The sequence below is a fragment of the Lampetra planeri genome, unplaced genomic scaffold (assembly GCF_965212315.1).
Source record: "Lampetra planeri unplaced genomic scaffold, kcLamPlan1.2.h2 scaffold_168, whole genome shotgun sequence".
NCBI lineage: Eukaryota > Metazoa > Chordata > Hyperoartia > Petromyzontiformes > Petromyzontidae > Lampetra > Lampetra planeri.
This window is the reverse complement of record NW_027614413.1, coordinates 4,825-65,772: the sequence shown is the minus strand read 5'-3', so window position 1 is coordinate 65,772 and position 60,948 is coordinate 4,825. Positions and strand designations below refer to the sequence as shown.

The window sequence follows — 60,948 nt, the reverse complement described above, 5'->3', positions numbered from 1 at the left end:
TTCTCCTCCTGCTTCACGTTGCCTCCATCGATGTGAAGGTCAGATTTTGGAGTTGACTCTTCATCTTCACATTTTACCATCACTTTTTCGCTCTTCACCATCACGTCTTCACATTTCACCTTCACCTCCTCATATTTCACCTTGACACCTTTAAAAGCGTCCAAGCTGGGATTTTCTTCCGGTTCTTGTTTCATGAGGGATGGGCTCATTGCGGCACGTTGACTTTCACAAGCTGATTTCAGACTCCGCTCCTTGTGGATATTCTGATGCTTGTGTGTTCTCTGGTGTCTTTGAAAATGTGGTGACCATGCAAACGCCTTCCCGCACACACTGCACTTGAAGGGTTTCTCTCCCGTGTGTGTTTTCTGGTGTGCAACAAGAGTATATGAAAGTGCAAACGCCTTCCCACACACACTACACTTGAAGGGTTTCTCTCCCGTGTGTGTTCTCTGGTGTTTTATAAGAGTCGATGAACGTGCAAACGCCTTCCCACACACACTGCACTTGAAGGGTTTCTCTCCCGTGTGTGTTCTCTGGTGTTTTTTAAGAGTCGATGAACGTGCAAATGCCTTCCCACACACACTGCACTTGAAGGGCTTCTCTCCCGTGTGTGTTCTCTGGTGTGTTACAAGAGCAGATAACTTTGAAAACGCCTTCCCACACACACTGCACTTGAAGAGTTTCTCTCCCATGTGTGTTCTCTCACTGCACTTGAAGGGTTTCTCTCCCGTGTGTTTTCTAAGAGTCGATGAACATGCAAACGCCTTCCCACACACACTGCACTTGAAGGGTTTCTCTCCCGTGTGTGTTCTCTGATGTTTTACAAGAGCAGATGACTGGGCAAACGCCTTCCCACACACACTGCACTTGAAGGGTTTCTCTCCTGTGTGTGACCTCTGGTGTGTTATAAGAGAAGATGAATGTGCAAACGCATTCCCACACACACTGCACTTGAAGGGTTTATCTCCCGTGTGTGTTCTCTGGTGTTTTTTAAGATTTGATGAAAGTGCAAACGCCTTCCCACACACACTGCACTTGAAGGGTTTATCTCCCGTGTGTGTTCTCTGGTGTTCTACAAGATGAGCTGAACGTGCAAACACCCTCCCACACACACTGCACATGAAGGGTTTCTCTCCCGTGTGTGTTCTTTGGTGTTCTACAAGAGTAGATGAATCTATAAACGCCTTTCCACACACACTGCACTTGAAGGGTTTCTCTCCCGTGTGTGTTCTCTGGTGTTCTACAAGAGTAGATGAATCTATAAACGCCTTTCCACACACACTGCACTTGAAGGGTTTCTCTCCTGTGTGAGTTCTCTGGTGCCGTGTCAAATGTTCAGTACGATCCGTGCTGTATGCACACCGGTCGCATTGATGCCTTTTTGCACTGAGCCGCGCCGAGTGCCTTTGCTCCATCAGACCAATTCTGCAGAGGCAGCGACAGCTGCAGACAAAAAAAAAGTTATATCCACACCATCTACACATGTCTATACTTATTCATATATTCATGATATAGTGAAAAAGCATTCCAAATTCATCACACGGTCTGTTATGGCACACAATGAGAGGGAAAATGGTCATAAACATGCCTGGAAGCCCTCGTATCTTCAAAATGAATGTTAACCCAAAACTCCGAGCACACAATTTCGGCTGTCTGGCTTCAAAATAAATGTTTATGAAAGCTAAATTTAGCTGACAAAGCAAAGGGTGTTGAAAATAATACTATTTGTGTTATCCACAAATGCATAAATAAATGTTCAATCACAACTTAGAGGTGTGAAGCCAGGCTCAGATGTCCTTGATTGCTGTGATGAACAGTTCCGACTTCAGCTGCACGTGTGCTGTGATCACTTCCCGACTCCAATCTTACAAAGACTTCCAGAGAAAAACAAAAATAAACTACTATTTGATATAACCTCCGTGCTCAATAGAGTTAATAGACTTTACTGCAAATGCAAACTTCATACTGTCGCACAGAGGCGGAGTCAGGATTTTAAGGTGGGGGGGGGGTAACACCTCCAGCAATGAAAAATGATAGGAGTTGTTAGTAAGTAAGGAGTTGTTAGTAAGTAAGAACCTCGGCATCGCGCTCGCTGAAGGTGTTGATGCCTTCAGGGAAGCCGTGTACTGTAGACGCAACTGCACACAATTATGCGAGTCGCTTGTAACTGCTTTGCCGTTACTTATTGCCAATTATAGACACGGACTGTTTTCCTCTCATAGAGTCCCTGGCACGTAATAACATGCCACACGGTGGCGGTGGGGGTCGCAAAATGCTGATTTATCTATGTGTAATGTGGGCGTAAGCGACCTTCCGGATGTGACGTCACGGGGAGGCGGAGCCAGGTGACGTGGGTGAAAGGTTGGGGTCCTTAAGTGGGTAAACCGGAAAGAGAAGTCAGTCGGGGTGTGAATGGAAAAGAGTGGGGCCGCGTGGGCGAACGTGAGGAGGGGGCACCGTTGGCCAGCGGGAGCCAACCCCGGAGAATAGCAGGGAGCTAAAGGGTGGTGAGAAGCTGCGGAGAGTACAGCCAGGAAGGCTGTGTGTTAGAGGCAGCGGTGTGGCTGCAGAGAGTCGCAGGAGCGACGAAGAGAGAGAGAGAGACAGCACGAGGCTGTCAGCGCTGCGGAGTAAGCAAGAGGGAGAAGAGCAGCAGCGATTACAGCCAAGGGGGCTGAGAGTGAGTAACAGCAGCGGAGCTGCTGTGGGGGCTACAGGAGCGACAGAGGCCAACAGAGGGGCTGCTGGTGGAGAAGAGAGAGACATCGGAGTCAGCACTGTGGGGACTGAGCAAAGAGGAGACAGCCGTGTGGGTAATACAGTACGGACCAAATAAAGGACACTGAGCCAGAGATCGTGGTCAAGTCTTTTATTACACTGGTGCCAGAAGTGAAACGGCATGTCGAAGCAAGTGAGGAAGAAAATTACTCCGCCGCCAGCATCAGCTTCATCGTCCGACGACGACGAATTCCCTCCAACCATGGATCCTGCTGGGGTGGTGGAGGAGAGCTCTGCTGAAGCGAGCATGGGGACGGGTGTGGAAGATGTCGGCGCGATGGCGGGGCCGTCAACATCATCGGACGCTGATCAGAGATGGCAACAGATGGCGGTGCAACTGGAGGCACTCAAGGACGTCCTGGCGCAGCTATGTCAACTCGTCACGCCGAGGACGACGGAGGAAGCTGAAGGTGCTCCACGGGCCGCCACGTTGCCTGCCCTGCCGCCGCCATTAGCCACGCGGCAAGAAGCCGCCATCTTGCGCGTCCCGCGGCGCCAAACCGCCATCTTGGACACGCCGCGGGCCGACGCCTTGTTGAATTTGCCTCCAGAACAACCAACAATTGAAGAGAACGTGAAGAGGAGTCGGAGTCGCCACCTCACCACAGTTAAGGAATTCTCCATCGGGGGCGATTGGAGCGCTTTCGCCTGCCGATTCTTGGCGGCTGTACGTTCCGCAAGATGGACCGATGCTGAGGCCTTGGAAGTGTTGCCGACTCTACTGGACGATGAATGTGTTCGATTTTTCCGTTCCATAACGGCCGACAAAAAGAAGACCTTATGCGGAGTTTTTGAAGAAATGGCCGACGCTTATGAGCCACCTGACGATGCGCATCGGCGATTCGCTCAACGACAGCGAGCACCTGAGGAATCGCCCGTGGCGTTCAGAGGTGCGGTGCTGGAGCTGGCCATGGCAGCTTATCCGGAGACGCCACAGGACCTGCTCGAGCCTCTCATATTAGGCAAAATGCTGGAGCTGTCTCGGGATCTGGGGATCCCCATGCCTGTGTGTGGGCATGAGAAGCTCACTTCCCGAGCGGCAGCAAAGTGTCTGGATGCGCAGTTTAATCTCCGTCGCTGGAAGCAAGTGGCGGCATGGACGGGTGGGCCCGTCAAGGAAGGAGGCGCGATGGGGTGGGACCCCACAAAGGCGGTCTATGTGCCGGATGAGCGGGGTCCTCGGGAGCTGACGGCCGCCTCCTCTCCATGGTCGGGACGCGGAGGGCCTGGTCCGCGCGCTACTCCATCGGAACGGGGCCGCCGGGATGCAAGACCTGCGCTTCGGCGCAACGATGCCGACTGCTTCCGCTGCGGCCGTAGGGGCCATTACGCCAAGGATTGCTGGGCCCGCTTCCCGGGTCCGCCGCAGCGGGAGGTTTCTGTACCGGACAAGACGCCCAAAGACCCTCCGAAACAGGCGTGTCGGCACACACCAGATGCCCGGCAAGGCTTTGCACCTCACCCATCACCTTCGTTGCGCGACCCTATTGTTGTTATTCATGATAGGCCATCGACGGGGCCTTGTCGCTCGGTGACGCAGTGGCGCAAATTGGCGCGGAGAGTCGTCGCGGCCGCTACGGGTTCGTCCACTGTACCGGGGTCTATACAAGGGGTGGACGTGCGCATTTTGGTCGACTCTGGAGCGTCTGCGACTATTATATCGGATGTCATTTTCCATCTGTTGGGCATCCCGCCGGGGGCTGTGCGCCCGGTTTATGGGTCGTGCGTCGCTGCGAACGGGGGTAGTATGGGTATCGTGGGCCAGGTGGATGCTAAGATATCTATTGGGGATGTGTCGGCTTCGGGTGTTGTGTTAATATCAAGATCTTTGGCGGTTCCTTGCTTATTAGGCACCGATTTTTTGGCTAGAATGCCCATTTTGATCAAAATCAATGAGAATTGTATTGAATTGCCGGGTGGCCGTCAAATATCGTTTCTGCCGTCGCCCTGGGGGCGACCTGCTTCGGCCGTACAGGTGCAGGCGCTGTCCGTCGCATCTGTGGACATCCCACCTGGTTCACAGATGCTTATACCCTTGCGGTATCGGAAGCCCCTGCCTAATCGTCTGGGAGCAGTAGGGGTCTTGTTGTCGCCATCCGCCACGATAACAACAGGATTGGCGTTAGTTGGGGCACAGACCATTGTCCGGCCGGATCAATTACCGTTTTTACAGGTGCTTAACGCGGGGGTGGAAAACATCCGTGTTCCGGCCGGTACGGTTGTGGCACATGCCACTACGGCGTTTGCGACGCACGATTGTCCGCATAGCCGGGGAGTGGTCGCTGGTGTTTCCGAGCCGAGGGGTTCGGATAATCGTTGGATTGCTAACTTATGTGACGAAAATTCTTCCCTGTCCGTGGAGCAACGTGATGCGCTGCGTAAATTGTTGTTGACGTATTCGGATGTGTTCAGCTCCGATGATTTGGATCTGGGCCGCACATCGTTGCTTTCCCATCACATTGAGACGGGCGACGCTGCCCCTATTCGATTAAATTCGCATCGGATGAGTCCTGCGGAGCGAGAACACATTCGGGGGGCGGTAGAAGGCATGTTGGCTGCGGACATCATATCGCCATCTAACAGCCCATGGGGCGCTCCTGTGGTCTTGGTTAAGAAAAAGGATGGCAACTTGCGATTTTGTGTTGATTTCCGGAAATTGAATAAGATATCGGTGGCAGATGCGTACCCCCTGCCGCGTATGGACGACTCCCTTGACGCATTGTCGGGGGCTAGGTTCTTTTCCACACTGGACCTCTCTTCGGGATTTTGGCAGCTCCCCCTTGACGAGTCCTCACGGGAGAAAACCGCTTTCCGTACGCCGCAGGGGTTATTTCAATTTAACTGCCTCCCGATGGGATTGAATGCGGCCCCTGCCACATTTCAAAGATTGATGGAGCTCGTTTTGACGGGGTTGCAGTGGGAGACGTGTCTTATATATTTGGACGATATCATTGTCTTCAGCCGCACATTTGAGGAACATTTAACGCGGCTGGAGACAGTGTTCACGAGGATGCGCTCTGCGAATTTAAAATTTAAACCAAAGAACGGTCCGTCCGTTATCTGGGGCACATTGTGAGTGCTGAGGGGGTGTCCACGGATCCGGAAAAGACGGCGTGCGTCCGGGATTGGCCGACTCCGGCCACCGTGGGGGATGTTCGGCGGTTTTTGGGATTTGCCTCGTATTATCGACGATTTGTGCCGGGGTTTGCGACGATTGCGAGGCCCGGGTTTGCGACGATTGCGAGGCCCTTGCATCTCCTTACGGGTAAAGGACGGAAGTTTGGTTGGGGACAGCCGGAAGAGGCGGCCTTTCGGAGTCTGCGTGATCTATTGGCAACGGCCCCAACATTGGATTATCCCGATTTTGATCGCCCATTCATTCTTGATACGGACGCGAGTGACACAGGTATTGGGGCGGTGTTATCACAGTCTAAAGGGGGTGTAGAGCGCGTCGTGGCGTATGGTAGCCGAGTCTTGTCTCCTGCGGAAACTCGCTACTGTGTCACTCGTAGAGAACTTTTGGCGGTTGTTTTTTTCCTACGGCAATTTCGACCGTACCTTTACGGTCGTTCCTTTGTTGTGCGAACGGATCATGCGGCCTTGCAATATGCACTTAAAATGGACCAGCCATCCGGACAGTGGGCACGTTGGTTGGACACGCTACAGGAATTTTCCTTCCAAATTCAACATCGGAAGGGGGTGCGCCATGCGAACGCTGACGCACTTTCCAGATTACCGCGGCGAGCCCCTTGCAAATGTGAGTCGGGGACGCATAGGTGTTCGCCGATTCTGAACCCCCCTCAGCCGCTTACGTTGGCCGTCGAGAAGTCGGATACTCCGATGGAACCGGGACCGACTGACGGGGTTTTGAATCTGCCGCGGTCTGTCTGGATTCGGGAACAGATGATGGATGAGTCGTTGTTGTCCATGCGGAAGCGGTCTACGAGGGACAATGGGAGTCCGAGTTCGGCTGTGGGGCCGCGAACCGCTCTCCGAGATGGTCTGCTTATGTGGCGAGAAGGGGTCCAGGAAAGCTGGCGTGTGGTGGTACCGACGTCCTTGCGATTCGAGTTGATTAGGACTCTCCATTGTGAGACACTCTTACATTTAGGGGTGCAGAAGACTTTGTTGACGTTGCAACGTCATTATTTTTGGCACGGCATGGCGACAGATGTCGTAGGGCACGTGCGCGCGTGCCCTGAGTGCGCCCGACCTAAGCCGCCTAAACATCCTTACGTGCCGCCTCTCCAGTCGATTCAGGTGTCTCGAGTCAATGAATTGGTGGCACTGGACATATTGGGACCCTTCCCACCATCGGCGAGGGGAAATAAATATTTGCTGGTAGGGGTTGAGTATCTCTCCCGTTGGCCGATGGCCTGGCCGTTGCCCGATCAGTCGGCCGCAGCCATCACCGACGCCTTTTTGTTTGGGTACATTATGGATAAGGGGGCGCCTGAGAGACTCCTCACGGACCAGGGCCGAAATTTCTCTTCTAAATTATTGGCGGAAGTGTGCGCGGGCCTTGGGACTAAGAAAATACGGACATCCCCATACCATCCGCAGACGGATGGTATGGTCGAGCGGCTGAACAGGACATTGTCTGCCATGCTTTGCCATACTGTGAGTGAACAGCAATCAGATTGGGATCTGCACATCCCCGGAGTGCTTTCGGCGTACAGGATGACGCCTCATGCGGCTACAGGGTATTCGCCGTTTTACCTTATGTATGGTCGGGAAAACGTGCCTCCGGTGGATGTGCAATTGGGTACTGGGGTGAAGGGACCTCGTAAACCACTTCCTGAATACATTCAGGACACGGTTCGCCGGGTCACGGAGGCGCGGGAAAATGCCCGCGTAGCTACGGCCAAAGCCCAGGCCCGGAACGAGCGGTATGCTCGGCGGTCCGAGGGGGAGTGCCCCTGGAAGGTTGGAGACCTGGCCTGGCTCCATTGCCCGCAGGTGCGGCCGGGGACCTCTCCTAAATTGCACAAACCTTGGCATGGTCCTGTGCGCCTCATTGAGGTTCCCAATCCACAGTCGGCGCGCGTTCAGATCGGTTCTCGCCGATGGTTTGTTCATACGTCGCGGTTGAAACCATATGTTGCTCCCCTACGTGATGCGTCATCTCCCAATGTTGCCTTGCCGGGGTCTGTTGCCGCCGACTCTCCCCTGCCTGCGTCCACTGATCTTGCTAGAGCGGCCTGTCGTACCTGTTCCAGACAGGTCAGCCGTGACACCGAGGGGGACGAGGTGCCCTGCTCGGAGGGCGCCTGCCAGCTCTGCGAGACCTTCGAGCCCTGCAGCCCTTCTGACCCCGCCGCAGGCACATTCGAAGGACACGGCCAAGACTGATTCTTCAGGAACACGGGACGTTGGTGGACTTCCAACCGCAACAGGAGAATTACCCCCTGTCATTCATCGAGTTCCATCGCGTTCCCGTTCTGCGAGCGGGCCGCCGACCGTCCGGGACGGTCCGGCGACCCGCACACGCTCTAAATCACTTACGTTTCGTTGATTGTATGTTGTGTTGTTGTTCTTGTTCTTACCCTTGTATTTATTGCATGCTTTCTGTACGTCCGTTGATGTTACTTGTTGTTATTGTTCTGTTGTTATATTGCATGCTTGGTGTCCTTTAGCGCGGAAGGTCGGTTCACCGCATTACGCTTTGGTATTGCTCAGCCGAGGTCGGCTGGGTTTTTTCTACGGGGGAGGGTGGTGTAATGCGGGCGTAAGCGACCTTCCGGATGTGACGTCACGGGGAGGCGGAGCCAGGTGACGTGGGTGAAAGGTTGGGGTCCTTAAGTGGGTAAACCGGAAAGAGAAGTCAGTCGGGGTGTGAATGGAAAAGAGTGGGGCCGCGTGGGCGAACGTGAGGAGGGGGCACCGTTGGCCAGCGGGAGCCAACCCCGGAGAATAGCAGGGAGCTAAAGGGTGGTGAGAAGCTGCGGAGAGTACAGCCAGGAAGGCTGTGTGTTAGAGGCAGCGGTGTGGCTGCAGAGAGTCGCAGGAGCGACGAAGAGAGAGAGAGACAGCACGAGGCTGTCAGCGCTGCGGAGTAAGCAAGAGGGAGAAGAGCAGCAGCGATTACAGCCAAGGGGGCTGAGAGTGAGTAACAGCAGCGGAGCTGCTGTGGGGGCTACAGGAGCGACAAAGGCCAACAGAGGGGCTGCTGGTGGAGAAGAGAGAGACATCGGAGTCAGCACTGTGGGGACTGAGCAAAGAGGAGACAGCCGTGTGGGTAATACAGTACGGACCAAATAAAGGACACTGAGCCAGAGATCGTGGTCAAGTCTTTTATTACATATGTATAAAAAAGGGAAATTTGTGAATATGTCTGTTCGAAATGTTTAGCATACTTCCCAACATGCAACTTGAAATTTTGCATGTGGGTAGCTTCATGACTGTACACAATGCGAAAATTATAAAAATAGACTTTTGTATTTTGGGGAGGGGGCGGGGGCGCAATAATGCATTTATTTTGCACGCAAGTGAGCGGTGACATCACATCTGTCATCACATCTGTGATGTCACACCCGCATGCGGCAGCGTTACGCAGTGTGCCTGCTGACATCAAGCAACCTCCCCCAAACACTCCGCGTAGGCAGTGTTTTAATCCAAGACAAGAATCCAAGTACCGGGCAAAGCCGGGTAGTGAAGCTAGTTACTAATAAACCCCAATGATCCTATCGAAATTAGGGATTTTCGATCGGATCATTGGGGGGGCACGTGCCACCCCACCCCCACTGGCTCCACCACTGTCACACTGGCATGGTTCACAGGTGGTGGTGTGTCCAGACCCACGCCTGGCCACCTTCACCTGCTCAGTATTAATGCTTCCTCACTCCACCAAGCAATTCATTGAGGATCAATCAACACAGCCGAGGCTGCGTGTCTCTCTCTCTGTGGTGAGATGTTAACTACCTCTCCTGGTATACAGGAAGTCGTGGGTTCGATCCCAACCCTGACGCCTGCTGTATATTTGGAGTTTGCGTGTCTCTCTCTCCCCGTGGTTGCGTCGATTTCCCTCCGGATCCCCCGGTTGTCCCCACTCCACATGCAGAAAGTGAACACCGCCACGCGTCCAGAGTGAACACCACCACGCGTCCAGAATGAACACCACCACGTCTCGAGTGAACACCACCACGTGTCTAGAGTGAACACCGCCACGCGTCTAGAGTGAACACCGCCACGCGTCCAGAGTGAACACCGCCACGCGTCTAGAGTGAACACCGCCACGCGTCTAGAGTGAACAACGCCACGCGTCTAGAGTGAACACCGCCACGCGTCTAGAGTGAACACCGCCACGCGTCCAGAGTGAACACCGCCACGCGTCCAGAGTGAACACCGCCACGCGTCTAGAGTGAACACCGCCACGCGTCTAGAGTGAACACCGCCACGCGTCCAGAGTGAACACCGCCACGCGTCCAGAGTGAACACCGCCACGCGTCCAGAGTGAACACCGCCACGCGTCTAGAGTGAACACCGCCACGCGTCCAGAGTGAACACCGCCACGTGTCCAGAGTGAACACCGCCAAGCGTCCAGAGTGAACACCGCCACGCGTCTAGAGTGAACACCGCCACGCGTCTAGAGTGAACACCGCCACGCGTCTAGAGTGAACACCGCCACGCGTCTAGAGTGAACACCGCCACGCGTCTAGAGTGAACACCGCCACGCGTCTAGAGTGAACACCGCCACGCGTCTAGAGTGAACACCGCCACGCGTCTAGAGTGAACACCGCCACGCGTCTAGAGTGAACACCGCCACGCGTCTAGAGTGAACACCGCCACGCGTCTAGAGTGAACACCGCCACGCGTCTAGAGTGAACACCGCCACGCGTCTAGAGTGAACACCGCCACGCGTCTAGAGTGAACACCGCCACGCGTCAAGAGTGAACACCGCCACGCGCCTAGAGTGAACACCGCCACTCGTCTAGAGTGAACACCGCCACGCGTCTAGAGTGAACACCGCCACGCGTCTAGAGTGAACACCGCCACGCGTCTAGAGTGAACACCGCCACGCGTCTAGAGTGAACACCGCCACGTGTCTAGAGTGAACACCGCCACGGGTCCAGAGTGAACACCGCCACGCGTCTAGAGTGAACACCGCCACGCGTCTAGAGTGAACACCGCCACGCGTCTAGAGTGAACACCGCCACGCTTCTAGAGTGAACACCGCCACGCATCTAGAGTGAACACCGCCACGCGTCCAGAGTGAACACCGCCACGCGTCTAGAGTGAACACCGCCACGCGTCTAGAGTGAACACCGCCACGCGTCTAGAGTGAACACCGCCACGCGTCTAGAGTGAACACCGCCACGCGTCTAGAGTGAACACCGCCACGCGTCTAGAGTGAACACCGCCACGCATCTAGAGTGAACACCGCCACGCGTCCAGAGTGAACACCGCCACGCGTCTAGAGTGAACACCGCCACGCGTCTAGAGTGAACACCGCCACGCGTCTAGAGTGAACACCGCCACGCGTCTAGAGTGAACACCGCCACGCGTCTAGAGTGAACACCGCCACGCGTCTAGAGTGAACACCGCCACGCGTCTAGAGTGAACACCGCCACGCGTCTATAGTGAACACCGCCACGCGTCTAGAGTGAACACCGCCACGCGTCTAGAGTGAACACCGCCACGCGTCTAGAGTGAACACCGCCACGCGTCTAGAGGGAACACCGCCACGCGTCTAGAGTGAACACCGCCACGCGTCTAGAGTGAACACCGCCACGCGTCTAGACTGAACACCGCCACGCGTCTAGAGTGAACACCGCCACGCGTCTAGAGTGAACACCGCCACGCGTCTAGAGTGAACACCGCCACGCGTCTATAGTAAACACCGCCACGCGTCTAGAGTGAACACCGCCACGCGTCTAGAGTGAACACCGCCACGCATCTAGAGTGAACACCGCCACGCGTCTAGAGTGAACACCGCCACGCGTCTAGAGTGAACACCGCCACGCGTCTAGAGTGAACACCGCCGCGCGTCTAGAGTGAACACCGCCACGCGTCTAGAGTGAACACCGCCACGCGTCTAGAGTGAACACCGCCACGCGTCTAGAGTGAACACCGCCACGCGTCTAGAGTGAACACCGCCACGCGTCTAGAGTGAACACCGCCACGCGTCTAGAGTGAACACCGCCACGTGTCTAGAGTGAACACCGCCACGCGTCTAGAGTGAACACCGCCACGTGTCTAGAGTGAACACCGCCACGCGTCCAGAGTGAACACCGCCACGCGTCCAGAGTGAACACCGCCACGCGTCTACAGTGAACACCGCCACGCGTCTAGAGTGAACACCGCCACGCGTCTAGAGTGAACACCGCCACGCGTCTAGAGTGAACACCGCCACGCGTCTAGAGTGAACACCGCCACGCGTCTAGAGAGAACACCGCCACGCGTCTAGACTGAACACCGCCACGCGTCTAGAGTGAACACCGCCACGCGTCTAGAGTGAACACCGCCACGCGTCTAGAGTGAACACCGCCACGCGTCTATAGTAAACACCGCCACGCGTCTAGAGTGAACACCGCCACGCGTCTAGAGTGAACACCGCCACGCGTCTAGAGTGAACACCGCCACGCGTCTAGAGTGAACACCGCCACGCGTCTAGAGTGAACACCGCCACGCGTCTAGAGTGAACACCGCCACGCGTCTAGAGTGAACACCGCCACGCGTCTAGAGTGAACACCGCCACGCGTCTAGAGTGAACACCGCCACGCGTCTAGAGTGAACACCGCCACGCGTCTAGAGTGAACACCGCCACGCGTCTAGAGTGAACACCGCCACGTGTCTAGAGTGAACACCGCCACGTGTCTAGAGTGAACACCGCCACGCGTCCAGAGTGAACACCGCCACGTGTCTAGAGTGAACACCGCCACGCGTCTAGAGTGAACACCGCCACGCGTCCAGAGTGAACACCGCCACGTGTCTAGAGTGAACACCGCCACGCGTCCAGAGTGAACACCGCCACGTGTCTAGAGTGAACACCACCACGTGTCTAGAGTGAACACCGCCACGTGTCTAGAGTGAACACCGTCACGTGTCTAGAGTGAACACCGCCACGTGTCTAGAGTTAACACCGCCACGTGTCTAGAGTGAACACCGCCACGCGTCCAGAGTGAACACCGCCACGTGTCTAGAGTGAACACCGCCACGTGTCTAGAGTGAACACCGCCACGTGTCTAGAGTGAACACTGCCACGTGTCTAGAGTGAACACCGCCACGTGTCTAGAGTGAACACCGCCACGTGTCTATAGTGAACACCGCCACGCGTCCAGAGCGAACACCGCCACGCTTCTAGAGTGAACACCGCCACGCGTCCAGAGTGAACACCGCCACGCGTCCAGAGTGAACACCGCCACGCGTCCAGAGTGAACACCGCCACGCTTCTAGAGTGAACACCGCCACGCGTCCAGAGTGAACACCGCCACGCGTCTAGAGTGAACACCGCCACGCGTCTAGAGTGAACACCGCCACGCGTCTAGAGTGAACACCGCCACGCGTCTAGAGTGAACACCGCCACGCGTCTAGAGTGAACACCGCCACGTGTCTAGAGTGAACACCGCCACGTGTCTATAGTGAACACCGCCACGTGTCTATAGTGAACACCGCCACGCGTCCAGAGTGAACACCGCCACGCTTCTAGAGTGAACACCGCCACGCGTCCAGAGTGAACACCGCCACGCGTCCAGAGTGAACACCGCCACGCTTCTAGAGTGAACACCGCCACGCTTCTAGAGTGAACACCGCCACGCATCTAGAGTGAACACCGCCACGCGTCCAAAGTGAACACCGCCACGCATCTAGAGTGAACACCGCCACGCGTCTAGAGTGAACACCGCCACGCGTCTAGAGTGAACACCGCCACGCGTCTAGAGTGAACACCGCCACGCGTCTAGAGTGAACACCGCCACGCGTCTAGAGTGAACACCGCCACGCGTCTAGAGTGAACACCGCCACGCGTCTAGAGTGAACACCGCCACGCGTCTAGAGTGAACACCGCCACGTGTCTAGAGTGAACACCGCCACGTGTCTAGAGTGAACACCGCCAAGCGTCCAGAGTGAACACCGCCACGTGTCTAGAGTGAACACCGCCACGCGTCTAGAGTGAACACCGCCATGCGTCCAGAGTGAACACCGCCACGTGTCTAGAGTGAACACCGCCACGCGTCCAGAGTGAACACCGCCACGCGTCTAGAGTGAACACCGCCACGCGTCTAGAGTGAACACCGCCACGCGTCTAGAGTGAACACCGCCACGTGTCTAGAGTGAACACCGCCACGCGTCCAGAGTGAACACCGCCACGTGTCTAGAGTGAACACCGCCACGCGTCTAGAGTGAACACCGCCACGCGTCCAGAGTGAACACCGCCACGTGTCTAGAGTGAACACCGCCACGCGTCCAGAGTGAACACCGCCACGTGTCTAGAGTGAACACCACCACGTGTCTAGAGTGAACACCGCCACGTGTCTAGAGTGAACACCGTCACGTGTCTAGAGTGAACACCGCCACGTGTCTAGAGTTAACACCGCCACGTGTCTAGAGTGAACACCGCCACGCGTCCAGAGTGAACACCGCCACGTGTCTAGAGTGAACACCGCCACGTGTCTAGAGTGAACACCGCCACGTGTCTAGAGTGAACACCGCCACGTGTCTAGAGTGAACACCGCCACGTGTCTAGAGTGAACACCGCCACGTGTCTATAGTGAACACCGCCACGCGTCCAGAGCGAACACCGCCACGCTTCTAGAGTGAACACCGCCACGCGTCCAGAGTGAACACCGCCACGCGTCCAGAGTGAACACCGCCACGCTTCTAGAGTGAACACCGCCACGCGTCCAGAGTGAACACTGCCACGCGTCTAGAGTGAACACCGCCACGCGTCTAGAGTGAACACCGCCACGCGTCTAGAGTGAACACCGCCACGCGTCTAGAGTGAACACCGCCACGCGTCTAGAGTGAACACCGCCACGTGTCTAGAGTGAACACCGCCACGTGTCTATAGTGAACACCGCCACGTGTCTATAGTGAACACCGCCACGCGTCCAGAGTGAACACCGCCACGCTTCTAGAGTGAACACCGCCACGCGTCCAGAGTGAACACCGCCACGCGTCCAGAGTGAACACCGCCACGCTTCTAGAGTGAACACCGCCACGCTTCTAGAGTGAACACCGCCACGCATCTAGAGTGAACACCGCCACGCGTCCAGAGTGAACACCGCCACGCGTCTAGAGTGAACACCGCCACGCGTCTAGAGTGAACACCGCCACGCGTCTAGAGTGAACACCGCCACGCGTCTAGAGTGAACACCGCCACGCGTCTAGAGTGAACACCGCCACGCGTCTAGAGTGAACACCGCCACGCGTCTAGAGTGAACACCGCCACGCGTCTAGAGTGAACACCGCCACGTGTCTAGAGTGAACACCGCCACGTGTCTAGAGTGAACACCGCCAAGCGTCCAGAGTGAACACCGCCACGTGTCTAGAGTGAACACCGCCACGCGTCTAGAGTGAACACCGCCACGTGTCTAGAGTGAACACCGCCACGCGTCCAGAGTGAACACCGCCACGTGTCTAGAGTGAACACCGCCACGTGTCTAGAGTGAACACCGCCACGTGTCTAGAGTGAACACCGCCACGTGTCTAGAGTGAACACCGCCACGCGTCTAGAGTGAACACCGCCACGCGTCCAGAGTGAACACCGCCACGTGTCTAGAGTGAACACCGCCACGTGTCTAGAGTGAACACCGCCACGTGTCTAGAGTGAACACCGCCACGTGTCTAGAGTGAACACCGCCACGTGTCTATAGTGAACACCGCCACGTGTCTATAGTGAACACCGCCACGCGTCCAGAGCGAACACCGCCACGCTTCTAGAGTGAACACCGCCACGCGTCCAGAGTGAACACCGCCACGCGTCCAGAGTGAACACCGCCACACTTCTAGAGTGAACACCGCCACGCGTCCAGAGTGAACACCGCCACGCGTCTAGAGTGAACACCGCCACGCGTCTAGAGTGAACACCGCCACGCGTCTAGAGTGAACACCGCCACGCGTCTAGAGTGAACACCGCCACGCGTCTAGAGTGAACACCGCCACGCGTCTAGAGTGATCACCGCCACGCGTCTAGAGTGAACACCGCCACGCGTCAAAAGTGAACACCGCCACGCGCCTAGAGTGAACACCGCCACGCGTCTAGAGTGAACACCGCCACGCGTCTAGAGTGAACACCGCCACGCGTCTAGAGTGAACACCGCCACGCGTCTAGAGTGAACACCGCCACGCGTCTAGAGTGAACACCGCCACGTGTCTAGAGTGAACACCGCCACGCGTCCAGAGTGAACACCGCCACGCGTCCAGAGTGAACACCGCCACGCGTCTAGAGTGAACACCGCCACGCGTCCAGAGTGAACACCGCCACGCGTCCAGAGTGAACACCGCCACGTGTCCAGAGTGAACACCGCCACGTGTCTAGAGTGAACACCGCCACGTGTCTAGAGTGAACACCGCCACGTGTCTAGAGTGAACACCGCCACGTGTCTAGAGTGAACACCGCCACGTGTCTAGAGTGAACACCGCCAAGTGTCTAGAGTGAACACCGCCACGTGTCTAGAGTGAACACCGCCACGTGTCTATAGTGAACACCGCCACGTGTCTAGAGTGAACACCGCCACGTGTCTAGAGTGAACACCGCCACGTGTCTAGAGTGAACACCACCACGTGTCTAGAGTGAACACCACCACGTGTCTAGAGTGAACACCGCCACGCGTCTAGAGTGAACACCACCACGCGTCTAGAGTGAACACCACCACGCGTCTCGAGTGAACACCACCACGTGTCTAGAGTGAACACCGCCACCCGTCCAGAGTGAACACCGCCACGCGTCTAGAGTGAACACCGCCACGCGTCTAGAGTGAACACCACCACGCGTCCCGAGTGAACACCGCCACGCGTCCAGAGTGAACACCGCCACGCGTCCAGAGTGAACACCGCTACGCGTCCAGAGTGAACACCGCCACGCGTCTATAGTGAACACCGCCACGCGTCTAGAGTGAACACCGCCACGCGTCTAGAGTGAACACCGACACGCGTCTAGAGTGAACACCGCCACGCGTCTAGAGTGAACACCGCCACGCGTCTAGAGTGAACACCGCCACGCGTCTAGAGTGAACACCGCCACGCGTCTAGAGTGAACACCGCCACGCGTCTAGAGTGAACACCGCCACGCGTCTAGAGTGAACACCGCCACGCGTCTAGAGTGAACACCACCACGTGTCTAGAGTGAACACCACCACGTGTCTAGAGTGAACACTGCCACGTGTCTAGAGTGAACACCGCCACGCGTCCAGAGTGAACACCGCCACGTGTCTAGAGTGAACACCGCCACGTGTCTAGAGTGAACACCGCCACGCGTCCAGAGTGAACACCGCCACGTGTCTAGAGTGAACACCGCCACGCGTCCAGAGTGAACACCGCCACGTGTCTAGAGTGAACACCACCACGTGTCTAGAGTGAACACCGCCACGTGTCTAGAGTGAACACCGCCACGTGTCTAGAGTGAACACCACCATGCGTCTAGAGTGAACACCGCCACGTGTCTAGAGTGAACACCGCCACGCGTCTAGAGTGAACACCGCCACGCGTCCAGAGTGAACACCGCCACGCGTCCAGAGTGAACACCGCCACGTGTCTAGAGTGAACACCGCCACGTGTCTAGAGTGAACACCGCCACGTGTCTAGAGTGAACACCGCCACATGTCTAGAGTGAACACCGCCACATGTCTAGAGTGAACACCGCCACGTGTCTATAGTGAACACCGCCACGTGTCTAGAGTGAACACCGCCACGTGTCTAGAGTGAACACCGCCACGTGTCTAGAGTGAACACCGCCACGTGTCTAGAGTGAACACCACCACGTGTCTAGAGTGAACACCACCACGTGTCTAGAGTGAACACCGCCACGCGTCTAGAGTGAACACCACCACGCGTCTAGAGTGAACACCACCACGCGTCTCGAGTGAACACCACCACGTGTCTAGAGTGAACACCGCCACCCGTCCAGAGTGAACACCGCTACGCGTCCAGAGTGAACACCGCCACGCGTCCAGAGTGAACACCGCCACGCGTCCAGAGTGAACACCGCCACGCGTCTAGAGTGAACACCGCCACGCGTCTAGAGTGAACACCGCCACGCGTCCAGAGTGAACACAGCCACGCGTCTAGAGTGAACACCGCCACGTGTGTAGAGTGAACACCGCCACGTGTCTAGAGTGAACACCGCCATGTGTCTAGAGTGAACACCGCCACGGGTCTAGAGTGAACACCGCCATGCGTCCAGAGTGAACACCGCCACGTGTCTAGAGTGAACACCGCCACGCGTCCAGAGTGAACACCGCCACATGTCTAGAGTGAACACCACCACGTGTCTAGAGTGAACACCACCACGTGTCTAGAGTGAACACCGCCACGTGTCTAGAGTGAACACCGCCACGTGTCTAGAGTGAACACCGCCACGTGTCTAGAGTGAACACCGCCACGTGTCTAGAGTGAACACCGCCACGCGTCCAGAGTGAACACCGCCACGCGTCCAGAGTGAACACCGCCACGCGTCCAGAGTGAACACCGCCACGCGTCTAGAGTGAACACCGCCACGCTGTTTACGAGCCTCACCTTGTTGTTGTTGTTGTGGGCAGGTCGCTTCTGAAAACAAGAGCGGTACAGCAGCTCAAGCGGGCGTGGCCTGGTAAAAAATGAAAAAAAACTGTGTGAATATTTAAAACAAAACAAGTTACAAAGTAGCGAGCCAGGTGAAGGGAAATTAAAACTTAAGCAAGATACTCTTTGGTTCTTTCGGTAAAGTCACGTAGAATAAATAAATACATTATATAATAGCATACGACGTTTCGATTGCAACACAAGCAATCATCATCAGGTACAAATGAAAGAGAAAAAAAAACCTAGTAAACGTAGAAATGTAATGCAATACAACACAGAGAGTCGGCTAACATAACAGTCAACAGCCCACCTGGTTGATAACGTTCTTCCAAAGATTGCTCAATTTGAGAGAGAGACACGGAGACACATAGACAGACACATAAGCCATGTGTCTGTCTATGTATTTTTAAAAGTTCACTAGCACATGGGATGGACTTTGTTTTATTTGATACAATAATGTCTAAGAGTGTATTGTAATACATTGCTCTGTTTTTTCTTTTTAACCTTTCTTGTTTCATAGTATGTAATGGCAGAGATTAGGGATTCATAAAGTACAACGCAATCCTATAAACAGGAATCTATGCATTGTTTTATAAAGACAAGTCCAGATTTCGTGGCCAAGGTTTAGCAAATTGTTGTCTTTATTAACAGAGCATCGCAATTTTTATTTACAAATATTTTTACAGAAACATATTGGGAAGGCATATTTGATTTTTATACTTATCATAACATATTATAACATTATAATTATAACATATTATACTTATTATAACATTATATATTATATATTATAACATAATATTATACTTATGTTATAATGACGGCCTTGTGTCAATGAGAGACTTGGAGGTTTGGTGACTGCACAGAAAGAGAGAGACACTTCATGTAATGCAACACAGAGTCGGTCAACACACCAACTAACGTACTCTTAGGTTTTTTCGGTAAAGTCACCACGTAGGTAAAAAATGAAATTTAAATTAATAAAAGTAAAAATAGAAATAAAATAATAAAATTATAATAAATCACGCCTCACTTGATGCAGCAAATTATAGTCTACATTATAGACTGCCAGTACACTCACCCAGCTTAATAACCAGGCTACAGTCGACATTATAGACTGCCAGTACACTCACCCAGCTTAATAACCAGGCTACAGTCTACATTATAGACTGCCAGTACACTCACCCAGCTTAATAACCAGGCTACAGTCTACATTATAGACTGCCAGTACACTCACCCAGCTTAATAACCAGGCTACAGTCGACATTATAGACTGCCAGTACACTCACCCAGCTTAATAACCAGGCTACAGTCTACATTATAGACTGCCAGTACACTCACCCAGCTTAATAACCAGGCTACAGTCTACATTATAGACTGCCAGTACACTCACCCAGCTTAATAACCAGGCTACAGTCTACATTATAGACTGCCAGTACACTCACCCAGCTTAATAACCAGGCTACAGTCTACATTATACCCTGCCAGTACACTCACCCAGCTTAATAACCAGGCTACAGTCGACATTATAGACTGCCAGTACACTCACCCAGCTTAATAACCAGGCTAAAGTCGACATTAGACTGCCAGTACACTCACCCAGCTTAATAACCAGGCTACAGTCTACATTATAGACTGCCAGTACACTCACCCAGCTTAATAACCAGGCTACAGTCGACATTATAGACTGCCAGTACACTCACCCAGCTTAATAACCAGGCTACAGTCTACATTATAGACTGCCAGTACACTCACCCAGCTTAATAACCAGGCTACAGTCTACATTATAGACTGCCAGTACACTCACCCAGCTTAATAACCAGGCTACAGTCTACATTATAGACTGCCAGTACACTCACCCAGCTTAATAACCAGGCTACAGTCTACATTATACCCTGCCAGTACACTCACCCAGCTTAATAACCAGGCTACAGTCTACATTATAGACTGCCAGTACACTCACCCAGCTTAATAACCAGGCTACAGTCTACATTATAGACTGCCAGTACACTCACCCAGCTTAATAACCAGGCTACAGTCTACATTATAGACTGCCAGTACACTCACCCAGCTTAATAACCAGGCTACAGTCTGCATTATAGACTGCCAGTACACTCACCCAGCTTAATAACCAGGCTACAGTCTGCATTATAGACTGCCAGTACACTCACCCAGCTTAATAACCAGGCTACAGTCTGCATTATAGACTGCCAGTACACTCACCCAGCTTAATAACCAGGCTACAGTCTACATTATAGACTGCCAGTACACTCACCCAGCTTAATAACCAGGCTACAGTCTACATTATAGACTGCCAGTACACTCACCCAGCTTAATAACCAGGCTACAGTCTACATTATAGATTAAATTAATAAAAACGCCTCACTTGATACAGCAAATGTGGCTGTGACGGTGCCACCTGATGACGGAGACTTGTGTTGCCTCCGAAACGTCGTGATTTGTTTATATTTTATTTCTATTTTTACTTGTATGAATTTGTATTCATTTCTTACCTACATGGTGACTTCACCTAGAACTAACGCATCGCCTGGCTGATCGCGTTCTTCCACAGGTCTCTAAACTATCTTCTTGATTCTTTCGGTAAAGTCACTTAGAATGGAAATAATAAAAATAAAAGGGAATATTATTTCATTATTTCCATTCTACGTGATATAAAACATAATTAAATTGTATAGTTTTGTTTTATTTTTTTATTTCTATTCTACGTGACTTCACCGAAAGAACCAAGAATATGAATCACTGCAGTCACGAAAGCTTTAAATCGAAATTGCTCAACTAAGCGAGAGAATTGAAGCGAACGCGACCAGGCGAGGGCAGGAGGCAAGGCCCCGCGTTGTAAAGTTCCAAAGTGGACATCGCTTCCATGCTCGCTGCTACTCAATTGACATCCCTACGAGAGAGCGAGGCTCTACCTCGGTAAACAACAACAACCACAACAACAACAAGCACCACAACAACAACAACCACAACCGCGATGAGAATTTCTCACCTCAGATTTCAGTTCCCGCGCGGAGCGTCAACTTTCCGTTACCTCGTGACGTCACGCGGCAGCAGCAGGTGACATGACGTCACTTGCGGGGTACAAGACACTCCCTTCCCACAATGAGCGGCTCTGTAACTTACATAAATTATGTTAATGCGCCTGGCCCAATCGTGGAGGGATGGGCCGTGGGTTCCGAACCGGTCACAACGAACTCGTGACGTCTTTCACGAATAAATTATGTTAATGAGCCGCCAGTCAGTGGGTGTGGCTTTGCCCAAATAAGGATAGTGCTTGAACAGATAACGGAAGTGACCCAGGCAGAGGTGACGTCACGCTCCCTTGAGACCGGTTGGGGTGAAATCTTTGGTGACATGACGTCACTAGCAAGGTACACCTCCCCCTGGCGTTTCATGCCGATGAGGTCATGCTGAGTGGTGACGTCGCGTAGCGGGATTAGAGTTTAAGTTGATTAAGATTAATTTTCCATTGCTCCCTCCCTTGAACAGAGACCCCTTGGGTGTGTGTGCTCAGCTCAACAATGTGGACATTATTGTGTGTGTACACACACATGGACAGTGTGTACACACGTGTACATTGTGTGTGTATGTACACTGTGTGTGTGTGTACACTGTGTGTGTGTACACTGCGTGTGTGTACACTGCGTGTGTGTACACTGCGTGTGTGTACACTGCGTGTGTGTACACTGCGTGTGTGTACACTGCGTGTGTGTACACTGCGTGTGTGTACACTGCGTGTGTGTACACTGCGTGTGTGTACACTGCGTGTGTGTACACTGCGTGTGTGTACACTGCGTGTGTGTACACTGCGTGTGTGTACACTGCGTGTGTGTACACTGCGTGTGTGTACACTGCGTGTGTGTACACTGCGTGTGTGTACACTGCGTGTGTGTACACTGCGTGTGTGTACACTGCGTGTGTGTACACTGCGTGTGTGTACACTGCGTGTGTGTACACTGCGTGTGTGTACACTGCGTGTGTGTACACTGCGTGTGTGTACACTGCGTGTGTGTACACTGTGTACAGCGTGTGTGTACACTGTGTACAGCGTGTGTGTACACTGTGTACATTGTGTGTGTACACTGTGTACATTGTGTGTGTACACTGTGTACATTGTGTGTGTACACTGTGTACATTGTGTGTGTACACTGTGTACATTGTGTGTGTACACTGTGTACATTGTGTGTGTACACTGTGTGTGTGTACACTGTGTGATGGCTGGGTGTATGGAATTTATGTGGTTGAGGAATTAGTCTAGAGCAGGCCGGCCATGTGGCCAGATGACAAAAGTGTCATCTACGTACCTCTTCCACAAGGTCGGGCGTAGAGTGGCAGTCTGGATGGCGTCAGTCTCAAATTTCTCCATGAAGACGTTGGCTACAACCGGAGAAAAACTGACAAGCAGGTCGTCTGGGGACAGGGAAACGTCGTGAGAATTGTATTTTATTATGTTTAATTTTTATTATTTTATTATTTCCCTTCTACGTGACTTTACCGAAAGAACCAAGAAGATTTACTGTTTGTTTTCTACCTGATGACGATTGCTTGTGTTGCAATCGAAACGTCCTATTCTATTATTTAATTTATTTCCTTTCTACGTTACTTTACCGAAAGAACCAAAAAGCAAAATGAAAATTCGCTGAAATAACTTGACCAACATGGTTGCTTCTTCTTGGTTCTTTCGGTAAAGTCACGTAGAAGGGAAGTAATAAAATAATACAAATAAAACATAATAAAATAATTCTCACGACGTTTATTATGTTTTATTTATATTATTTTATTACTTCCCTTCTACGCGACGACTTTACCGAAAGAAGAAAGAAGATGAATCCCTGCTGCAGTCACGAAAGCTTTAAATCGAAATTTAACATGGTTGCTGCAGCGCCACCGTGTGGCCACATAGTGCAACTGCAGCGCCTCAGCGCGCTAATTGTAGCAGTGGAACTGTTCGGTGTCTTCACCGCTTCATTGCAGCCAACCCGCAGCAGCGTGGGGGGGGGGGGCTGGTCACGTGGGTGGGGGAGGGGCGGGGCTGGTCACGTGGGCTGGGGGAGGGGCGGGGCTGGTCACGTGGGCTGGGGGAGGGGCGGGGCTGGTCACGTGGGGGGGAGGGGCTGGTCACGGGGGGGGGTGGGGGGGGCTGGTCACGTGGGTGGGTGGGGGGGAGGGGCTGGTCACGTGGGTGGGGGGGGGCTGGTCACGTGGGCTGGGGGAGGGGCGGGGCTGGTCACGTGGGCTGGGGGAGGGGGAGGGGCGGGGCTGGTCACGTGGGCTGGGGGAGGGGCGGGGCTGGTCACGTGGGCTGGGGGAGGGGGAGGGGCGGGGCTGGTCACGTGGGCTGGGGGAGGGGGCGGGGCTGGTCACGTGGGCTGGGGGAGGGGGAGAGGCGGGGCTGGGCACGTGGGCTGGGGGAGGGGGAGGGGCGGGGCTGGTCACGTGGGCTGGTGGAGGGGGGCGGGGCTGGTCACGTGGGCTGGGGGAGGGGCGGGGCTGGTCACGTGGGCTGGGGGAAGGGCGGGGCTGGTCACGTGGGCTGGGGGAGGGGGAGGGGCGGGGCTGGTCACGTGGGCTGGGGGAGGGGGCGGGGCTGGTCACGTGGGCTGGGGGAGAGGGAGGGGCGGGGCTGGGCACGTGGGCTGGGGGAGGGGGAGGGGCGGGGGCTGGTCACGTGGGCTGGGGGAGGGGGGCGGGGCTGGTCACGTGGGCTGGGGGAGGGGCGGGGCTGGTCACGTGGGCTGGGGGAGGGGCGGGGCTGGTCACGTGGGCTGGGAGAGGGGGAGGGGCGGGGCTGGTCACGTGGGCTGAGGGAGGGGCGGGGCTGGTCACGTGGGCTGGGGGAGGGGCGGGGCTGGTCACGTGGGCTGGAGAGAGGGGGAGGGGCGGGGCTGGTCACGTGGGCTGAGGGAGGGGCGGGGCTGGTCACGTGGGCTGGGGGAGGGGCGGGGCTGGTCACGTGGGCTGGGGGAGGGGGAGGGGTTGTTTAGGGCGCCCACGCGCGTGGTGACGTCATCGCGCTCGGGTTCGTGGGCGCCCCCGTGCGTGCTGACGTCATCGTGCTCGGGTTGGCGGGCGCCCCCGTGCGTGCTGACGTCATCGCGCTCGGTTTGGTGGGCGCCCCCGTGCGTGGTGACGTCATCGCGCTCGGTTTGGTGGGCGCCCCGTGCGTGGTGACGTCATCGCGCTCGGGTTGGTGGGCGCAGCCGTGCGTGGTGACGTCATCGCGCTCGGTTTGGTGGGCGCCCCCGTGCGTGCTGACGTCATCGCGCTCAGGTAGATAGGCGCCCCCGTGCGTGGTGACGTCATCGCGCGGGGGGGGAGGGGCTGGTTACGTGGGCGGGGGGGGGCTGGTAACGTGGGCGGGGGGGGGGCTGGTCACGTGGGCGGGGGGGGGGCTGGTCACGTGGGCGGGGTAGGGGAGGGAATGGTAACGTGGGCAGATGGGGAGGAGCTGGTCACGTGGGCGGGGGGCTGGTCACGTGGGCGGGGGGGGGCTGGTTGGGGCGCCCCCGTGCGTGATGACGTCATCGCGCTCGGGTTGGTGGGCGCCCCCGTGTGGTGACGTCATCGCGCTCGGGTTGGCGGGCGCCCCCGTGCGTGGTGACGTCATCGCGCTCGGGTTGGCGGGCGCCCACGTGTGTGGTGACGTCATCGCGCTCGTGGTGGTGGGCGGTCCCCCCACTTACGAACACCACCCCCCCCCCCGCAAACCCCCACTTACGAACACCCCCCCCCCCTCATACCCCCACTTACGAACACCACTCCCCCGCATACCCCCACTTACGAACACCACCCCCCCGCATTCCCCCACTTACGAACACCACCCCCCCCGCATACCCCCACTTACGAACACCACCCCCCCCGCATACCCCCACTTACGAACACCACCCCCCCCGCATACCCCCACTTACGAACACCACCCCCCCCGCATACCCCCACTTACGAACACCACCCCCCGCATTCCCCCACTTACGAACACCACCCCCCCCGCATACCCCCACTTACGAACACCACCCCCCGCATTCCCCCACTTACGAACACCACCCCCCGCATTCCCCCACTTACGAACACCACCCCCCGCATTCCCCCACTTACGAACACCACCCCCCGCATACCCCCACTTACGAACACCACCCCCCGCATTCCCCCACTTACGAACACCACCCCCCCCGCATACCCCCACTTACGAACACCACCCCCCCCCCCCGCATACCCCCACTTACGAACACCACCCCCCCCCCCCCCCGCATACCCCACTTACGAATAATAACAGGGGAGTCATTTGTGAGTGCGAAGGGACTGGTGGCCACGGGAGGTAATCATCACCAGCGGTGCCAGGCTAGGTGTCTGTACCCCCCCCACTCACCCCCCGGTGCCAGGCTAGGTGTCTGTACCTCCCCCCCCACTCACCCCCCTCTCTCTCTGTGTCTCTCTCTCTGCTTGTTAAATCATCACCACCACGATGCCAGGCTAGGTGCCTGTACCTCCCCCCACTCACCCCCCCCCCCGGTGCCAGGCTAGGTGTCTGTACCCACCCCCACTCACCCCCCCTCTCTCTGTCTCTCTCTGCTTGTTAAATCATCACCACCACGGTGCCAGGCTAGGTGTCTCTACCCCCTCCCACTCACCCCCGGTGCCAGGCTATACGGGCGATCTTTGTGTGTTGGGAGCAAGTTTGAGTGTCATGTAACCGTGGGAGTTGAACGGGCGCCTGCTGCTACTGACAATCGTTGACAACGGTTGGATAGACGCTGATAGACACACACACAGACAAGACCAGGTGGACAGACACAGACAAGAGGAACAGAGACTGAAAAAGATACACAGAGACTAAAAAACACAGGCAGAGAGACACACAGAGGCGAACAGAGATGTTGAATCGAACTCGCTGAACTCGCTCCATTGAAAGAGATTCCTCGATCTTTGTCCATCCCCAGAAGTCGTTCTAGTTTCTATTTATTTCATTGTGTGTGGTGTGTAGTGTAAGCCATGTGGGATATCGATGTACACGGACATGAACAACATCAGCAGACAAGACGTCTTTCATACTCTTTGGTTCTTTCGGTAAAGTCACATAAATTTTTAATTCGTGTTGTTGAGAATGTATCTCCTCTACGTGTAACTTTAAGTGGTTTGCCTTGTAACAGATGAATGATCCGAGTGTGCTCCCTATTTCAAAGACAATGAGTTGCTCCAGAGGGAGACGCTTCCTGAACACACAAAAAAACCCTTTGACCTGTATCACAAGAACAATGAGCCTCACCTGAGTGATCTGTACAGGTTACTTGCAAAACACACACTGTGTCCTAACATCACTTATTCAATGTTTGACCCTTATAGACAAAATGGTACATGTACGCACACAATCAGACAAGTATTCATTCAAAATTAGTGACAGGCATATTAACAAAATTGAATTACTGCACTGAAATATACTGCATTAGGTTACATTGCATTAACAAGAAGCTAATTTAAAAAAATACGCACCGTCTGCTTAACAGTGTATGTACAACATACTAATGCACCATTCAAAACGAGTCGGCCATTGCATGCTGGTGTCTGGGTCAAAATTGATAAAAATTCTAAACATTACCTACAAACTCCACAACTGAGATGCCACATCAACCATCGCCCCCTACTGACAGGCTCTTGTCCACATGCAGGCCGGTGCAGGGCCACCACCTTGTGCCACACAGGGGCAGCTGCTACTTGGGGATGCTCTTCGAGTGTTTGAGACGAGAAACGATACAAAACTCCGAATTGCCGAGGCAATTAAGCAAGCACAATATAAATGCAATTGATAACATTGAATGCTTGGGAGCTTATTGGCATTCGCTCCTGGTTAGAGGTCTACCCAACACACAGGTCCACAAAGACTGGCCGCTCTTACCCTGCAGGTTGAACCTAGGAACTGAGTGTTCAACTTCACATTCTTGTCATTAGAGGCCTGTGACAATGGTGCATCTATTGGAGCGGCATCGTCTAAGGCAGTGGTTCTTAACCTTGTTGGAGGTACTGAACCCCACCAGTTTCATATGCGCATTCACAGAACCCTTCTTAATTGGAAAAATAAAATATTTTTTCAAATTGAAAACATAGGTACATGTTTTACTGGTGCACAATCATATGAGTCAGGTGTGTGTCTTAACCTCCGCCGAACCCCTGAGACTGACTCACCGAACCCCTGGGGTTCGATCGAACCCAGGTAAAGAACCACTGGTCAAAGGCTTACGCATCTCCCGGGTCTCCATTTGACTTTGTATTGTCTCGGAGGAAGTCCACCCACACCTCCACTTCCACAAACTGCTGGGAGTCGCCTCGCTCTGCCTCACAGTCAGAATTCTCCTCCTGCTTCACGTTGCCTCCATCGATGTGAAAGTCCGATTTGGGAGTTGAATCTTCATCTTCACATTTTACCTTCACTTCTTCGCTTTTCACGTCTTCACATTTCACCTTCACCTCTTCATATCTCACCTTGATTTCTTTAAAAGTGTCCAAGCTGGGATTTTCTTCCAGTTCTTGTTTGATGAGGGATGGGCTCATTGCGGCACTTTGACTTTCACAAGCTGATTTCACACTCCACTCCTGGTGGATCTTCTGATGCTTGCGTGATCTCTGGTGTTTTTGAAGATGTGCTAACTGAGCAAACGCCTTCCCGCACGGAATGCACTTGAAGGGTTTCTCTCCCGTGTGTGTTCTCTGGTGTGCTATAAGAGAAGATGCATTTATAAACGACTTCCCACACACACTGCACTTGAAGGGTTTCTCTCCCGTGTGTGTTCTCTGGTGTATTACAAGAGTAGATGAACGTGTAAACGCCTTTCCACACACACTGCACTTGAAGGGTTTCTCTCCTGTGTGTGTTCTCTGGTGTATTACAAGAGTAGATGAATGTGAAAATGCCTTCCCACACACACTGCACTTGAAGGGTTTTTCTCCCGTGTGCGTTCTCTGGTGTGCTACAAGATGAGCTGAAAGTGCAAACGTCGTCCCACACACACTGCACTTGAAGGGTTTTTCTCCCGTGTGTGTTCTCTGGTGTGCTACAAGATGAGCTGAAAGTGCAAACGTCTTCCCACACACACTGCACTTGAAGGGTTTCTCTCCCGCGTGTATTCTCTGGTGTTTTACAAGATGAGCTGAACGTGTAAACGCCCTCCCACACACACTGCACTTGAAGGGTTTCTCTCCCGTGTGTGTTCTCTGGTGTATTACAAGAGCAGATGACTGTGTAAACGCCTTCCCACACACACTGCACTTGAAGGGTTTCTCTCCTGTGTGAGTTCTCTGGTGCCGTGTCAAATTTCCAGGACGATCCGTGCTGAATGCACACCGGTCGCATTGTTGCCTTTTTGCACCGAGCTGCGCCGAGTGCCTTTGCTCCATGAGACCAATTCTGCAGAGGCAGCGACAGCTGCAGACAGAAACAAAGAATATCCACACCATCTACACGTCAGTATCGAGGCACAGAGGAATGCATATACACAGTCACACGTGACTTACACGTCTATAGTTATTCATATATTTATGATATAGTAAAAAAAAGTGTCCCAAATTCATCACACGGGCTGTTATGGTACACAATGAGAGGGCAAATGGTCATAAACATGCCTGGAAGCCCTCGTATCTTCAAAATGAACGTTAACCCGAAACTCAGAGCACACAATTTCAGCTGTTTGGCTTCAAAATAAATGTTTATGAAAGCTAAATTCAGCTGACATAGCAAAGGGTGTTGAAAATAATACTATTTGTGTCATGCACAAATGCATAAATTAATGTTCAATCGCAACTTAGAGGTGTGAAGCCAGGCACAGATGTCCTTGATTGCTGGGATGAGCAGTTCCGACTTCAGCTGCTGCACGTGTGTGCTGTGATCACTTCCTGACTCCATTCTTACAAAGAGTTCCAGAGGAAAACTAAAATAAACTACTGTTTTGATATAACCTCTGTGCTCAATAGAGTTAATAGACTTTACTGCAAATACAAACTTGACACTGTCACACACTCAGAGGTGGAGCCAGGATTTTCAGGTAGGGGGGGAAACCCCTCCAGCAATGAAAAATTACAGGAGTTGTTAGTAAGTAAGGAGTTGTTAGTGAGAAAGGACTTGTCCCTTGCTTTTCATTCGACGCGTGTGATCGTCATCGCGCTCGCTGAACGTGTTGATGCCTTCAGGAAAGAAAAATAAACTTTTGTATTTTGGGGGGGGGGGGGGGGAAATGACCATGACGTATGTGGCGTCAACCCGCATCACACCTGAGCTAAGCGCTCTGCAATGCTTACCCCCCTACCACATGGCTCTTTGCGCGCCGTACTTCTACAGCTGTTCACAGCGTGCCGGGAGATTTTAGGTGGCGCTTCGCTCCTGGCCGATTAAGTCATTGGCTTCTCGGAGTTTCAATCCTAATCCGTGTGAAGAACGGGTACAACTGCCATCTTAAATATAAAGCAGAACTTACACCTGTTTGTTTGTGTGAAGCAGCAAAAACTCTCCAACGCTGAGCTCTGGCGTCATGAAATTTTCACAGCTTATGCTGTCTGGAATGTCTAAGCGAGCGCCGCGTCATTCCCTTCCCGAGTGGCAAAAATCGACCTGACGTAGCAGTGGGTTCAGGTTGAATTTCCTTGAGTGAAAACATCCGATTTAGGTAAATTGAAGTGTTTCGGCTTCCTTCTTGCAAGCATCAATTTTTTCAGGGTTTTTCATTGAATTATGAGGGAATATTAAATTAATCCAAGACAAGAATCCAAGTCCCGGGCAAAGCCGGGTAGTGAAGCTAGTTACTAATAAACCCCAATGATCCTATCGAAATTACGGATTTCTATCGGATCGTTGGGGGGGCACGTGCCACCCCACCCCCACTGGCTCCACCACTCTCACACACTGGCAGCATGGTTCACAGGTGGTGGTGTATCCAGACCCACGCCTGGCCACCTTCACCTGCTCAGTATTAATGCTTCCTCACTCCACCAAGTAATTCATTGAGGATCAACCAACACAGCCGAGGCTGCGTGTCTCTCTGTGGTGAGATGTTAACTACCTGTCCTGGCATACAGGAAGTCGTGGGTTCGATCCCGACCCTGACGCCTGCTGTATATTTGTAGTTTACGTGTCTCTCTCTCTCTCCCCGTGGTCGCGTGGATTTCCTTCCCGATCCCCGGGTTTCCCCTCCACACGTCTATAGTGAACACCGCCACGTGTCTATAGTGAACACCTCCACGTGTCTATAGCGAACACCTCCACGTGTCTATAGTGAACACCACCACGTGTCTATAGTGAACACTGCCACGTGTCTATAGTGAACACCTCCACGTGTCTATAGTGAACACCGCCACGTGTCTATAGCGAACACCGCCACGCGTCTATAGTGAACACCTCCACGTGTCTATAGCGAACACCTCCACGTGTCTATAGTGAACACCTCCACGTGTCTATAGTGAACACCTCCACGCGTCTATAGTGAACACCTCCACGTGTCCAGAGTGAACACCGCCACGCGTCTATAGTGAACACCTCCACGCGTCTATAGTGAACACCGCCACGTGTCTATAGTGAACACCTCCACGTGTCTATAGTGAACACCTCCACGTGTCTATAGTGAACACCGCCACGCGTCTAGAGTGAACACCTCCACGTGTCTATAGTGAACACCTCCACGCGTCTATAGTGAACACCTCCACGTGTCTATAGTGAACACCGCCACGCGTCTATAGTGAACACCTCCACGCGTCTATAGTGAACACCGCCACGTGTCTATAGTGAACACCTCCACGCGTCTATAGTGAACACCGCCACGTGTCTATAGTGAACACCGCCACGCGTCTATAGTGAACACCTCCACGCGTCTATAGTGAACACCGCCACGTGTCTATAGTGAACACCTCCACGCGTCTATAGTGAACACCGCCACGTGTCTATAGTGAACACCTCCACGCGTCTATAGTGAACACCGCCACGTGTCTATAGTGAACACCGCCACGCGTCTATAGTGAACACCGCCACGTGTCCAGAGTGAACACCGCCACGCGTCTATAGTGAACACCTCCACGTGTCCAGAGTGAACACCGCCACGCGTCTATAGTGAACACCTCCACGTGTCCAGAGTGAACACCGCCACGTGTCTATAGTGAACACCTCCACGTGTCTATAGTGAACACCGCCACGTGTCTATAGTGAACACCTCCACGCGTCTATAGTGAACACCGCCACGCGTCTATAGTGAACACCTCCACGCGTCTAGAGTGAACACTGCCACGTGTCTATAGTGAACACCGCCACGCGTCTAGAGTGAACACTGCCACGTGTCTATAGTGAACACCTCCACGTGTCCAGAGTGAACACCTCCACGCGTCCAGAGTGAACACCTCCACGTGTCCAGAGTGAACACCTCCACGTGTCTATAGTGAACACCACCACGCGTCCAGAGCGAACACCGCCACGTATCTAGAGTGAACACCGCCACGCGTCTAGAGTGAACACCGCCACGCGTCCAGAGTGAACACCACCACGCGTCTAGAGTGAACACCACCACGTGTCTAGAGTGAACACCGCCTCGCGTCTAGAGTGAACACTGCCACACGTCTAGAGCGAACACCGCCACGCGTCCAGAGTGAACACCACCACGCGTCTAGAGTGAACACCACCACGTGTCTAGAGTGAACACCGCCACGCGTCTAGAGTGAACACCGCCACACGTCTAGAGCGAACACCGCCACGCGTCCAGAGTGAACACCACCACGCATCTAGAGTGAACACCACCACGCGTCTAGAGCGAACACCGCCGTGTCTAGAGCGAACACCGCCACGCGTCTAGAGTGAACACCGCCACGTATCTAGAGTGAACACCACCACGCGTCTAGAGCGAACACCGCCACGTGTCTAGAGTGAACACCGCCACGTGTCTAGAGCGAACACCGCCACGTGTCTAGAGTGAACACCACCACGCGTCTAGAGTGAACACCGCCACGTATCTAGAGTGAACACCACCACGCGTCTAGAGCGAACACCGCCACGTGTCTAGAGTGAACACCGCCACGTGTCTAGAGCGAACACCGCCACGTGTCTAGAGTGAACACCACCACGCGTCTAGAGCGAACACCGCCACGTGTCTAGAGTGAACACCACCACGCGTCTAGAGTGAATACCACCACGCTGTTGACAAGCCTCACCTTGTTGTTGTTGTTGTGGGCAGGTCGCTTCTGAAAACAAGAGCGGTACAGCAGCTCAAGCGGGCGTGGCCTGGTCAGAAATGAAAAAAAACTGTGTGAATATTTAAAACAAAACAAGTTACAAAGTAGCGAGCCAGGTGAAGGGAAATTAAAACTTAAGCAAGATACTCTTTCGGTAAAGTCACGTAGGTAAAACATTAAAATTAATGAAAGTAAAATAAAATATTTTATTTTATTTTATATTATTTTACTTTCATTAATTTTAATGTTTTACCTACGTGACTTTACCGAAACAACCTAAGAATATGAATCATTGCAGTCACGAAAGCTTCAAATCTAGAAGAAACTCTTTGGTTCTTTCGGTAAAGTCACGTAGAATAAATAAATAAAATAATAGCATACGACATTTCGATTGCAACACAAGCAATCATCATCAGGTACAAATGAAAGAGAAAAAAAACCTAGTAAACTTAGAAATGTAGTGCAATACAACACAGAGAGTCGGCTAACATAACAGTCAACAGCCCACCTGGTTGATAACGTTCTTCCAAAGATTGCTCAATTTGAGAGAGAGACACGGAGACACATAGACAGACACATAAGCAGAGAGAGAGAGAGAGATGACACATAGACACACAGAGAGAGATGACAGAGAGACACACAGAGACACACAGAGACACACAGAGACACACACAGAAACAACGCCTCTGTGTCGAGGCCTTAAATAGAGAGAGAGGGGGGCAGAGAGAGAGAGGAGGGTAGAGAAAGGGGCAGAGAGATGGGTGGTGGTGGGAATCCGGTTTCAAGTACCACCATCCCTCTCAAAAGAATTCTCTCATCAAAACGCTATACCGCAGAGCCAATGGCATTTCTGACCAACACCACTTGGCCGGTGAATTAAGTCATGTACATCGGGCCCTCAGGATGAACGGATACTCTGACCGCACTATCCGCCAAGCTGTTTCTCCCACCATACAGAAACAGCCACATGAAACTCCAACCAAAACTATCACGTTGCCATACATAGCAGGCGTGACCAAAAAGATCTCCAAAATTCTAAACAAACATAAGATCCAAGTCCGATTCAGTACAGTGCATAATATCCGTTATTTGATTCCATCTGTGAAGGATGTCGTTCCTGACTTACAGTATCCTGGAGTCTACAAATTGAGTTGCATTTGTGGTGATTGCTACATTGGAGAAACGAAACGTCATGTTTCTGATCGTGTCCGCGAGCACAAGTCAGATCTGAAACACGGCAGAACTGATTCTTCGGCCGTTGCCGATCATTGCTACAACTCGGTGGGCTCTCATGAAATTGTCTTTTCCGAGACCAAGGTTCTCTGCAAGCCTCCTGGCTACCATCAAAGGTTTGTGCACGAAGCCATACAAATATACAAACACAGACATAATTTCAACCGTGATGATGGGTACAAACTTAGTAATCATTGGAAAGATGTTATCAACCACGCAAAAAAGATTTAACTACACTTATTTGCCAATCTTATTTGACAGACAACTATTACAGTTTTACCATGTTTAGTGGTGGTATCCCTGCCACAGGTTGAGTCACAAACCGCACCTCTCCACAACAAAGGCTCAGCCTTTGTTATGCAGTCTATTCTTAGTCTTAAGCCTCACCTTACCATATTAATAATGCGCCCCTTGCACCACGATCTTCTCCAACCATTATATAAACGGAGTGGTAGCTACTGCAAATCTCTCATTTACTTGATACAGCTGTCGTGGCTGTGACGGTACCACCTGAAGACGGAAGCTTGTGTTGCCTCCGAAACGTCGTGATTTTTTATTTTACTTTTTTACATGACTTTACCGAAAAAAGCTAAGAATAAGCGAGAGAATTGAAGCAAACGCGACCAGGCGAGGGCAGGAGGCAAGGCCCCGCGTTGTAAAGTTCCAAAGTGGACATCGCTTCCATGCTCGCTGCTACTCAATTGACATCCCTACGAGAGAGAGAGCGAGGCGCTACCTCGGTAAACAACAACCACCACAACCACCACAACAACAACCACCACAACAACAACCACAATCACCACAACCGCGATGAGAATCTCACCTCGGATTTCAGTGCACGGGCCGAGCGGAAACTTCCCGGTCCCTCGTGACGTCACGCGGCAGCAGGTGACATGACGTCACTTGCGGTGTACGATGACACTCCCCTCCCCACAATGAGCGGCTCGAAACTCGCTACAGCTTTCACGAATAAATTATGTTAATGAGCCGCCAGTCACCGGGCGTGGCTTTGCCCAAATAAGGATTGGCACTGGGACAGATATCGGCAGCGGCCGAGCGCAGGTGACGTCACGCTCAAGAGCGCGGTCGTCGGGGTAGGTGACATGACGTCACTAGCGAGGCACACCTCCCCGTTGCGTTTGACGCCGATGAGATCACGCGGCGCTGTGACGTCAGAGAGCTGGGTCAGAGTTCAAGTTTGTTGACAGAAGGGGAGCGGCAGTGTCGTGGTGAACGCTGCGCTCCGCACCGACCAGCCGAGTTCCATTCCCGCTCGTGGCCAACACCGCCAGTGACGACTTTCTGAGCCGGTCCTGAGCCTCCCCTACGTCGACTCAGCCTCAAACGAGTCCCCGGTGCAGTGTGTCAACATCACTAGCACTGGGGAGACAAAGGCGGCCGGGCGTGGTGCTGGCCACCCACCCCCTCTGTGTGTGCCGTGACGACCTCCACCGGTGCTGCTACTCGCTATGAGCAGCACTTTGTAGATGTCGTGGCTTGGCTCTCCAGCACACCGCTGGCGACATTTCACTTTGACATTTTCACGTCCATAAAAAGAAAATCGCCATACTAACCGATGCCGTTTTTTGGCAAAATTGGCCCAATTTTCCTGGCTTTATTTTTCAACGAAAAGTGCATTCCTTGGTTGTGTTTATAGCCTGAGTAGCCTATATATTACGTTAAAAAGTGGGGAATTTAATGCATTAAATTTTCGAATATAAAAAAGTTCATCGGCATACTGTGCCGATTTTAGGCTCAATAAGCCCAACTTTCACAGCCTTATTTGTCGACAAAAGTTAATTTCTCCATTGTATTTAGCCTTAGTATGCTATGTATTAGATTAAAAGTGGAAAATTTCACGATGAAATGTTCACATCCCAAACAGGAAATTGCCGTTTTTGGCTAAAATTGAACTAATTTTTACAGATGTATTTTTAAACAAAAAGTGCATTCCTCGGTTGTGTTTAGACGAGGTAGCCTATATATTACAATTAAAGTGAGAAATTTCACCATGAAATTTGCTACATTTTCATAGCTAGATTTTCCAATAAAAAGTGAATTCCTCCATTTTGTTAAAGCATTAGTATTCTATATATTACGTAAAAATGGGAAATTTCACAATGAAATTTTCAGATCCCAAAAGAAATCAGCACACAAACTGCACTCCATTGCTGGAAAATACTTCACATCTATGGGACTACCAACACCCTACAGGGACAACCTGCATGCCCTTGCTCAAGAGATCCTACGTGAAATATGCTATTATGCTTGACAGATTCTTACATTTGTAGTGGCGGTACGCGCTGGCAGGGGGGGATCGTGTGAGAGCGCGTCGGGTGTGGCTACATCGCGTGGTGTAGTGGTGGTGCGTGCTGACAAGGGGAGGGATCGTGTGAGAGCGTGTCGGGTGTGGCTACATCGCGGTCCGCAGGCAGATGTCCACATCGCGGTCCGCATAGGCCCCGCCCCCTGGAGCGGAGGACTATATAGGGCGATGTGCAGCAGCACTCGGCGAGTGGGTAACCAGTGAAAACAGAAGACGGAGGAGGAAGAAATAGGGCCCTGAGACCCCTAGCCCCGCTGTCCTTGTAAGGGCCGGGACACTGTGTGGTTCAGAGGCGAGACCGTGGGACCCGGGGCCGGACGTCCTTGTGAGGGCCGGCTGTGGGACCCAGTGGTCGGGACCCATACCCCAGCCGGGGTGGGTCTGTGAGTTCCCCTGGAAGCTACGGGGCCGGAGAGCCCGTGTGTGTGTAGCCGGGTGGAACGCGTAGCGTAGGCTGTAGTTGGCTACACGTGTTATTGTGGCTAAGTGGGTGTTAATAAAAGTGTGCTGCCCGTCAAGTGGTCTCCCGACGTAATTACTATATTACACATTTATTTAGGAAAATTAACCAAAGCTGATGGATGCACAAACAGAAGCCTACACGGAAATCTTGGAAGACATTGAGACTACAAATCGAGTCATTTGTATCATTGATGCACCTGCCAGTACTGGGAAGACCTTTGTTTTGAAACTGCTCCTCGCAAAGGCTCGCCAGAGAGAATTGCTCGAGCTGTGGCATCATCGGGGATTGCTGTGTGAGTCCATGTGTGTGTCTCTTAGTCGATGTGTATAAAGCCATGTGTGCTTAGGTCCATGTGTGTGTGAGTCTACGTGTGTGTTCGAGTCGCTGTATGTGTGTACGTCGATTTGCGTGTTTAACTCCATGTGTGTGTATCTGAAGCGAATGTCTGTATGTGTGTGTCTAAGTCCATGTGTGTGTCTTTTTCACCCGGGCAACGCCGGATACTTCCCACTAGTACTGTTATATCAGCGCACTTCATCTCTCTGTGATGAACCCTGCACTTTATATCACTTTCATGCAGGGGGCGCTGTAAACCTACGCGCCCCCTGCATGAACGACGGAGGAGCAGGGACAGACGTTCGATCGCGTTGGAATCGATCTGCAGACGGCGGTCTTCTGGCACGGCCAGCTCTGTCTCGCCTCATCTCCACCCCGCGAACCCAACCAGGTGAAAGTCCGCATCGAACCGAACCCCAGTAAGGCCATCTACTTAACTAGAGAAAATTCACACGAAATGTCGTTTTCAATGAAGTCTTCCAGATGTAAAATGATATAAGCGTTAATGAAGAAATACAATTATCTAATTCTAAACATAATACAATTCAAAGTTGTTTCATTTTAAAACTTCAAAACGGAGCATCGGGAGCTTGCGTGGATGCGTCGTTCGTGTGCAATTTTTTTCATCACTTTCCTGGCCCAAGGCCGTAAATGGTTGTGAGGGGGCTGCAGGCGGTCGAGGCTTGCTTCAACCGATGGTTGTGAACATCCAGACGTTAATCGGCAAGGACCATTTCTTGTCCTAGTTCGCCAACATATAAGACTTCATGCAAATTTCGAATGAGTGTTGTTGTGGAGAATGTATCTACTAGATGTGCTCCTACTTGTAACCGAATACAAACCTGTACCAAAAATGCATTTCACATGTGCTCTTAAAATTACCTCCATGCTATGAAGCAGATCAGCAGACACGACAGCTTTCATTTATCGAAACAAAGGAATGTTTTACACAAACTATAACTAGCACAGCGTTCTGGGAGTGCGTCATTGATTCAGTGCAAGCCACATGTGGAACCTTATTGGTGTACAGCTAATGAGGGCAGTTATGATGATTAGGCTTAGCTTTGTTGTCTAGGGTCGCATTACACTGGTCAACACACTTTTTCTGGCATAAGGTATTCCAACGTTTTTAAGGTAATTTTTGGGTGCTGATTCCAAATCTGGCATCAGTTTTTGTCTATCACATCAGGTTTTTGAGATATCAAATATTGCATTTTCAAAAAAAACTGCAGAAGAAAAATCTTAAGTAAATGTGGATATCTACATAAAATTATATTATAAACACACTATACTAAAAATACAGCACCTCCTCTGAATCATTCAGATGTTCATTGCCAAACTTCAGACAGGCATGTATATGTGCTTTCTTGAGCAGGGGGACCTTGCGGGCGCTGCAGGATTTCAGTCCTTCACGGCGTAGTGTGTTACCAACTGTTTTCTTGGTGACTATGGTCCCAGCTGCCTTGAGATCATTGACAAGATCCTCCTGTGTATTTCTGGGCTGATTTCTCACCGTTCTCATGATCATTGCAACTCCACGAGGTGAGATCTTGCATGGAGCCCCAGGCCGAGGGAGATTGACAGTTCTTTTGTGTTTCTTCCATTTGCGAATAATCGCACCAACTGTTGTCACCTTCTCACCAAGCTGCTTGGCGATGGTCTTGGAGCCAATTCCAGCCTTGTGTATGTCTACAATCTTGTCCCTGACATCCTTGGAGAGCTCTTTGGTCTTGGCCAAGGTGGAGAGTTTGGAATCTGATTGATTGCTTCTGTGAACAGGTGTCTTTTATACAGGTAACAAGCCGAGATTAGGAGCACTCCCTTTAAGAGTGTGCTCCTAATCTCAGCTCGTTACCTGTATAAAAGACACCTGGGAGCCAGAAATCTTTCTGATTGAGACGGGGTCAAATACTTATTTCCCTCATTAAAATGCAAATCAATTTATAACATTTTTGACATGCGTTTTTCTAGATTTTGTTGTTATTCTGCCTCTCGCTGTTCAAATAAACCTACCATTAAAACTATAGACTGATTATTTGTCAGTGGGAAAACGTACAAAATCAGCAGGGGATCAAATACTTTTTTCCCTCACTGTATATGTGCGTGTGGTTTTTGTTCCCTCGATCAATTCTTTGCGTCAGGCAGATGCCGGCGATGCGTGTTGGCGTGCGAATGCAGGCGTGTCATACGAACGGCTTCGGAGAGCTCCCTCTCCCACTAGGGGCGTGTTTGCCATTAGCTGCCGTCTCTCTCCGCAGCTGGATGAGCTGCGTTGACACGATGCTTGTCCTTGAAGATGCTCGGTCGCTCTTGTCGCTCGTCTGCTGGCAGCTGCCCTTGCTCGATGGCGCGGCTGGCGTTGTGATGCTGGCTTGGTCGATGTTTGGCGCTTTCCGCCATTTCTCGAGGATGATTGCTGGAATTCTCGTCAGCTCAACTCGAACTGCAGCGGCTCGTGGGAGCGGGCACTCGGGGCAGAATGGCTTTCGAGCGATACTTCTTCAGTCAGCGCTGAATTCGCACTGGGTAGCACATCGCTACTCAGCGAGCCTCGCCACCCTGGTTGATTGCTGGCCCTTCTTCTGTTGCTGGAGTCTTCTCCTGTTGCAAGCTTCTGCTCTCTCGAGGCTTCTGTGTTGGTGGTGTGTATGGTCGAGCCCACGGCGCTCTCGCTGGCGCTGCTTGCCCGCTGGCACTCACTCTCAAAATTTGTGAATTGTATTCGCACAATCTTAATTTAGGAGCTTTCGTGACTGCAGGAATTACTCTTTGGTTCTTTTCGGTTAAGTCACGTCTAAAAATAAAATAATAAATTAAAATAACATATTATGACGTTTCGATTGCAACACAAGCAATCATCATCAGGTATAAAAGAAATAGCAACACAAATCTAACTAGAAAAACTATAGACAGACATACAAGCAGACAGACATCACAACGGCACACAGAGAGAGAACACACATCGGCACAAAGAGAGGGGTCGTTTCTGTGACGGTCCTTTAAATATAGAGAGGGGGGGCGGGGACGGAGAGAGGGAGGGGGTAGAGAGAATTAGCATATCCGTGAGTGTACGGCCACGTACTGCTGTTGCAAGTAAGATGACAATGTGGAACAGGCACGCAAAATTGAAAATTAGGAGACAGGCACACGAAAATTAAATAACCTAGCAAAATATCAAAATGTGATGTAATACAACACAGAGAGTCGGTTAACACACAATTAACGCATAGCCTGGTTGATTACGTGTTTCAAAATTTGCTAAGTTAGAATTTTAAGTGTGAAAATTCCAAAGAGATGACACAGGCAGAGAGAACAAATAGCCAGAAAGAAAAAGGATAAGCTTAAAACTTCCCCGTAGAAGTGGTTCAATCTTAATTTAGGAGCTTTCGTGACTGCAGGAATTACTCTTTGGTTCTTTTCGGTTAAGTCACGTCTAAAAATAAAATAATAAATTAAAATAACATGTGTGTTCTCTCTCTGTGTGCCGTTGTGATGTCTGTCTGCTTGTATGTCTGTCTATAGTTTTTCTAGTTAGATTTGTGTTGCTATTTCTTTTATACCTGATGATGATTGCTTGTGTTGCAATCGAAACGTCGTAATATGTTATTTTAATTTATTATTTTATTTGTAGACGTGACTTAACCGAAAAGAACCAAAGAGTGTATTCGCACAGCTCTTAAACAACTGTGAAAGCTTAGTACAATACAACTTGTCGCAATCCTTGACTTTGCGAGCGACTCAACACATCAGGATGAATGTAGCATAAAACTTTCAGCGATACTCTTGTCGGCTCATGCTGTACTCAGCTCTTAACAACGCATCGCCCCTTCTCTCTGCGAGACGCGACTCCCATGGTTGATGTCGGTGCCTGCTCCCTCGCAAGCCTCCGTCGCGAGAATACTGCCCCTGCTGACTCGCGAGACTGAACTGCCGCCCCTGCTCCCTCGCGAAGCTGAGCTCACACGATCCGTGTTCGTGCTAAAAACTGTATAATTCCCTCGCCTCTTTCTCTCTTCTCATAAAGGACCCAAGTTTCCTTTGATGTCGCTTTGCTGTGGGGGGGGGGGTTGTACGTGTCCGTGTGCGTGTTTGTTCTACGTTATTGGGGGTGATAATTTGGTTCCTCAAGCCATCTTTTCATCCGTGGAAAACAGATGGGCAACTGCAATAAAACTCTGCGAGAGCCACTTCCCCCGCTCCGAGTTTATTATTTAATGGCATTTTACGACCTCCATTTGCTTGGTGCTTGCGGGTCGAGTGCTGGTTTTATTCATTTATTTAAAAAATATTGGCCGAATTATTCTTAACATGAATTTTGAAAAAAAGCATATATACACTCCACAACTGAGATGCCACATCAACCATCGCCCCCTACTGACAGGCTCTTGTCCACATGCAGGCCGGTAAAGGGCCACCACCTTGTGCCACACAGGGGCAGCTGCTACTTGGAGATGCTCTTCGAGTGTTTGAGACGAGATACGATACAAAACTCAAGAGTTGCTGGGGCATTCTAGATTTGAAGCTTTCGTGACTGCAATGATTCATATTCTTAGGTTTTTTCGGTAAAGTCACGTAGGTAAAACATTAAAATTAATGAAAGTAAAATAAAACAAAACAAAAATAAAAACAAAACAAAAATAAAATTCACGACGTTTCGGAGGCAACACAAGTCTCCGTCATCAGGTGGGACCGTCACAGCCGAATTAGCTGCATCAAGTGATGCAGCTAATTCGGCTGTGACGGTCCCACCTGATGATGCAGCTAATTGATGCAGATAATTCGGCTGTGACGGTCCCACCTGATGACGGAGACTTGTGTTGCCTCCGAAACGTCGTGAATTTTATTTTTGTTTTATTTTACTTTCATTAATTTTAATGTTTTACCTACGTGACTTTAACGAAAAAACCTAAGAATAATAGTTGCTGGGACAATTAATCAAGCACCATATAAATGCAATTATAACATAGTGAATGCTTTGGAGCTTATTGGATCTCGGTCCTGGATAGAGATCTATCCAATACACAGGTCCACAAAGACTGGCCGCTCTTACCCTGCAGGTTGAACCTAGGAACTGAGTGTTCAACTTCACATTCTTGTCATTAGAGGACTGTGACAAAGGTGCATCTATTGGAGCGGCATCGTCTAAGGCAGTGGTTCTTAACCTTGTTGGAGGTACTGAACCCCACCAGTTTCATATGCGCATTCACAGAACCCTTCTTAATTGGAAAAATATAATTATTTTTTCAAATTCAAAACATAGGTACATGTTTTACTGCTGCACAATCATGAGTCAGGTGTGTGTCTAAACCTCCGCCGAACCCCTGAGACTGACTCACCGAACCCCTGGGGTTCGATCGAACCCCAGGAGTTCGATCGAACCCAGGTTAAGAACCACTGGTCTAAGGCTTACGCATCTCCCGGGTCTCCATTTGACTTTGTATTGTCTCGGAGGAAGTCAACCCACACCTCCACTTCCACAAACTGCTGGGAGTTGCCTCGCTCTGCCTCACAGTCAGAATTCTCCTCCTGCTTCACGTTGCCTCCATCGATGTGAAAGTCCGATTTGGGAGTTGAATCTTCATCTTCACATTTTACCTTCACTTCTTTGCTCTTCACCATCACGTCTTCACATTTCACCTCTTCATATTTCACCTTGATTTCTTTAAAAGCGTCGAAGCTGGGATTTTCTTCCGGTTCTTGTTTGATGAGGGATGGGCTCATTGAGGCACTTTGACTTTCACAAGCTGATTTCACACTCCACTCCTGGTGGATCTTCTGATGCTTGCGTGATCTCTGGTGTCTTTGAAGATATGGTGAAAGTGTAAACGCCTTCTCACACACACTGCACTTGAAGGGTTTCTCTCCCGTGTGTGTTCTCTGGTGTTTTACAAGAGTAAATGAACGTGCAAACGCCTTCCCACACACACTGCACTTGAAGGGTTTCTCTCCCGTGTGGGTTCTCTGGTGTTTTACAAGAGCAGATGAATCTGAAAACGCCTTCCCACACAAAGTGCACTTGAAGGGTTTCTCTCCCGTGTGTGTTCTCTGGTGTTTTATAAGAGCAGATGAATGTGCAAACGCCTTCTCACACACACTGCACTTGAAGGGTTTCTCTCCCGTGTGTGTTCTCTTGTGTATTACAAGAGCAGATGACTGTGTAAACGCCTTCCCACACACACTGCACTTGAAGGGTTTCTCTCCCGTGTGTATTCTCTTGTGTGTTACAAGAGTAGCTGAACATGCAAACGCCCTCCCACACACACTGCACTTGAAGGGTTTCTCTCCTGTGTGAGTTCTCTGGTGCTGTGTAAAATATTTAGGACGATCCGTGCTGTATGCACACCGGTCGCATTGATGCCTTTTTGCACCGAGCCGCACCGAGTGCCTTTGCTCCATCAGACAAATTCTGCAGAGGAAGCGACAACTGCAGACAGAAAAAAGGGAATATCCACACCATCTACACATCAGTATCGATGCACAGAGGAATGCATATACAGTCACACATGACTTACACGTCTATACTTATTCATATATTCATGATATAGTGAAAGAAGTGTCCAAAATTCATCACATGGGCTGTTATGGTACACAATGAGAGGGCAAATGGTCATAAACATGCCTGGAAGCCCTCGTATCTTCAAAATGAACGTTAACCCAAAACTTAGAGCACACAATTTCAGCTGTTTGGCTTCAAAATAAATGTTTATGAAAGCTAAATTCAGCTGACATAGCAAAGGGTGTTGAAAATAATACTATTTGTGTCATGCACAAATGCATAATTAATGTTCAATCGCAACTTAGAGGTGTGAAGCCAGGCACAGATGTCCTTAATTGCTGGGATGAGCAGTTCTGACTTCAGCTGCTGCACGTGTGTGCTGTGATCACTTCCTGACTCCATTCTTACAAAGAGTTCCAGAGGAAAACTAAAATAAACTACCGTTTTGATATAACCTCTGTGCTCAATAGAGTTAATAGACTTTACTGCAAATACAAACTTGACACTGTCACACACTCAGAGGTGGAGCCAGGATTTTCAGGTAGGGGGGGGAAACCCCTCCAGCAATGAAAAATTACAGGATTTGTTATTAAGTAAGGAGTTGTTAGTGAGAAAGGAGTTGTTAGTGAGAAAGGACTTGTCCCTTGCTTTTCATTCGACGCGTGTGATCGTCATCGCGCTCGCTGAACGTGTTGATGCCTTCAGGAAAGAAAAATAAACTTTTGTATTTTGGGGGGGGGGGGGGGGGGAAATGACCATGACGTATGTGGCGTCAACCCGCATCACACCTGAGCTAAGCGCTCTGCAATGCTTACCCCCCTACCACATGGCTCTTTGCGCGCCGTACTTCTACAGCTGTTCACAGCGTGCCGGGAGATTTTAGGTGGCGCTTCGCTCCTGGCCGATTAAGTCATTGGCTTCTCGGAGTTTCAATCCTAATCCGTGTGAAGAACGGGTACAACTGCCATCTTAAATATAAAGCAGAACTTACACGTGTTTGTTTGTGTGCAGCAGCAAAAACTCTCCAACGCTGAGCTCTGGCGTCATGAAATTTTCACAGCTTATGCTGTCTGGAATGTCTAAGCGAGCGCCGCGTCATTCCCTTCCCGAGTGGCAAAAATCGACCTGACGTAGCAGTGGGTTCAGGTTGAATTTCCTTGAGTGAAAACATCCGATTTAGGTAAATTGAAGTGTTTCGGCTTCCTTCTTGCAAGCATCAATTTTTTCAGGGTTTTTCATTGAATTATGAGGGAATATTAAATTAATCCAAGACAAGAATCCAAGTCCCGGGCAAAGCCGGGTAGTGAAGCTAGTTACTAATAAACCCCAATGATCCTATCGAAATTACGGATTTCTATCGGATCGTTGGGGGGGCACGTGCCACCCCACCCCCACTGGCTCCACCACTCTCACACACTGGCAGCATGGTTCACAGGTGGTGGTGTATCCAGACCCACGCCTGGCCACCTTCACCTGCTCAGTATTAATGCTTCCTCACTCCACCAAGTAATTCATTGAGGATCAACCAACACAGCCGAGGCTGCGTGTCTCTCTGTGGTGAGATGTTAACTACCTGTCCTGGCATACAGGAAGTCGTGGGTTCGATCCCGACCCTGACGCCTGCTGTATATTTGTAGTTTACGTGTCTCTCTCTCTCTCCCCGTGGTCGCGTGGATTTCCTTCCCGATCCCCGGGTTTCCCCTCCACACGCCTATAGTGAACACCGCCACGTGTCTATAGTGAACACCTCCACGTGTCTATAGCGAACACCTCCACGTGTCTATAGTGAACACCTCCACGTGTCTATAGTGAACACCGCCACGTGTCTATAGCGAACACCGCCACGCGTCTATAGTGAACACCTCCACGTGTCTATAGCGAACACCTCCACGTGTCTATAGTGAACACCTCCACGTGTCTATAGTGAACACCTCCACGCGTCTATAGTGAACACCTCCACGTGTCCAGAGTGAACACCGCCACGCGTCTATAGTGAACACCTCCACGCGTCTATAGTGAACACCGCCACGTGTCTATAGTGAACACCTCCACGTGTCTATAGTGAACACCTCCACGTGTCCAGAGTGAACACCGCCACGCGTCTATAGTGAACACCTCCACGCGTCTATAGTGAACACCGCCACGTGTCTATAGTGAACACCTCCACGCGTCTATAGTGAACACCGCCACGCGTCTATAGTGAACACCTCCACGCGTCTATAGTGAACACCGCCACGTGTCTATAGTGAACACCTCCACGTGTCTATAGTGAACACCGCCACGCGTCTAGAGTGAACACCTCCACGTGTCTATAGTGAACACCTCCACGCGTCTATAGTGAACACCTCCACGTGTCTATAGTGAACACCGCCACGCGTCTATAGTGAACACCTCCACGCGTCTATAGTGAACACCGCCACGTGTCTATAGTGAACACCTCCACGCGTCTATAGTGAACACCGCCACGTGTCTATAGTGAACACCGCCACGCGTCTATAGTGAACACCTCCACGCGTCTATAGTGAACACCGCCACGTGTCTATAGTGAACACCTCCACGCGTCTATAGTGAACACCGCCACGTGTCTATAGTGAACACATCCACGCGTCTATAGTGAACACCGCCACGTGTCTATAGTGAACACCGCCACGCGTCTATAGTGAACACCGCCACGTGTCCAGAGTGAACACCGCCACGCGTCTATAGTGAACACCTCCACGTGTCCAGAGTGAACACCGCCACGCGTCTATAGTGAACACCTCCACGCGTCTATAATGAACACCGCCACGCGTCTATAGTGAACACCTCCACGTGTCTATAGTGAACACCTCCACGTGTCCAGAGTGAACACCTCCACGCATCTATAGTGAACACCTCCACGTGTCCAGAGTGAACACCTCCACGCGTCTATAGTGAACACCGCCACGCGTCTATAGTGAACACCTCCACGCGTCTATAGTGAACACCGCCACGTGTCCAGAGTGAACACCTCCACGCATCTATAGTGAACACCTCCACGTGTCCAGAGTGAACACCTCCACGCGTCTAGAGTGAACACTGCCACGTGTCTATAGTGAACACCGCCACGCGTCTAGAGTGAACACTGCCACGTGTCTATAGTGAACACCTCCACGTGTCCAGAGTGAACACCTCCACGCGTCCAGAGTGAACACCTCCACGTGTCCAGAGTGAACACCTCCACGTGTCTATAGTGAACACCACCACGCGTCCAGAGCGAACACCGCCACGTATCTAGAGTGAACACCGCCACGCGTCTAGAGTGAACACCGCCACGCGTCCAGAGTGAACACCACCACGTGTCTAGAGTGAACACCGCCACGCGTCTAGAGTGAACACTGCCACACGTCTAGAGCGAACACCGCCACGCGTCCAGAGTGAACACCACCACGCATCTAGAGTGAACACCACCACGCGTCTAGAGCGAACACCGCCGTGTCTAGAGCGAACACCGCCACGCGTCTAGAGTGAACACCGCCACGTATCTAGAGTGAACACCACCACGCGTCTAGAGCGAACACCGCCACGTGTCTAGAGTGAACACCACCACGCGTCTAGAGTGAACACCGCCACGCGTCTAGAGTGAACACCACCACGCGTCTAGAGCGAACACCGCCACGTGTCTAGAGTGAACACCACCACGCGTCTAGAGTGAACACCGCCACGCGTCTAGAGCGAACACCGCCACGTATCTAGAGTGAACACCACCTCGCGTCTAGAGCGAACACCGCCACGTGTCTAGAGTGAACACCACCACGCGTCTAGAGTGAACACCGCCACGCGTCTAGAGCGAACACCGCCACGCGTCTAGAGCGAACACCGCCACGTGTCTAGAGTGAACACCACCACGCATCTAGAGTGAACACCACCACGCGTCTAGAGCGAACACCGCCGTGTCTAGAGCGAACACCGCCACGCGTCTAGAGTGAACACCGCCACGTATCTAGAGTGAACACCACCACGCGTCTAGAGCGAACACCGCCACGTGTCTAGAGTGAACACCACCACGCGTCTAGAGTGAACACCACCACGTGTCTAGAGTGAACACCGCCATGTGTCTAGAGCGAACACCGCCACGCGTCTAGAGCGAACACCGCCACGCGTCTAGAGTGAACACCGCCACGCTGTTGACGAGCCTCACCTTGTTGTTATTGTTGTTGTGGGCAGGTCGCTTCTGAACACAAGAGCGGTACAGCAGCTCAAGCGGGCGTGGCCTGGTAAAAAATGAAAAAAAACTGTGAATATTTAAAACAAAACAAGTTACAAAGTAGCGAGCCAGGTGAAGGGAAATTAAAACTTAAGCAAGATACTCTTTCGGTAAAGTCACGTAGGTAAAACATTAAAATTAATGAAAGTAAAATAAAATAAAATATTTTATTTTATATTATTTTACTTTCATTAATTTTAATGTTTTACCTACGTGACTTTACCGAAACAACCTAAGAATATGAATCATTGCAGTCACGAAAGCTTCAAATCTAGAAGAAACTCTTTGGTTCTTTCGGTAAAGTCACGTAGAATAAATAAATAAAATAATAGCATACGACATTTCGATTGCAACACAAGCAATCATCATCAGGTACAAATGAAAGAGAAAAAAAACCTAGTAAACTTAGAAATGTAGTGCAATACAACACAGAGAGTCGGCTAACATAACAGTCAACAGCCCACCTGGTTGATAACGTTCTTCCAAAGATTGCTCAATTTGAGAGAGAGACACGGAGACACATAGACAGACACATAAGCAGAGAGAGAGAGAGAGATGACACATAGACACACAGAGAGAGATGACAGAGAGACACACAGAGACACACAGAGACACACAGAGACACACACAGAAACAACGCCTCTGTGTCGAGGCCTTAAATAGAGAGAGAGGGGGGCAGAGAGAGAGAGGGGGGTAGAGAAAGGGGCAGAGAGATGGGTGGTGGTGGGAATCCGGTTTCAAGTACCACCATCCCTCTCAAAAGAATTCTCTCATCAAAACGCTATACCGCAGAGCCAATGGCATTTCTGACCAACACCACTTGGCCGGTGAATTAAGTCATGTACATCGGGCCCTCAGGATGAACGGATACTCTGACCGCACTATCCGCCAAGCTGTTTCTCCCACCATACAGAAACAGCCACATGAAACTCCAACCAAAACTATCACGTTGCCATACATAGCAGGCGTGACCAAAAAGATCTCCAAAATTCTAAACAAACATAAGATCCAAGTCCGATTCAGTACAGTGCATAATATCCGTTATTTGATTCCATCTGTGAAGGATGTCGTTCCTGACTTACAGTATCCTGGAGTCTACAAATTGAGTTGCATTTGTGGTGATTGCTACATTGGAGAAACGAAACGTCATGTTTCTGATCGTGTCCGCGAGCACAAGTCAGATCTGAAACACGGCAGAACTGATTCTTCGGCCGTTGCCGATCATTGCTACAACTCGGTGGGCTCTCATGAAATTGTCTTTTCCGAGACCAAGGTTCTCTGCAAGCCTCCTGGCTACCATCAAAGGTTTGTGCACGAAGCCATACAAATATACAAACACAGACATAATTTCAACCGTGATGATGGGTACAAACTTAGTAATCATTGGAAAGATGTTATCAACCACGCAAAAAAGATTTAACTACACTTATTTGCCAATCTTATTTGACAGACAACTATTACAGTTTTACCATGTTTAGTGGTGGTATCCCTGCCACAGGTTGAGTCACAAACCGCACCTCTCCACAACAAAGGCTCAGCCTTTGTTATGCAGTCTATTCTTAGTCTTAAGCCTCACCTTACCATATTAATAATGCGCCCCTTGCACCACGATCTTCTCCAACCATTATATAAACGGAGTGGTAGCTACTGCAATCTCTCATTTACTTGATACAGCTGTCGTGGCTGTGACGGTACCACCTGAAGACGGATGCTTGTGTTGCCTCCGAAACGTCGTGATTTTTTATTTTACTTTTTTACGTGACTTTACCGAAAAAACCTAAGAATAAGCGAGAGAATTGAAGCAAACGCGACCAGGCGAGGGCAGGAGGCAAGGCCCCGCGTTGTAAAGTTCCAAAGTGGACATCGCTTCCATGCTCGCTGCTACTCAATTGACATCCCTACGAGAGAGAGAGCGAGGCGCTACCTCGGTAAACAACAACCACCACAACAACAACCACCACAACAACCACAATCACCACAACCGCGATGAGAATCTCACCTCGGATTTCAGTGCACGGGCCGAGCGGAAACTTCCCGGTCCCTCGTGACGTCACGCGGCAGCAGGTGACATGACGTCACTTGCGGTGTACGATGACACTCCCCTCCCCACAATGAGCGGCTCGAAACTCGCGACGACTTCACGAATAAATTATGTTAATGAGCCGCCAGTCACCGGGCGTGGCTTTGCCCAAATAAGGATTGGCACTGGGACAGGTATCGGCAGCGGCTGAGTGGATGTGACGTCACGCTCAAGAGCGCGGTGGTCGGGGGTGAGTGACATGACGTCACTAACGAGGCACCTCCCCCTGGCGTTTGACGCCGATGAGGTCACGCTGAGCGGTGACGTCAGAAGCCATACAAATATACAAACACAGACATACATTCAACCGTGATGATGGGTACAAACTTAGTAATCATTGGAAAGATGTTATCAACCACGCAAAAAAGACTTAATCACAAATTTTTTGGACCATCTTATCTGACAGGCACTATTTTACTGTACTTTACCGAGTGTTAACATCCCAAGTTATTTTAACAGTACTCTCTTCATTGTTCAGCCAGCATTGGTATAAACATGGGCATTTTCGTTCTTTTGTCTATCATGTGTATTAGACCTCCCCTCCTCCTCTCTGCCCATTGTGTTGGCGGGTGCAGTGGCTGGCCGCTAGCGCACAATCGCTCCATTGTGTTGGCGTGTGCAGTAATTGGCCGCTTGCGCACAAGCGCTTCCACGTCCATCGCCCACCCTTTTGGCCTCGCCCCCCCTCCCTCCCGATACGTTCCTTTCATTGGCTACCATAGTCTGATGAGCTCCCCCCTCCCTCTCCCTCCCCCTTCAACTCGCTTTTAAGGGATTACATCTTGAATCATGGCCTCACTTGATGCAGCTAATCTGGCTGTGACGGTCCCACCTGATGACGGAGACTTGTGTTGCCTCCGAAACGTCGTGATTTTTTATTTTATTTTCATTCATTTTGATGTTTTACCTACGTGACTTTACCGGAAAAAACCTAAGAAGAAATTTAACATGGTTGCTGCAGCGCCACCGTGTGGACACATAGTGCAACTGCAGCGCCTCAGCGCGCTAATTGTAGCAGTGGAACTGTTCGGTGTCTTCACCGCTTCATTGCAGCCAACCCGCTTGGGACAAACGCCAGAACGCCGCCGCAGCAGTAGCAGCGTGGGGGGGCTGGTCACGTGGGTGGGGGAGGGGTGGGGCTGGTCACGTGGGCTGGGGGAGGGGCGGGGCTGGTCACGTGGGCTGGGGGAGGGGCGGGGCTGGTCACGTGGGCTGGGGGAGGGAGAGGGGCGGGGCTGGTCACGTGGGTGGGGAGGGGCTGGTCACGTGGGTTGGGGGAGGGGCGGGGCTGGTCACGTGGGTGGGGGAGGGGCGGGGCTGGTCACGTGGGCTGGGGGAGGGGAGGGGCGGGGCTGGTCACGTGGGCTGGGGGAGGGGCGGGGCTGGTCACGTGGGGGGGAGGGAGGGGCTGGTCACGTGGGTGGGGGGGGGTGGGGGCTGGTCACGTGGGTGGGTGGGGGGGGAGGGGCTGGTCACGTGGGCTGGGGGAGGGGGAGGGGCGGGGCTGGTCACGTGGGCTGGGGGAGGGGCGGGGCTGGTCACGTGGGTGGGTGGGGGGAGGGGCTGGTCACGTGGGTGGGGGGGGGGGCTGGTCACGTGGGCGGGGGGGGGGAGGGGCTGGTCACGTGGGCGGGCGGGGGGGCTGGTCACGTGGGCGGGGGAGGGGAGGGGCTGGTCACGTGGGCGGGGGAGGAGAGGCGCTGGTCACGTGGGCGGGGGAGGGAAGGGGCTGGTCACGTGGGCGGGGGAGGGGAGGGGCTGGTCACGTGGGCGGGGGGAGGGGCTGGTCACGTGGGCGGTGGTTGGAGGGGCTGGTCACGTGGGCGGGGGAGGGGAGGGGCTGGTCACTTGGGCGGGGGGGGGGGAGTGGCTGGTCACGTGGGCAGGGGAGGGGAGGGGCTGGTCACGTGGGCGGGCGAGGGGCTGGTCACGTGGGCGGGGGGGAGGAGCTGGTCACGTGGGCGGGGGAGGGGCTGGTGACGTGGGCGGGGGGGGGGGCTGGTCACGTGGGCGGGGGAGGGGAGGGGCTGGTCACGTGGGCGGTGGAGGAGAGGGGCTGGTCACGTGGGCGGGGGAGGGGAGGGGCTAGTCACGTGGGCGGGGGAGGGGAGGGGCTGGTCACTTGGGCGGGGGACGGGAGGGGCTGGTCACATGGGCGGGGGAGGGGAGGGGCTAGTCACGTGGGCGGGGGAGGGAGGGGCTGGTCACGTGGGCGGGGGGGGGGGCTGGTCACGTGGGTGGGGGGGAGGGGCTGGTCACGTGGGCGGGGGGGGAGCGGCTGGTCACGTGGGTGGGGGGGGAGGGGCTGGTCACGTGGGTGGGCGGAGGGGGCTGGTCACGTGGGCGGGGGAGGGGAGGGGCTGGTCACGTGGGCGGGGGGGGAGGGGCTGGTCACGTGGGTGGAGGGGGAGGGGCTGGTCACCTGGGCGGGGGAGGGGAGGGGCTGGTCACGTGGGCGGGGGAGGGGAGGGGCTGGTGACGTGGGCGGGGGGGGAGGGGCTGGTCACGTGGGCGGGGGAGGGGAGGGGCGGGTGACGTAGGCGGAGGAGGGGAGGGGCTGGTCACGTGGGCGGGGGAGGGCTGGCCACGTGACCAGCCCCCCCCCCGCCCACGTGACAAGCCCCCCCCCGCCCACGTGACCAGCCCCTCCCCATCTGCCCACGTGACCAGCCCCCCCCTGCTCACGTGACCACCCCCCCCCGCCCACGTGACCAGCCCCTCCCCCCCGCGTGATGACGTCACCACGCACGGGAGCGCCAATCTACCTGAGCGCGATGACGTCACCACGCACGGGGCGCCCACCAAGCCGAGCGCGATGACATCAGCACGCACGGGGGCGCGCACCAACCCGAGCGCGATGACGTCACCACGCAGGGAGGCGCTCCAACCACTTTTTAAATCCTTTATATTAAGTTCGCTTGCTTGCTTGCGTGCTTGCTTGCTTGCTTACGACCGTGCAAATTTTTCGGTCGTTTTTTAACCAACTTCCCGTGATCCAATCGAGCTGACATTTTGCACACAGACTCGTTGTGCGAGACAATTAATGTTCGTGTAAAATGTTTTCCAAAATTTTACACTTTTTAGGACGAAAATATTATATTTAATTACCAATTGCTTAATGGTGCAATGCAATCATCTGACCCATAGGTGGCAGCCATCAAGCCAGAGGACGAGAGGACTCAAGCCGCCACGCATATAAAGGATTTATAGTGAAAAACTTTGTTTTTACTGGTTATACTTATTTTAAAATCAGTGAAGAAATAAAGAATTGCAGTGCAAATCGGCCGCTTGACGTGTTACGTGTGCCCTCTGGTGGACAAGTATTCAATGAGTGGTGACGTCTGCTATCTGGTGGACATGTGCAGTGTAGGCCAACACAGCACGCCAGCAGTTGCCGCTGTCAGGCGTCACCCCCTAGTTGTGAGTCGCTGCTGCTGCTGCGGCGGCGTTCTGGCGTTTGTCCCAAGCGGGTTGGCTGCAATGAAGCCGTGAAGACACCGAACAGTTCCACTGCTACAATTAGCGCGCTGAGGCGCTGCAGTTGCACTATGTGGCCACACGGTGGCGCTACAGCCACCATGTTGGTTAAGTTATTTCAGAGAATTTTCATTTTGCTTTTTGGTTCTTTCGGTAATGCCAAAAACGGCATTTTAATCTAATACATGGCATACTAAGGATAAATACAATAGAGGAATTAACTTTCGTCCAAAAATTAAGCTGTCAAAAGTTTGCTTATTGAGCCTAAAAACGGTACAGTATGCCGATTAACTTTTTTATATTCGAAAATTTCATGCATGAAATTCCCCACTTTTTAACGTAATATATAGGCTACTCAGGCTAATCACAACCAAGGAATGCACTTTTCGTTGCAAAAAAAGCTTTAAAAAATTGGATCGATTTTGCCAAAAAACGGCCTAGGTTAGTATGGCGATTTTCTTTTTATGGACGTGAAAATGTCATCGTGAAATGTCGCCAGCGGTGTGCTGGAGAGCCAAGCCACGACATCTACAAAGTGCTGCTCATAGCGAGTAGCAGCACCGATGGAGGTCGTCACGGCACACACGAGGGGGTGGGTGGCCAGTACCACGCCCGGCCACCTTTGTCTCCCCAGTGCGAGCGATGTTGACTACACACCGCACCGGGGACTCGTTTGAGGCCGTTTCGACAGCACCGCTCCCCTTCTGTCAACAAACTTGAACTCTGACCCCGCTCTCTGACGTTACCGCTCAGCGTGACCTCATCGGCATCAAACGCCAGGGAGAGGTGTACCCCGCAAGTGACGTCATGTCACCTGCTGCCGCGTGACGTCGCGAGGGACCAGAAAGTTGCCGCTCCGCCCGTGAACTGCAATCCGAGGTGAGAAATTATCATCGCGGTTGTGGTGGTGGTGGTTGTGGTGGTGGTTGTTGTGTTGGTGGTGGTGGTTGTTGTGTACCGAGGTAGAGCCTCACTCTCTCTCGTAGGGATGTCAATTGAGTAGCAGCGAGCATGGAAGCGATGTCCACGTTGGAACTTTACAACGCGGGGCCTTGCCTCCTGCCCTCGCCTGATCGCGATTTCTTCAATTCTCTCGCTTAGGATAGTTTATCAACCTGTGGAAGAACGCGATCAGTCAGGCGATAAGTTAGTTCTAGGTGAAGTCACCATGTAGGTAAGAAATGAATACAAATTCATAAAAGTAAAAATAGAAATAAAATATAAACAAATCACGACGTTTCGGAGGCAACACAAGTCTCCGTCATCAGGTGGCACCGTCACAGCCACATTTGCTGTATCAAGTGAGGCGTTTTTATTAATTTAATCTATAATGTAGACTAGCCTGGTTATTAAGCTGGGTGAGTGTACTGGCAGTCTATAATGTAGACTGTAGCCTGGTTATTAAGCTGGGTGAGTGTACTGGCAGTCTATAATGTAGACTGTATCCTGGTTATTAAGCTGGGTGAGTGTACTGGCAGTCTATAATGTAGACTGTAGCCTGGTTATTAAGCTGGGTGAGTGTACTGGCAGTCTATAATGTAGACTGTAGCCTGGTTATTAAGCTGGGTGAGTGTACTGGCAGTCTATAATGTAGACTGTATCCTGGTTATTAAGCTGGGTGAGTGTACTGGCAGTCTATAATGTAGACTGTAGCCTGGTTATTAAGCTGGGTGAGTGTACTGGCAGTCTATAATGTAGACTGTATCCTGGTTATTAAGCTGGGTGAGTGTACTGGCAGTCTATAATGTAGACTGTATCCTGGTTATTAAGCTGGGTGAGTGTACTGGCAGTCTATAATGTAGACTGTAGCCTGGTTATTAAGCTGGGTGAGTGCACTGGCAGTCTATAATGTAGACTGTAGCCTGGTTATTAAGCTGGGTGAGTGTACTGGCAGTCAATAATGTAGACTGTAGCCTGGTTATTAAGCTGGGTGAGTGTACTGGCAGTCAATAATGTAGACTGTAGCCTGGTTATTAAGCTGGGTGAGTGTACTGGCAGTCTATAATGTAGACTGTAGCCTGGTTATTAAGCTGGGTGAGTGTACTGGCAGTCTATAATGTAGACTGTAGCCTGGTTATTAAGCTGGGTGAGTGTACTGACAGTCTATAATGTAGACTGTAGCCTGGTTATTAAGCTGGGTGAGTGTACTGGCAGTCTATAATGTAGACTGTAGCCTGGTTATTAAGCTGGGTGAGTGTACTGGCAGTCTATAATGTAGACTGTATCCTGGTTATTAAGCTGGGTGAGTGTACTGGCAGTCTATCATGTAGACTGTAGCCTGGTTATTAAGCTGGGTGAGTGTACTGGCAGTCTATAATGTAGACTGTAGCCTGGTTATTAAGCTGGGTGAGTGTACTGGCAGTCTATAATGTAGACTGTAGCCTGGTTATTAAGCTGGGTGAGTGTACTGACAGTCTATAATGTAGACTGTAGCCTGGTTATTAAGCTGGGTGAGTGTACTGGCAGTCTATAATGTAGACTGTAGCCTGGTTATTAAGCTGGGTGAGTGTACTGGCAGTCTATAATGTAGACTGTAGCCTGGTTATTAAGCTGGGTGAGTGTACTGGCAGTCTATAATGTAGACTGTAGCCTGGTTATTAAGCTGGGTGAGTGTACTGGCAGTCTATAATGTAGACTGTAGCCTGGTTATTAAGCTGGGTGAGTGTACTGGCAGTCTATAATGTAGACTGTAGCCTGGTTATTAAGCTGGGTGAGTGTACTGGCAGTCTATAATGTAGACTGTAGCCTGGTTATTAAGCTGGGTGAGTGTACTGGCAGTCTATAATGTAGACTGTAGCCTGGTTATTAAGCTGGGTGAGTGTACTGGCAGTCTATAATGTAGACTGTAGCCTGGTTATTAAGCTGGGTGAGTGTACTGGCAGTCTATAATGTAGACTGTAGCCTGGTTATTAAGCTGGGTGAGTGTACTGGCAGTCTATAATGTAGACTGTAGCCTGGTTATTAAGCTGGGTGAGTGTACTGGCAGTCTATAATGTAGACTGTAGCCTGGTTATTAAGCTGGGTGAGTGTACTGGCAGTCTATAATGTAGACTGTAGCCTGGTTATTAAGCTGGGTGAGTGTACTGGCAGTCTATAATGTAGACTGTAGCCTGGTTATTAAGCTGGGTGAGTGTACTGGCAGTCTATAATGTAGACTGTAGCCTGGTTATTAAGCTGGGTGAGTGCACTGGCAGTCTATAATGTAGACTGTAGCCTGGTTATTAAGCTGGGTGAGTGTACTGGCAGTCTATAATGTAGACTGTAGCCTGGTTATTAAGCTGGGTGAGTGTACTGGCAGTCTATAATGTAGACTGTAGCCTGGTTATTAAGCTGGGTGAGTGCACTGGCAGTCTACAATGTAGACTGTAGCCTGGTTATTAAGCTGGGTGAGTGTACTGGCAGTCTATAATGTAGACTGTAGCCTGGTTATTGAGCTGGGTGAGTGCACTGGCAGTCTATAATGTAGACTGTAGCCTGGTTATTAAGCTGGGTGAGTGTACTGGCAGTCTATAATGTAGACTGTATCCTGGTTATTAAGCTGGGTGAGTGTACTGGCAGTCTATAATGTAGACTGTAGCCTGGTTATTAAGCTGGGTGAGTGTACTGGCAGTCTATAATGTAGACTGTAGCCTGGTTATTAAGCTGGGTGAGTGTACTGGCAGTCTATAATGTAGACTGTAGCCTGGTTATTAAGCTGGGTGAGTGTACTGGCAGTCTATAATGTAGACTGTATCCTGGTTATTAAGCTGGGTGAGTGTACTGGCAGTCTATAATGTAGACTGTAGCCTGGTTATTAAGCTGGGTGAGTGTACTGGCAGTCTATAATGTAGACTGTAGCCTGGTTATTAAGCTGGGTGAGTGTACTGGCAGTCTATAATGTAGACTGTAGCCTGGTTATTAAGCTGGGTGAGTGTACTGGCAGTCTATAATGTAGACTGTAGCCTGGTTATTAAGCTGGGTGAGTGTACTGGCAGTCTATAATGTAGACTGTAGCATGGTTATTAAGCTGGGTGAGTGTACTGGCAGTCTATAATGTAGACTGTAGCCTGGTTATTAAGCTGGGTGAGTGTACTGGCAGTCTATAATGTAGACTGTAGCCTGGTTATTGAGCTGGGTGAGTGCACTGGCAGTCTATAATGTAGACTGTAGCCTGGTTATTAAGCTGGGTGAGTGTACTGGCAGTCTATAATGTAGACTGTAGCCTGGTTATTAAGCTGGGTGAGTGTACTGGCAGTCTATAATGTAGACTGTAGCCTGGTTATTAAGCTGGGTGAGTGTACTGGCAGTCTATAATGTAGACTGTAGCCTGGTTATTAAGCTGGGTGAGTGTACTGGCAGTCTATAATGTAGACTGTAGCCTAGTTATTAAGCTGGGTGAGTGTACTGGCAGTCTATAATGTAGACTGTATCCTGGTTATTAAGCTGGGTGAGTGTACTGGCAGTCTATAATGTAGACTGTAGCCTGGTTATTAAGCTGGGTGAGTGTACTGGCAGTCTATAATGTAGACTGTAGCCTGGTTATTAAGCTGGGTGAGTGTACTGGCAGTCTATAATGTAGACTGTAGCCTGGTTATTAAGCTGGGTGAGTGTACTGGCAGTCTATAATGTAGACTGTAGCCTGGTTATTAAGCTGGGTGAGTGTACTGGCAGTCTATAATGTAGACTGTAGCCTGGTTATTAAGCTGGGTGAGTGTACTGGCAGTCTATAATGTAGACTGTAGCCTGGTTATTAAGCTGGGTGAGTGTACTGGCAGTCTATAATGTAGACTGTAGCATGGTTATTAAGCTGGGTGAGTGTACTGGCAGTCTATAATGTAGACTGTAGCCTGGTTATTAAGCTGGGTGAGTGTACTGGCAGTCTATAATGTAGACTGTAGCCTGGTTATTGAGCTGGGTGAGTGCACTGGCAGTCTATAATGTAGACTGTAGCCTGGTTATTAAGCTGGGTGAGTGTACTGGCAGTCTATAATGTAGACTGTAGCCTGGTTATTAAGCTGGGTGAGTGTACTGGCAGTCTATAATGTAGACTGTAGCCTGGTTATTAAGCTGGGTGAGTGTACTGGCAGTCTATAATGTAGACTGTAGCCTGGTTATTAAGCTGGGTGAGTGTACTGGCAGTCTATAATGTAGACTGTAGCCTGGTTATTAAGCTGGGTGAGTGTACTGGCAGTCTATAATGTAGACTGTATCCTGGTTATTAAGCTGGGTGAGTGTACTGGCAGTCTATAATGTAGACTGTAGCCTGGTTATTAAGCTGGGTGAGTGTACTGGCAGTCTATAATGTAGACTGTAGCCTGGTTATTAAGCTGGGTGAGTGTACTGGCAGTCTATAATGTAGACTGTAGCCTGGTTATTAAGCTGGGTGAGTGTACTGGCAGTCTATAATGTAGACTGTAGCCTGGTTATTAAGCTGGGTGAGTGTACTGGCAGTCTATAATGTAGACTGTAGCCTGGTTATTAAGCTGGGTGAGTGTACTGGCAGTCTATAATGTAGACTGTAGCCTGGTTATTAAGCTGGGTGAGTGCACTGGCAGTCTATAATGTAGACTGTAGCCTGGTTATTAAGCTGGGTGAGTGTACTGGCAGTCTATAATGTAGACTGTAGCCTGGTTATTAAGCTGGGTGAGTGTACTGGCAGTCTATAATGTAGACTGTAGCCTGGTTATTAAGCTGGGTGAGTGCACTGGCAGTCTACAATGTAGACTGTAGCCTGGTTATTAAGCTGGGTGAGTGTACTGGCAGTCTATAATGTAGACTGTAGCCTGGTTATTGAGCTGGGTGAGTGCACTGGCAGTCTATAATGTAGACTGTAGCCTGGTTATTAAGCTGGGTGAGTGTACTGGCAGTCTATAATGTAGACTGTAGCCTGGTTATTGAGCTGGGTGAGTGCACTGGCAGTCTATAATGTAGACTGTAGCCTGGTTATTAAGCTGGGTGAGTGTACTGGCAGTCTATAATGTAGACTGTAGCCTGGTTATTAAGCTGGGTGAGTGTACTGGCAGTCTATAATGTAGACTGTAGCCTGGTTATTAAGCTGGGTGAGTGTACTGGCAGTCTATAATGTAGACTGTAGCCTGGTTATTAAGCTGGGTGAGTGTACTGGCAGTCTATAATGTAGACTGTATCCTGGTTATTAAGCTGGGTGAGTGTACTGGCAGTCTATAATGTAGACTGTAGCCTGGTTATTAAGCTGGGTGAGTGTACTGGCAGTCTATAATGTAGACTGTAGCCTGGTTATTAAGCTGGGTGAGTGTACTGGCAGTCTATAATGTAGACTGTAGCCTGGTTATTAAGCTGGGTGAGTGTACTGGCAGTCTATAATGTAGACTGTAGCCTGGTTATTAAGCTGGGTGAGTGTACTGGCAGTCTATAATGTAGACTGTAGCATGGTTATTAAGCTGGGTGAGTGTACTGGCAGTCTATAATGTAGACTGTAGCCTGGTTATTAAGCTGGGTGAGTGTACTGGCAGTCTATAATGTAGACTGTAGCCTGGTTATTAAGCTGGGTGAGTGCACTGGCAGTCTATAATGTAGACTGTAGCCTGGTTATTAAGCTGGGTGAGTGTACTGGCAGTCTATAATGTAGACTGTAGCCTGGTTATTAAGCTGGGTGAGTGTACTGGCAGTCTATAATGTAGACTGTAGCCTGGTTATTAAGCTGGGTGAGTGTACTGGCAGTCTATAATGTAGACTGTAGCCTGGTTATTAAGCTGGGTGAGTGTACTGGCAGTCTATAATGTAGACTGTAGCCTGGTTATTAAGCTGGGTGAGTGTACTGGCAGTCTATAATGTAGACTGTATCCTGGTTATTAAGCTGGGTGAGTGTACTGGCAGTCTATAATGTAGACTGTAGCCTGGTTATTAAGCTGGGTGAGTGTACTGGCAGTCTATAATGTAGACTGTAGCCTGGTTATTAAGCTGGGTGAGTGTACTGGCAGTCTATAATGTAGACTGTAGCCTGGTTATTAAGCTGGGTGAGTGTACTGGCAGTCTATAATGTAGACTGTAGCCTGGTTATTAAGCTGGGTGAGTGTACTGGCAGTCTATAATGTAGACTGTAGCCTGGTTATTAAGCTGGGTGAGTGCACTGGCAGTCTATAATGTAGACTGTAGCCTGGTTATTAAGCTGGGTGAGTGTACTGGCAGTCTATAATGTAGACTGTAGCCTGGTTATTAAGCTGGGTGAGTGTACTGGCAGTCTATAATGTCGACTGTAGCCTGGTTATTAAGCTGGGTGAGTGTACTGGCAGTCTATAATGTAGACTATAATTTGCTTCATCAAGTGAGGCGTGATTTATTATTTTATTATTTTATTTCTATTTTTACTTTTATTAATTTTAATTTCATTTTTTACCTACGTGGCGACTTTACCGAAAAAACCTAAGAGTACGTTAGTTGGTGTGTTGACCGACTCTCTGTGTTGCATTACATTAAGTGTCTCTCTCTCTGTGCAGTCACCAAACCTCCCAAGTCTCTCATTGACACAAGGCCGTCATTATAACATGTTATAATATATAATCATTATAATGTTATAATAAGTATAATATGTTATAATAATTATATTAATATTTATGAATTATAATGTTATAATAAGTATAATATGTCATAA

At 51.2% G+C, this 60,948-nt stretch overlaps 3 long non-coding RNA genes across 3 annotated transcripts; all 3 read right to left on the bottom strand.

Annotated features, from left to right (window-relative positions):
* Positions 1–518: 518 nt before the first annotated feature.
* On the bottom strand, positions 519–21,628 carry LOC144739730 (uncharacterized). The gene is made up of 3 exons (XR_013589495.1): positions 21,506–21,628; positions 18,451–18,520; positions 519–1,443 (listed from the first exon to the last, which is right to left on the bottom strand). It is a non-coding gene; the product is annotated as an uncharacterized LOC144739730 (long non-coding RNA).
* Positions 21,629–26,453: 4,825 nt separating this feature from the next.
* On the bottom strand, positions 26,454–36,115 carry LOC144739729 (uncharacterized). Its single transcript, XR_013589494.1, has 3 exons — positions 34,760–36,115; positions 32,683–32,752; positions 26,454–28,927 (listed from the first exon to the last, which is right to left on the bottom strand). It is a non-coding gene; the product is annotated as an uncharacterized LOC144739729 (long non-coding RNA).
* A 1,847-nt stretch (positions 36,116–37,962) lies between these two features.
* LOC144739728 (uncharacterized) lies at positions 37,963–49,899 on the bottom strand. Its single transcript, XR_013589493.1, has 3 exons — positions 49,782–49,899; positions 47,717–47,789; positions 37,963–43,485 (listed from the first exon to the last, which is right to left on the bottom strand). It is a non-coding gene; the product is annotated as an uncharacterized LOC144739728 (long non-coding RNA).
* Positions 49,900–60,948: the final 11,049 nt, after the last annotated feature.